The sequence below is a fragment of the Humulus lupulus genome, chromosome 3, assembly GCF_963169125.1.
Source record: "Humulus lupulus chromosome 3, drHumLupu1.1, whole genome shotgun sequence".
Taxonomy (NCBI): Eukaryota; Viridiplantae; Streptophyta; class Magnoliopsida; order Rosales; family Cannabaceae; genus Humulus; species Humulus lupulus.
The window spans coordinates 278,548,465-278,620,553 of record NC_084795.1 but is presented as its reverse complement, the minus strand read 5'-3'; the positions used below and the strand labels follow the sequence as shown (position 1 = coordinate 278,620,553).

General features: G+C 36.1%; 4 protein-coding genes across 4 annotated transcripts in view; 2 read left to right on the top strand and 2 right to left on the bottom strand.

Moving 5' to 3' along the window:
• LOC133824506 (5'-adenylylsulfate reductase-like 5) overlaps window positions 1-6,124 on the bottom strand; it is a 7,812-nt gene extending 1,688 nt beyond the window's left edge. The window contains exons 1-3 of the mRNA XM_062257396.1: window positions 5,743-6,124; window positions 2,659-2,840; window positions 1,604-1,728 (exon numbers count right to left, since the gene is read on the bottom strand). Of these exons, the coding sequence (XP_062113380.1) occupies window positions 1,604-1,728; window positions 2,659-2,840; window positions 5,743-5,904 (469 nt within the window). The 5' untranslated portion in view covers window positions 5,905-6,124. The remainder of the gene's footprint in view (window positions 1-1,603; window positions 1,729-2,658; window positions 2,841-5,742) is intronic.
• Window positions 6,125-37,333: 31,209 nt separating this feature from the next.
• On the top strand, window positions 37,334-38,195 carry LOC133824504 (ethylene-responsive transcription factor ERN1-like). Its single transcript, XM_062257394.1, has one exon. It carries the CDS (start codon window positions 37,354-37,356, stop codon window positions 38,188-38,190), a length of 837 nt encoding a protein of 278 aa, XP_062113378.1. The 5' UTR covers window positions 37,334-37,353; the 3' UTR covers window positions 38,191-38,195.
• Window positions 38,196-43,374: 5,179 nt separating this feature from the next.
• On the top strand, window positions 43,375-49,425 carry LOC133824503 (proteasome subunit alpha type-2-A). Its single transcript, XM_062257393.1, has 11 exons — window positions 43,375-43,575; window positions 43,658-43,734; window positions 44,050-44,114; window positions 45,158-45,204; window positions 46,087-46,162; window positions 46,512-46,579; window positions 47,436-47,505; window positions 47,719-47,804; window positions 48,221-48,283; window positions 48,661-48,726; window positions 49,196-49,425. The coding sequence occupies exons 1-11, from the start codon at window positions 43,535-43,537 to the stop codon at window positions 49,242-49,244; spliced, it is 708 nt and encodes a 235-aa protein (XP_062113377.1). The 5' UTR covers window positions 43,375-43,534; the 3' UTR covers window positions 49,245-49,425.
• A 9,339-nt stretch (window positions 49,426-58,764) lies between these two features.
• LOC133824502 (DUF724 domain-containing protein 7-like) lies at window positions 58,765-61,792 on the bottom strand. Its single transcript, XM_062257392.1, has 6 exons — window positions 61,220-61,792; window positions 60,268-60,675; window positions 59,965-60,163; window positions 59,765-59,880; window positions 59,609-59,684; window positions 58,765-59,533 (listed from the first exon to the last, which is right to left on the bottom strand). Exons 1-6 carry the CDS (start codon window positions 61,685-61,687, stop codon window positions 59,007-59,009), a joined length of 1,794 nt encoding a protein of 597 aa, XP_062113376.1. The 5' UTR covers window positions 61,688-61,792; the 3' UTR covers window positions 58,765-59,006.
• Window positions 61,793-72,089: the final 10,297 nt, after the last annotated feature.

Genomic DNA, 72,089 nt, shown 5'->3' with positions numbered 1-72,089 from the left:
CATTCAATAAAAAGGAAACTTAGTCTACCTTGCTGTGTTGAGATTTTATCTAGTGCTAGCCGTAAGGTCCTATCAAAACCAGCCCTAATATTGGCAAATATAATCAACTCAATCAAAAAGAGAGGGATTATATTGATCCTAACAAAAAGCCACCCCTTTGTTAGCATAAAAGTAAACCACAACCCCATAAACTGAACAAAAAGAAAAAGCACCCTCGTTTGCAACCCAAATGCCTCCTGGGGAATGAGATACACAGCACCTATGATTCTCCCGCCCCTTTCTTCATGCAACTGATATATAAATATATATATCATATAATTAAAGGGGTTATCCTTTTTAGGCCTGGGTAGGGAGTGGAGTAGTTTTTTGGTTGTGTAGTTGGGTTGAGCTGTCTGTTTTATTTTCTTTTTTTATCTGTTGTGCTTGTTTTCGTCTGTCACCACGGTTTTCCTCCGCCAAAAGTGAGGGTTATTTATATATGTGAGAAAATGTCAGTCTAAGACAAGGCCTCTGTCTCTTTTTTAAAAAAAAAAAGGAAATGATTAAATATTATCTAAAACAAAACATAAGACCGTCACATATTACAACCAAAATTGCCAATCACTAATATATTGTTCCACTCAATCCTATTCTAGACATGCCTTGCCTTTACAAGATAATGTATGATTAACAACTATCGACTACCAAAGTTTTACATCATAACAAACCTATATGATAAATGTTGCAATTAATACCTAGTTTTTCAGATTCCCATTATATATTTCAGCTATTAGCATCACTTTAATTGTTTCACAAAAACCATTGGCTACGTGTATATACATATGATAGAAACAAAGAACAAAGAATCTGGTTCGATTTTTCTCCCTTTCGATGAGGAAGATTACTGATAATTATTGTATAATTTGTCTTTTTACGTTATTTAATAATCAAGATATTTCTGACGAGGCAAAAAAAAAAAAAACAACCTACATCAGTGAAAATCAACTTGGGCAACCTCCCATGAACAGTTGGAACAGGAAAAAATAAAAATTAACAGGGATTTACATATAGCTGGCATCAATAATTCGAAGAAAAAACATGTGTCCCTAATTTTTGAATGGTTCTCACAGCAGGACAAACATTTGTAATTTGACACAAGAAGAAGACAACATAAGTCACTGTCTTCCTCTTGATGTGTTGTGTCAAGGCAATTTTTTTTATATAATTTGGCCAGGTAACTTTGAGGCTTCTTTATTTTCACAGCTGGGTTTCATTGAGTACTGCCATGATTGTGTATCAGTGTTGAAAGAAAAGTCATTTGGTGTTGAAAAGAAAGCACAGTTTTGGAAATGTTTGGGGGTAGTTAGAAAGAAATAATAGGAAAGGACAAGATTTTGGACAGACACCCTCTTTAATAAAGGGAGGTGTCTACTTCTAGAGAGGTCAAGATCTTTAATTCGTATGAATTAGGCACAGTGTAGTACAAACTGATTCTTTACAAACAAAATGAAACTAAGATACAGTTGACACCAGAATAATGTACTCATATTAACATAAATCAGAAAGTAATGGAACAAGTGGACACAAGAATTTAAAATATTTGCCATCTTCAGAAGAATCTTACCAGTGGTTTTCTCATAGAATTGGACAAGGGAGGAAAGATCTTTAGGACCATGATACCGCACCCTTGATTTCTGGTTCACCAGTAATATTGAAGGCAGGCTATGAATTCCATATCTTGAAAAGACACTGCAGCAAAGCAAGACAAGGCTAAACATTATAACTTTGTGTTCTTATATTTACTGGTATTTATATATATTTATAGAAAATGATATTTGCACCAAAACATTACACCAACTGATGTGGTACTGTTTTTATGATTGATTAAAAGAAACTACCACGTTAGTCAGTGTAATGTTTATATGTATATGAATTTCAAAATAGATGTATACGTGTATATGTATATATATATATATATCTTTAGAAAAAGATAGAGAGGGAGAAGAGGGTGGCTGGGTGGGTGTATGTGTATGTATATATAAAGTGAGTGAGATACAGAGGTGAACGGGAATACTGTTCTACATAAGGCTTGGATCTAATACCTAACACATCCTCATCCTAGATTTAAACCGTTAAAGGGTCCAATGTGAAATGTAACAAAATAACATTACGTGTGAGAGATGTCCTTTTCTTTTTTATTGGCATTTAACTATGTTTCAAGTACCAAGCACTCGTTTCATTCTTTTTCTCCTTCTACTTTTAAAGACAGCTTAACCTGACCTCTCTGTTTCTTATTCTTTCTTCGTATAATTATGCTTCCTCATATAAAAAATAATAATAAAATTCAAAGATCTATAACAAAAGTTCAGACTGAAATGAAATGAACATAAGTTATATTTAAATATATATACATATAATTTCCCAAAAGTCCTTCACGAGAAACAGATGAAGATCCCATGAGACTAACAACTTTTAACTAAAACATCAGGAAAAATGATTTCTAGTGTTGCGTTTTTCAGGATCAAGTTAAATACATATACAAACAGAAAAATAAATTACCTTTCAAAATCAATGTTCTTTGATTATTTGCACTCAATTATTTAAACAAAAAGCACAGGCAAGTATTTTAATACGAATAAATTATTATCAAATTGCAAGCAGGTCAAGTTAATAACACACCTTGGTGCTGCTGAAGATTGTTCAATTGCCAAATGCTCTATTTCAGGGAACATGGAGCTTAGTGCTTCAAATTTTGGATAAAGACCACGTGAGAAAGGACACCAGGAACCATAAAAGAGGACAGATGTATATCCAATTTTCTGTTTAGATGTGAGGGTTCTGTCAAGGAAGCTTCCAGTCACCTGAAGATAAATAAGAAGTAACTGTTAAAAGAGTATACCTTTATTTCTATGAAAAATATTATCAGACCTCCATGAAGCATAAAGTAATGAGTAACAACAAGAATATGTGATAACTGCAATTCCAAAATTATTCTTATAAATTTTATATTGACGGTAATCACAAAGGGTCATACCTCTACTAATTAAACCTTTAGTAGATTGAAATTTTAAATGTTATCAATTTGACACTACTATATATCAGAACACTTATGTAAAGGATAAATGAAGAATTTAAAGACTGTAGAAATGTTCTATACTATCATACATAGATAAAATAAATAAAACAAATATATTAAAAATCATTTGAAGACAAGTAATAGAGATATATATGATACATTAAAACCTTATCAATATTCAAATTTTTAAGCTTCAACTCCCAAAACTCTCAAACTAAGCAAAGGAAAGACCACCAAGCTAAATTGCGAAAGTGTTATCTAGATTCACATGCAGAAATAATAAGCAGGGAAACTATCTGGTTAGCCAATGACATGAGAATCTCCAAAAAAAAGAAAACTATTAAGTTTTTATAGCAAATCTAGGTGGACAATTATACATTGGGACGATTTCTAGTGAGAACATCCAAAAAATAAGATGTGGCAAAATCAAAGGGCTGCTATCAGACCTGAAGAGAGGAATTGAAAAAGGATAAGCAAAACTTTTTTATTTTTGATTAAATGTCCCAAAACTCATTCGAACTCACTTTGTGAAATTAGATTGCAAAAAATAGGTCTTGTTAAGCACTAGAACTTTTAGGACATATTCAACATTGAAACAGCTTATCTTACCATGACAAACCAGATTAATGTAGATGTTTCAAACAGTAATCTATTTTAAAGGCTTCCATTCAAGTATAAATCCTCACATAAGTGAGATATTAGCATCATGGTGTACTTACATGGTGCAAGACACGAACATAAATAAGGTACAAAAAATTATAAATGTCTCAGCAGAACCCCCTACCCTTTTTCTTCTATATTAAGCAGAAAGATGCTGGCACATATTGGGAATTATGACTTAAAATTACAGTGTGATTGACAGTGAAAATCAGATTTTGGTATGGGTCCAAACCTTGCACTATTTGATTCACAAGCATATTGCCAGATAGGGCCCTGTAGCTAGCTAAACTTTTTCAGGTGACTGTTATGCTAGTTGTACCTCATTTTCGGAAAAGATTTAGCACCCTCAACTAGAACAGCAAAAAGTGGGCCACCCCTTCAGCTGGCAATGGCCCAGCTCAAATGCATCATTAGGTGAAAAGAGAGGCAAGGAAAAAGATCTTTAAAGATGTGGATAGGGATTTAGATTAGATTTGAGAGAGAATTATGTTTTGGGTAGCTATATGGATTTACAATTCTAAAAACTTTAAGATTTGTTTGTTTTCAAACTTAACTAGGAATTGGTGTTCTATTTAGTAATTTCAGAAGATACCTTATCATCTTTTATATGAATAAAAGTAAAAAGAGTTTCTGTTTTTTTATTTAAAGGAAAAGACGCAAGGAAAAGATTGAGATGATCCAAGCAACAAGAGACTAAGACAAAAGCTAGGCAAGCAAGAATGAGAGGCTAAAAACAGCAAGGAGCTCTCTTACCTGTTGCGTAATATTTTCCGTTCTTTCCCTAAGACCCTAAGACACTAATCAAGTAATGAAACCTGCTGAACTTTACTAATTTGTGGAATATTCGAAAAATTTAAGAGAATAAAAAAACAAAAATGCATCCTCATCTGAAAGCGGGATTTCAACATACAAGTCAATGAGTGCAGGAAAACATGAACCATAGGAGTAGTGGAAAAGAAAAGAAAAAGAAAAAAAAGGTAAACAAGCTATAGATTACACCAGAAAAGGAAAAAGATACACATATTGAACTACACCAAATCTTACTCTTAAAAGTTCTAGCTCATACGGAATGATAAAAGAAAGTGTGCAGAAACCCATTAAAACGTATAACCCTAATTTTAATCCAACAAGATAAAAACCTCAACATCAATCTTTTCTAAATCTCCCCTCTCTCAGTATTCATAAAGCCAAATAAGGCAGGACAGGAGTAAAAACATCCACAAACCCCTACCTTCTAATCAGTAAAAACCCTTAAACTTCTTGACAAGGGAAGACATGACTTCAAGAATGCAATAGAAACCAATTCAAAAATAAAATAAAATATGACAGTTAGTATGAAAATTTGTGATGATATTTCATTTGAAAATTTCCTCAGCATTCCAAAATTACATGTCAAAAGATATTGTTTGTTACCTACATATGATTTCTTCTCATGATGATTCTCAGTCGGTCAGATTCAAAACCACAAATTATAGGATCATTATTGACTAACTTACAGGGAATGAGAGAGGAGAAGGAAGAAGAAACATTTAGTAGGGTTTGAACCAAGGTCCTATACAATAAATGTATATGCGCAGGCAAAGATTTTACACTACTTTAGTCTAAGAAAATCCAAAAACAACATCAAACCATATAGAAATCCATAACTGTACAAATAACTCAGCATAAAAGAAACATACCAAAAACAAACAGAAGATACATTTCAATCCCCATTTAGGTCTTGGCACATAAAAAGGTATAAAGTCAATAAATCCCAAGTCTATATCCATGAACATCGTTTTAGTAGATACTAAGTCATATTATTACACAATGAAATTAAGAACCGAATACAAGATTTCAACTATTCTTCTTATGTTAAAAATAGCTAAGTTCAAAAGCTCAAACACAACTATTCAATTTAAATCTCTTCTTGAAATATTCCCCTCTATTTCTATAATCAAATTATACCCACATCCCTAATAAAATCACCGAAATTATAAAACCTGTAAACAAAATAATGATCCAATTTTGATAATAAAACAACGTACCTGAAGAGGTAGATTTGCAGAGATCGAGGGCGGGCATTGAGATTGAGATTGAAGAGCATGGACGAAAGAATTAAATTGTTGTAAATCACATAAAGGCAGAGAAGAAACCAATTGTAACGCGGAAAAGACTGTTACACAGAGGAGTAAAAGGGAGACCGCCATAGTTGAAGAAGAAGAGGGTATTACAGGGAATTTCCAAGGAATCACGAGGGGCAAAATGGGAAGAATAAAATTCCAGAGAAATAGGGAGGATTGAAATGGGTAAGTAATCTTGAATCGGAGATGAAGATGAAGATGAAGAAATGGTTGGTGACTTTGGTGTTGGATTTGATTTGGTTTGGTTTGAGCGCTGCTAAGGTCGTACGACCAATTTTGGTGTTTTTGTTTCTCTTTTATTATTTTTTTTTTCTCCTAAATAAATCCCATAAATCTCCTTCCCCCCAACCTAACCTTTTTTTTTATTATTTTCTTTAATTATTATTTTTGATAAAAAAAAAACTAATTAATTTCTTTAATTATCATATGGTTAGTTAGTATATATTATTATCATCATCACTACACATTTTGTCTTGTTTGTTTGGTAGAAATCTCCTTATCTAATTTTGTACAATTTTATGTATTTGATACACTTTCTAATTTTGATTTAATTAATTATTGAAAATCATATCAATTTAATTAGTAATACATTAAATAGAATAAGTGGTCATAAGAATCTCCCTCCTTTTGAATCAAACGAAATTAATTATCAATAAAATTCAAACCTAATATGTGTATAGGATAAATATAATTTTTTTCACCCTAAATTATGGTCTTGGTGAGTTTTGCCTCTCCACAAATTTTTATTGTCCGGCAAAAATTCTTCTCGAACTATAACAATCATTACAAATGTACTCCTTTTATTGCATTTCGCTCATTTTTTTTAAACAGATTGATGATGTACCACTAATGTAGTGAGATTTGAGAGTCCAAGCAAAAAATACATGTATAATTAGTGGTTTAGGGACAAATTTTGGAAATGTGTATATGCATTCTGAGAACTAATGTTTGTATGTTTAACGTTAATAAATTCAATTTCGGCTAATCTCAATTATTTAAATATGTCATCGTACTGCAACTATGTATGTGGCATGTGGCTACATCAACAAACTACTTTAAAAAAAATTGAACGAAATGTAACATAAGGGGCATGTTTGCAATGGTTACTATAGTTCACGGAGAATTTTTTACGGACAAAAAGATTTGGGGAATGTTTGCCATACAAAAAAAAATATGAGGCAAAACTCTACAAGTGCTATAATTGAATGAAAAAAAAAAATTTATCCTTATGTATATATACAAAATATGTACAAAAATATTATACTTATGTGACAAATTTTATGTTTTGTTTAAAAGAAATCCACTATATACTTTCTATTTAGATATGTGTAATATTTTAATACATAATTTTGTGTGTATATCACTCTATTATGCATGTGACAATAAATTATTATTTTACTAATAATTATACAACAATCATTCTAAAAAACTTTTTGAAAATTATCATTTTGAAGTAATAATATCTAGATATGGCCAAATTGACTTTTATTATGAAATGAAATATATATATTTGTATATATATATATATACTAACAAAAAAAAGTCTCCAACCAACAACAAAATAATAGTGTGATTTATAATTAATTAATAAGTTACCATTTACATATCTAGGTGAAAACCTAATGTGTTATTATTTATTCATTAATTAATAAGGTACGTACAAAGTGGGTCACTACTATGCAATTGAATGAATTATTTAAATTAACTACTATTATAGTTGGTCATTGTTATTTGTTAGAAACCCACCAACTTAATAAATAGTCTCACAAAGAAAAAAATAGTAAGTAGTGACAATGACATTGCCAAGTTTTTTTTTTCGTAAATAGTAACTAGTAAATAGTTTAGATACCAAAAACTAGTGACAATGACATAGCCAAGTTTTTTTTCGCAAGGGACAATTGTTTTTTTTTTTAATTTTAGGAAATAAAAAAAAAGATACTATACTCATATCTTTTAACTTAAATAATAGTCAAACTATTAATAAAATAAAATTTGAGAGGGTTTTTGAGCCGTCAAGACACAATGTGGCTATGTTACTATCAATAATTTAGAGCATTTATAATCGAGTATCAAAAAGTTTGTGCAATGTTATATTTAACATATTTTACAAAAAATATAACTACAATGATATTCCAATGTTAAAAATTGTGCCAAATTTGGCACAAAATATAACATGGATCAAATTTGACACATCAATAAATGCTACTTTGTTATTTACCATATTGCCACTAATTATTATAATTGAGTAATTGAAAATGTATGATAAACCATATATCATTTTTTATTAGGTTTATACATTTTTAGACCCTATGTTTTGATAAATTATTTTTTGGACCTTGTGTTTTGTAAAATGGTTCAAATAGGCCCATAAACCTGATTTTGATAAACAAAAAATTGAATATAACAATACAGTTCAGTTGACCCTGATTTTGGTCAACTGACACAGAGTCAAAATTGCTTGATGTGGACAGAAATGTTGATATGAGAATAATTACAAAAACAATAAAACACACAGGAATTTATAGTGGTTCGGCCCCAAAATCTGGTAACAACCTATGTCCACTTAAGCTGTTATTGATATGAGATTCAAATGAGTGATCAAAGAACTAGGGTTCAATGAGTTTCACAAACCTCTGAAGAACAATACAATATCTCGAATGTGATAGCTCTAATACACTTGTAAAACTCTAATCTCAAATAATTAGAAAGCCGAAAGTCCCTTCCCTTAAGCTATCCTTCTCTATTTATAGGCTCAAGGAAGATTACATTAATTTGTTACAGATATTCTTTCCTAAATAATCGGATACTCAGGAAATCATGGGAGATAATTTCAGATATGATTATAACTGCATAAGATTTTCTCCAAATATAGCGAGTATACGACCAGGCTGGTCGTATATAAAGATTCAGCGTTGCGCCATAGACATCTTTCTGGTCGATGGTCGAACAAGACTTTTGCCAGATGTCAGCCACGTGTACTAAACGTCTGCCATGTCATCCATGCTTGTTTTTTGGATAACATTTGCCCCCCAAGTTTGTTTAATGCGACCAGCAATAAAGAAACTTTAGGGAAACAACCGTTCATATGCCCCACGAAATCTGTTGGAATCCTCGTGCGTTTTTGAAAACCGTGACATAATTATGTCTAATCAAGCCCTTTCGGTTTTCAAGAAATCAATTCGACAGCTTATACACTCCCCCACGTTTCGAAAATGGGAAAGTCATGATTGCCACTTTTTGCCATACTTTAGCCTCTATAAGTAACCTATTTATCTTTCTTATAATTTTTTACTCACTATTCCAATCAAGAACTTCAAGAAGTTTGCTTCAGAGCCCAGAATTTCGAAACCATTCAGACGTCCTGCCGAAGGTCTTTCCGACTCGAAATTTCTATCTTTTCTGAATCTCCACCTTTGCCCAGGTAATCACTTCGTGACAGGAGAGTGTACTTCTGCTTTATATAAGTTAGGAGCTAGTTCGATAGTAAGGATCATAGGTTTAGGGCGTAAGATCGACGTAAAAATTCAATCTTTAAGCTAGTTGAAAAAACTGGGTTTTTTCCCGCCCTTTAGGAGTTAAAAAAGTTCATTTTCATAAAACATTTTATTTCCTTTTTGATCCGTTTTTCAAACTGCCAGCACCAAACTTAGTGTATGGGTAGGATGCTGCTGGTCAATAGACGCGAGCAACGTTATCTCAATCTCCCACGTAACTCCGCAGGCTATGTGTCTTATCTCCTCCTTTGTCTATTTGCAGTTCATATGTAAGACCCTTGGGGAGGAAAAAGACCCATTGAAGACGACCTCCTTGCTCAGCTGCTTGAAGGTGAAGAAAACCCCTCTACTCTGATACCAGATATTCCTTTCTCTCGTCCTAGCCCAAACCATTCTCTAGTTCCAACCCAAAGAATGGCTCGAACAAAAACAAAAGCTCAAAAAAGGAAAATCCCTAACTCTTCAAGCCAGCCTACTACTGATGCCCCCTCGACCAGTGGTCGAGGTGAAAATGCTCCTGATGCCAATGTACAAAGGCATGCCCGTCCTCGACACGCTGCTCAGCCGGATGTCGAGTGGCATGTTGTTCCCCAGAGTAAAGCGACGATGCAGATGATCGCCAACTACTTAAATAAGTATGAACTGACAGGGGTGACCCTGGTCAGAACTTCTATCAACCAGAGGGCCAACCTGTCAGGCGGGGCCTACAGCGCCTGGTCGCGGTTTCACATTGAGACAGGTGCCACTTTGCCTCTTCACCCGTTATTTCAGGGGGTGGCAAATTACTTTGGAGTTGCCCCCTTTCAAATCACCCCAAATGGATATAGAATGCTGGCTGCACTCTATATCCTTTACAAACTCAAAAAATGGCCAGAGCCCACTCCCACGAGGTCAACTTTCTCTTTGACCTTAAGTCCAACCCTAACCAAGAAGGCACGGGGTTCTTCCATTTTTGTCATCAAGAAACTGGGCGCACTTTCTTGTCCAACACTACTCACATCTCCAACGTGGGGAGGTATCATCAGGAATTGTAAAGCCCCAAATTTCCTAATGAGGTTTAGGACTTTGATTAGGAGGCCGAGAGGGCCATAATTGCTTTATTATCGTATTTAATGATTATATGCATGCTTACATGAATTATATTATTATATGATGGTGGATGCATGCATAAGGGAGAATTTATTATTGTGAGGGTACTTTGGTAATTTGGCCTGTTGAGGGCATATTTGTAAATTGGGTGCATACTGTAATTTGTGAATGAGATTTCGTTATTATGGAGATATATTCGAGCTATTCAGCATGAGACGGTCATATATAATGGATTAGCGGTTTCGTCATAACGGGGTCAATTTTGGGGTAATAGAAATGTTTATTTGGTGATAGATTGGGAATATTTGATATCAGGGTGATATCCTGGAAGTTTTGACTATAGTGTCCCTGGGGGTGTTTTCGGGACCCCGAGCACTAGGTTTTATTTGAGGTTACTTAAACTTGAAGTAGCTTGTCAGATAAGAACGTACGTTAGAAAACCTTTCGTTTTCTCTCTGACGGTCCGTTATACCGTTTGAGCATTTTCGAAGATAACTTGAGTTCTAGGACTCGAAATCAAGCAAGGATCGAGGCATAGCAATCCTAAGGAGAATTAGAAGCTTATTAGCCGGAGGATTTAGTTGGAAACAACTCAATCGGAGGTAATTCAAGTTTAATTTTTAAGTTTTTAAAGTTTCTAAGCTTAGAATTGGAACTTTGTTAATTGTTGAGTTTTTGGTCGGTTTGAGCCTTGGGTTTTGAGGGTTTTGGAGTATTGGGAAGCTTGGGAACTTTGATTTGATGGTTTGGGAATGTTTAGACATGTTTTTGGGAGGTTTTAAAAGATTAAAACGAAGGAAAAATGGCTGCCCCGAAGTTGGGTTGCGGCCCTGTTCTTGGGCGCCGCGGCCCTTGTTCGAAGAAGCAGGTGTCAAGAAATTGGCCTTGCTGGGCGCCGCGGCCCTTGCCTCAGAGAACCCTGGGGGCCGCGGCCCAAGGTGCTAGGGCCGCAGCCCTTGCCCTGTTTACACCCCGTTTGCTCGTTTTGACCCCAGGAACTTAGCTATGGGCCTCGGGAGTGTCCCTACTACTTGGATTAGTGTGGATTGGTCTCTTGGAGGCTAGATATTGGTGTGGAAACCTTTGATTATCATGTTGTTGATGGTGTTCCATATTTGGTTATGATTAGGTGACCGCTAAGGGCTTAAAGGTTGATCGTTCTCAAGGGTCGTTCTTATATTGGTTCTAGCTCGAATCTGAGGTAAGAAAACTGCACCCCGTGTGTGACATGCATGGCAATGATTGATGCATGTTGGATGTTTAAATGTAAACATTGATAGCATAATGAATGCTTGGCGATCTTGCCATTTGCATATGATTATTATTGAGGCATGCTGGATGATTAAATGTGATGCATGTGATGCACGAGAAACATGTGGTTAGGGCATGCCATGAATGATGAATGTGAGATTGGTCAGAGCTTGAGTCTCTGGGTTTGTGCATGATCATGATTATGCTAGCAACTGTTTAGTAAGTATGTTGAATGCCCTATTCTTGGATAACTGGCATATGATACATATTGATAGCATTGCTTACTTGTGCATGGTACTGACTAATTAGTCAGATTTGGCAAAGGTGCTAGTATCAGCTGTGAAGCTGTGACTCATTAGTCAGGTTCGGCAGTGGTACTGGGCACTGGTCACGTTGCACTGACTCATCAGTCAGAATTGGCAAAGGTGTTAGTGTCAGCTGTGAAGCTGTGACTTATTAGTCAGGTTCGGCAGTGATACTGGACACTGGTCACATAGCGCTGACTTATTAGTCAAAACGGCCTTAGCGTGGATCACGCAATCCAACAGAGATTAGATCTAATCGACCATCACCATTGAATGACTCAAAGAGCGTTAATGCTAGACCGACCGTGAGGGTCGATGAATGAAATAAGAACTTGGAGGCTAGTGGCTTATCTAGCAGCCACTCTCCCTCTTGAATCATGTGATGTTCACTCATTGGTTTGAAAGCTTTACGCTAAGTGTGATTATAATGATAATCATTTGATAATGTTTATATAAAGTGTTATGTTTTCTTGCTGGGCTTCGGCTCACGGGTGCTATGTGGTGCAGGTAAAGGCAAGAGGAAGATGGACCATCCTTGAGTTAGAGAGCTTAGGTGATGACGTGTACATATGCAGCTGCTCGTCCGCCACGGCCGAGGTTTAAAGTGGAACTAGGGTTGAACCCTGTTTTGCCGCTTAGAACGGCCTGCTGTAAATATTTTTTGTAATAAACTCTGAAATTATATTTTCGGGATCCCAATGTATATACTAAATGTTCTAGTGAAATGTTACACCCTAACCAATATGTTTAATCCCTAAACCGCTAATCATACTTAGTTACACGTTTTTTGGCCAAATGACTCGATTAGCGAGTTTAGCACTGTTTACAAGGCACACCGTAATGGTCCCTGGAGTTGGGGCGTTACAGGAATACTTCCTTACTCCCAACTTAGCCGCAGACACCTGGCCTTCACCCGAGGAGGTAAAAATTCTTACGCCACTAGCTTCTTCGCTTAGTGTTTTTCTGCCACAATGTCTTGACATTCTACTGTGTTCCAGGCCCATGGTTACGTCCAATCCCAACTCCAGGGATGGGGTCAAGGGCGGCACTCTTAGCCAGCATGTCGAATGTTGATAAGAGTGTCAAAACTTTAGTTACTGAGGCTAACCTTAGGCTGGTCGGCCTCTGGAATCCTCAACCAGCGACGAGCGAACCTTCGGCGGAGAACGCCCAAGCCGAAGTGGAACCCGAGCAGCAACCCCAAGCGTCTCCTCTGCTGAGGAGACCAACTGGGGTTACGATCAGGGAACCTGCCGTCCCTCGTCGTGCAGAGAAACCCTTGGCCCCCGAGGGCAAAGGAAAACAAAAGGCTACTGAGCCTACCGATCTTTCTGACGACTCGTCGGATGAAAACGGTATAACAATCTCGCTTTTAAATCATTTGCCAATTCCCTCTCATCTATTTGATGGGGATGGCAACTTTAGGAATGCTCCCTCCTTAAGTTCAGATTTCTTCCAGGAACTAGGTAGTTCAGTAAATAATGTTACGACTAGTAGTTGTAGCGCGGGTACTTTACTTATAATCCTTTTACTTCTATTCTTTTATCCTGCATGACCATTTAGTCATACTGCTTGTGTTGCTTCCTTTGGTGCAGGTATGGACTCCGAGGACGTCTTTGAGCACTATCGGGCTGTCACTGCCTCTTCTGTCCCGAAGAAGAATAGCAAGAGGGCTCGAGGGGAAAGCAGCAAGACCCCCTTGAAGAAGGGTCGAACAGACGAGGCTCCAGGCACCGCCCCCTCCAAGGAGAGCTCACCCCCTCTGCCCACTTCCGAGCAGACGACTCCCACTCCTGTTAACCCACAGCCTTCTTCTAAGGCTGCTGACAAGGAGGCATTGGACAACTAGCCCGAAGGCTCCCTGCCCAGCTTCGTGGTCGGCTCAGCCAAGGAGAGGATATACAAGCTCTCGAAGCACAGACGCAGCCAGGCCGCCATTACTGAAACTGCCTCAATGGAGGCTGATTAAGTCGTCAACAGAGGGTTGAATGAGATAGTTAGCGTAAGTTATCTCCTGCTACTTTATCATTTATGTCTGATTTCCTTTCCTTACTTTATCTCATTCTTTGTCTTCAGGGGCTGCTAACTTTAACTGTTGGCTAGCGCCGTGTTGGGGCGTCGGTTTCTTGGAGAAAGAACTTCGACTCCAGGCTTGCCCAGACTAAGCAAGCATTTGAGGCTGACTACAACAAGCTGCTCAAGGAGAATAAGGAGCTGTCCAGACAGGCCGAACAACTGTGCAAGGACCATGCTACTCTCACCAAGGAGCTTCTGGACGCCCAAGATGCCTTGAAGAAAGCTAACGATTCCCGGGAAAGATTCAGGGAAAGTGTCAAGCTCAACACCCAAGAATGTAAGCAGCTTGAGCTTGATCTAATCGCCAGAAGGCAGGAGACGAGGGAGCTTGAAAAGCGAGTGCAGGAGCTCGAGGAGGACGGGGCCAAGAATTTGAATAAGTACAAGGAGGCCACTCACCTTTGCTTCTATGAATTTTGGAAGCACAACCGGGAGGCCAACTTCAACTACCTGTCCGAGCGATTGAAGAGGACTCTGATGGCGCAGTGCGCCATCTGGCTGGAAGAAGAAGAGAAGGCCAAAGTGTCTGCCGCTGACGCTGAAGCTGGTCCTTCGGCCGACCAAGGCACTCCTCCCAATCCTCAGGACCCTTCAGCTCCTCAATAATTTTTCTGTTTTTTCTTTTTATTTCGTTTTCATGGCCCACGGGTCGTTTTGTAAAGACAATTGGTTTTTATTGCTGCAAGGGCAGCTTTTTACTTTTAATTAAGCAATTACATCCGAGCAGTACTGCTCGCGGTGTAAAAGAATGCCTTATGATATTATAATATTTTTGTCTATTATAACATCTGTTCGCATGACCGAACTTAGCATAATACTTTGGCTTGATTTAACAAAATATAAATTTTGAAAAATACTCTAAGTACCGTAGCATGCTTTCATTCATTTTGTTCATGTGTTTACATACTTATTGGTATGCTTTGCTATCGATGTACCTTATATGCCCCCCAAGTGATCGATGAGCTTTAGGTCCTTGGTCACTTGCCTTGACCACGACCTGTGCGAACATTACTGCTCAATAGGAAACGTAACACTTATAATACAGCAAAACAACACACGTAATGAACAAATACTTGTAAAAATAAATTTACAAAGGTTGGTAAGAATAACTGGCTACGCACAATCCCTTATAATCTCGTATTAAAAATGGACTAAACATGTCTTTACGAGTGATCTTAAAAAGATCTTACACTTATAAGCGATTAGCCATACAACGTGGCTAACCCTTTTTCGAAACTTGTAAAAAGTAAAAATTAATACAAGTCAGTCCTTTAAAAAGGACTGTTTATTGATAATACTTGCGCAGGTGTTCTCCGTTCCAATAGCGTGGAACGAGATCTCCATTTAAGCGTGCAAGCTTGTAGGTGCCTGGATGAAGGACTTCTTCAATCTGGTAAGGTCCTTCCCAGTTTGGTCCGAGCACTCCAGCAGTGGGGTTGCGGGTGTTTAAGAAAATTCGTCAAAGTACTAGATCTCCGACGTTGAACTTTCTTTCTTTCACCTTTGAGTTAAAATACCGGGTGACCTTTTGCTGGTACGCAACTACTCGGAGTTAGGCTTTTTCCTGTTTCTCTTCAAGTGAGTCTAGGGACTCCATCATCAGTTGGCTATTTTGTTCTTGGTCGTATGTTATTCTTCGATGTGAGGGGGGATCTAACTCGACGGGCAACATAGCTTCATACCCGTACGCTAAGGAAAATGGGGTATGACCTGTCGCTGTTCGATGAGAAGTTCTATACGATCAGAGTACTTCAGGCAGCTGTTCTGGCCATGCTCCTTTAGCATCTTCAAGTCTTTTCTTCAGGGTATCTTTAAGTGTTTTGTTCACTGCTTCAACTTGCCCATTTTCTTGTGGATGTGCGATTGAAGAAAAGCTTTTGACGATTCCATGTCTTTCGCAGAAGTCTGTGAATAAGTCGCTGTCAAATTGGGTGTTGTTGTCTGAGACAATTTTTCGAGGCAAACCATATCGACAAACAATGTTCTTGATGATGAAGTCAAGAACTTTCTTGGTCGTTATGGTAGCGAGCGGCTCAGTTTCGGCCCATTTGGTGAAGTAATCGACTGCTACGATTGCATATTTTACTCCACCCTTTCCCGTTGGCAGGGATCCAATCAAGTCTATACCCCATACTGCGAAAGGCCAAGGACTCTGCATCTGCTTTAACTCGTTGGGTGCTGCGCGTGGGATCTTGGAAAATCTCTGACACTTATCGCATCTTCGCACAAATTCCATCGAGTCTTCGTTCATAGTCGGCCAGAAATAGCCCTGCCTTAGAATCTTTTTTGCCAAACTTTGCCCCCCAGCGTGATCCCCGTAGAAGCCTTCATGTACCTCCTTCATCAGCTCTTTAGCCTTTTCCAGTGTAATACATCTGAGCAGTGGCATGGAATATCCTCTTCGGTACAGAACACCATCGACCAGTATGTACCTAGCAGCCTGTCTTTGAAGAGTTCTGGCTTTGTTTCTATCTGTCGGTAATACTCCATTTGCGAGATACTCCAAGTATGGTGCCATCCATGTATCCTCCATCCAGATTTCCATATTAGTTTCATCTGCTCGTATGCTCGGCTCGCACAATCTTTCTACTGGCACAATATTCAAAGTGTCAGCATCTTTTGCGCTTGCGAGTTTGGCTAAGGCGTCTGCGTTCGAATTATGATCCCGAGGTATTTGTTGAAGGGTATACTTCTCGAACTGAGCCAACAGATCTCTAGTTTTATTTAAATAGGCCGCCATTTTGAGGCCTCATGCTTGATATTCCCCTAGGACCTGTTTCACTACCAGCTGTGAATCACTGTAAATATCCAGCACCTTTATACTCATGTCTTTTGCCAATCTTAACCCAGCGAGGAGTGCTTCATATTCGGCTTCATTATTTGACGCAATGAAGTCGAACCTAATAGCGTAGTGAAATCGATGCCCTTCTGGCGTTATCAATACCACTCCCGCTCCTGCGTGAGATTCGTTGGACGATCCATCCGTGAATAACTTCCATGAAGGAGCTCCACCTTGGGGCTCAGGCGCACTAGACTCTTTGCACTGCTCGTTGTCTGGAAGCTCAGTGAACTCGGCGATGAGATCAGCCAAGACTTGTCCTTTTACTGCTGCTCGCGGTGAATATGTAATATCGAACTGTCCGAGTTCAACTGCCCATTTTAATAAACGCCCAGCCGCCTCTGGTTTTCGCAGGACTTGCCGAAGGGGCTGGTCAGTTAAGAAGGCAATGGGATGGGCTTGGAAGTAAGGACGTAGTTTCCTTGAGGCCAAGATTAAACAATAGGCTAACCTCTCGATGGGAGGATACCTAAACTCTGCTCCGATTAGCCTCTTGCTTACATAGTAAACCGCCTTTTGTATGCCTTTTTCTTCTCGTACCAGTACCGCACTAGTAGCAACTTCGATGATCGCCAGGTAGATGAACAAAGTTTCTCCTTCGATAGGCTTTGATAAAATAGGAGGCTGTGCCATGTGGGCCTTTAAGGCTTGGAAAGCCTGCTCGCAGTCTCCTGTCCATTCGAACTTCTTGCTGCCTCTAAGTAGATTGAAGAAAGGGACGCATTTATCCGTCGACTTGGAAATGAATCTACTTAGTGCGACAATTCTTCCAGTTAAACTTTGCACGTCCTTGATCTTTTCTGGCGATTTCATGTCGATCAGGGCTCTTATCTTGTCGGGGTTGGCCTCGATTCCTCTTGAATTGACAATGAACCCCAAGAATTTCCCTGATCCGACTCCGAAGGAACATTTGAGAGGATTTAATTTCATTTGGTACTTGTTCAACACATCGAAACATTCTTGTAAATCCTTCACATGTCCTTCTGCTTTTTTCGACTTTACCAGCATGTCGTCCACATACACCTCCATGTTTACTCCTATCAACTCCTTAAACATGTGGTTAACCAATTTCTGGTAAGTTGCATTGCGTTTTTCAGTCCGAAGGGCATTACTTTATAACAGTACAACCCCGTATCGGTCCGAAAGCTGGTGTGATCCTCGTCAGGGGGATGCATACTAATCTGATTGTATCCTGAGTATGCATCCATGAAGGAGAGGATCTCATGTCCTGCAGTTGCATCGACCAGCTGGTCGATCCTTGGGAGTGGGAAGCAATCCTTTGGGCAGGCTTTATTAAGGTCTGTGAAATCCACACAGGTTCGCCATTTTCCGTTAGGCTTGGGAACCAGTACTGGATTAGAGACCCACGATGGATAAAACGCCACCCTGATGAACCCATTCTCCTTTAATCTTTCAACTTCTTCTTTTAAGGCTTTCGATCTATCCTTATTGAGCAGCCTTCTTTTTTGTTGCATGGGTGGAAAACTCTTGTCTACGTTAAGGATATGGCTGATAACTGCATGATCTATTCCAGCCATGTCTTTGTGTGACCAGGCAAAAACTTCCTGGTTCTTTCGCAAAAATTCCACCAGTGCATGCTTCGTGGTTGCTTCTAAATTTTTCTCGACCTTTACAACTCTGGTCGGGTCTTTTTCGTCAAGTTGGACCTCTTCCAGGTCCTCGATGGGTCCAACATTTTCCTCAAAATCCCCAAAGCGAGGATCTAAATCCCTATCCTCACTTTGGGCAACACCCTATTTGGTGACTCCATCACCGAATTGGGCTTGTGTATTAATAGCCATCTGCAACCTGTCTGTGGGAGTGCTCTTCGCCGTTCCCTTCTTTGCCTTTGTGACTGAGGTGTTGTAGCACTCCCTGGCTTCCCTCTGGTTTCCCAACACGCGTCCTACCCCTGCGTCTGTCGGGAATTTCATGGCCAAGTGCCATACTGAGGTCACGGCCCGAAGATCAACCAGTATGGGCCTTCCAATGACAGCATTGCACGCCGAAGGACAATCGAGTACTATAAAAGTAGCGAGTAATGTCCTGGTAGTGGGCGCTGTACCTGCTGTCACAAGAAGCCCGATTGACCCTGCTGGGGCGAGCCTTTCACCAGAGAAGCCGTAAATTGTTTGGTTGCAGGGCTCCAAGTCCTTAACGAACAACTTCATGCGTTCCAACGAAGATTTGTACAGGATGTTCACTGAACTTCCTATATCAACCAGTACTCTTTTCACCATCATATTGGCGATTTGAACGTCCACGACCAGCGGATCAGAATGTGGGAACCGGACATGCTGGGTGTCGCTATTAGAGAAGGTTATCTCACAATCCTCTGACCGAGCCTTCTTTGATGCCCTGTCCTCCATAGTCATCATCTCGATGTCCTGGTTGTGACGTAGGGTCCGAGCATATCGTTCCCTTGCCTTTCCACTGCTTCCCGTGAGGTGCGGGCCTCCACAGATGGTGAGTAAAGGGCCAGTTACGAGGTCAGGCTGCAAAGGTGGTGAGCGTTGGCGTGTGGGCGCATGCTCGTTGCCACCTGGAGCTTCTCATTGGGAATTTCCCGAGGCCCGCACATATCTTCTCAAGTGTCTTTGTCTAATAAGGAACTAGATTTCATCCTTCAGTTGGTTGCATTCATTTGTATCATGTCCGGAGTCGTTATGGTAACGACAGAACTTGGTAGTGTCTCTTCTCGAAATATCCTTTCGAATGGGGGTAGGTTTCTTATAGGGCACACTGAAACTCGTGGCCTAATACACCTCTCCCCGAGACTCAATAAGGGCAGTGTAGTTAGTGAACCGAGGTTCATAACGATTACCCTTGGCTCGTTTATTGTCAGAGGTGGAAGGCTCATTATGCGGCCGTTTCCCCCCATTCTTGCCATTGCCATGGCCGTTCCCGTTGCCTTTGCAGTTGCCATTGGGTTTGGACCCATTGGCGGCTATGGTGGACTCAGCAGTCCCCTTATCCTTGCCTGGGGTTTTTCCTTCGTTGGTGATGGCATCCTCGAGCTTGATGTATCGATCAGCTCGATCCAAAAATTCTTGGGTAGTCCTAACTCCATGCTTTTCTGAGGCTGTTCCAAAGAGGCATGCGGCGCTTAACCCCTGCAGTTATGCCCATCATCTTGCCTTCATCTCCCACTGTTTTTGCTCCAGCAGTTGCTCGCATAAAACGCTGGACGTAATCTTTCAGTGGTTCTCCATCTTGCTGGCGTATTTCGACCAGCTGATTTGCCTTAGTTGGGTGCACACGACCCGCATAGAACTGACTGTAAAATTCTTTCACGAACATCTCCCAGGAAACTATACTTGCAGGAGGGAATTTGAAAAACCACTCCTGTGCAGCATCAGAAAGTGTTGCAGGGAAAATCCTACACCAAGCATCTTCGGACACTTTCTGAATGTCCATTTGTATCTCAAATTTGTTGACGTGAGATACTGGGTCACCATACCCGTCAAAGTTCGGAAGTGTTGGCATTTTAAACTTGCTAGGAGTTTCTGCCATAGCTATCCTCTGAACAAAAGGAGTGCCCTTTCTCCTATCGTGATCGATATAAGATGTTCTTCCCCCGACCAGCTGTTGCACTGCCTGGTTGAGAGCATCTATCTGGGCCTGCACGGCGCCAGGAATCGCCGGGGCCTCTGGTACTGGGGGAACGTACTCGTCGTGCCGTTCCCGGCGATCGTTGAGTACGTCTCTTAAATCCTCGTCTCTTCTCCGCTACTCGCTAGCTCCGAGCTGGTTAAAGACGTTATTTTGTCTGGGCTGCCCCCCAGCGTCACATCTTTCGGGTTGGTCATCCCTAGGTGGTAGGCTTCTGCCCCCACCTCTTTCTTCATTTCTCCAACCGGCGTTTCCTCTACCTGAGTCGGCCTCATTATAATCATGGCCATCTCTTAATCTTGATTGGCTATGATGGGATCGACTGTTCCCTCGGTTGCCTTCCCGGGCTGGAACCTCCCGAGCATTAGAGGGTGGCCTGCGTTGGTCGGTAGGTCCTTGTGCATTATCATGCCGGGGGGGCCCCAGACCGCAGAGCCTGTCTCTGAGTTCCTTCTGTTGCCAGAAGGACATTGTCCTCTGCTCGGAGGGTTTGGCTCTTCGCCCCTATGGCGTCTAGGACTGCGGGGCGGCTGCCCGGCCCTATTCTACCTTGATTGCTAGGGATTGCCACGACCAGCCTGTGATGGGGGCCGTGCTTCAGGATCCCTTAGAGGGACTTCGTCCTGAGGCATTGGTGGCTGCTCGGGCCTTTGGGGGCTCGAGGGCTGGATAAGCGGGCTAGGATTGGGACCCCTTTGGGGCGGTCCATTTGTAGGTTTATCAGGTTGCGAAGTAGATACAGCCTGATTTCTAGCCAACTGTAAGGCTGCTTCGAGGGTTGCCATGGCCTCCCTCTGGCGATGGTCCATCTCTGCCTGCCTTTCACTCAGTTCCAGGCGCTGTCGCTCGATCTCTTGTTGCTGCCGTGCCATAATCTCGGCAGCAATTTCTTGGCTGGCCCTCAGATTGGCCAGTTCATCCTGCAATACCCCTAGGGTATTCCTCAGCATCTCGGAATCCAACTCTTCCTCATCAAATTCCAGATGTGGCTCATCTTCGGTCACGTTTGGAGGATGAGGAGGCGGCTGAGATGGTGCAGCGCTAGCCGCCTGTCCAGTCTTCTTGGTAGTTTTCGCCATTGATATTTCAACAATATTGTATCAAGCTCTCAATGAAAGCACCAGAATGTTGACCCTGATTTTGGTCAACTGACACGGAGTCAAAATTGCTTGATGTGGACAGAAATGTTGAGATGAGAATAATGACAAAAACAATAAAACACACAGGAATTTATAGTGGTTCGGCCCCAGAATCTGGTAACAACCTACGTCCACTTGAGCTGTTATTGATATATGATTCAAAGGAGTGATCAAAGAACTAGGGTTTAATGAGTTTCACAAACCTCTGAAGAACAATACAATATCTCGAATGTGATAGCTCTAATACACTTGTAAAACTCTAATCTCAAATAATTAGAAAGTCGAAAGTCCCTTCCCTTGAGCTATCCTTCTCTATTTATAGGCTCAAGGAAGATTACATTAATTTGTTACAGATATTCTTTCCTAAATAATCGGATACTCAGGAAATAATGGGAGATAATTTTGGATATGATTATAACTGCATAAGATTTTCTCCAAATATAGCGAGTATACAACCAGGCTGGTCGTATATAAAGATTGAGCGTTGCGCCATAGACATCTTTCTGGTCGATGGTCGAACAAGACTTCTGCCAGATGTCAGCCACGTGTACTAAATGTAATGCCCAAAATTTCCTAATAAGGTTGAGGACCTTGATTAGGAGGCCGGGAGGGTCATAATTGATTTATTATGCTATTTAATGATAATATGCATGTTTATGTGTATTAAATATGCATGTGAACCCATTTTTGATTGATTGGGTGATAATTTTGGATATGATTATAGCTGCATAAGATTTTCTCCAAATATAGCGAGTATACAACCAGGCTGGTCGTATATAAAGATTGAGCGTTGCGCCATAGACATCTTTCTGGTCGATGGTCGAACAAGACTTCTGCCAGATGTCAGCCACGTGTACTAAATGTAATGCCCAAAATTTCCTAATAAGGTTGAGGACCTTGATTAGGAGGCCGGGAGGGTCATAATTGATTTATTATGCTATTTAATGATAATATGCATGTTTATGTGTATTAAATATGCATGTGAACCCATTTTTGATTGATTGGGTGATTTTCATATTTTGGCCATTTCGGACATTTTTGGCATATATGTGAAATGGGCGTGGTGATTTGTTATTATTTGGTTATGCGAGTGTTACCCAGCATAAGACGATCCTAGGAGGTAAGCTAGTGGAAAGTCACAACGGGATTTAAGCTTGACTTGGAGTAAGTCAAGGGGTATTTAGAGCATTACCGGGTTATTGGGTAATGAGAATTAATATTTGGTGATAAATTGAGAGTTAGTAAGATCAGGGGGAAATTCTGGAAGTTTTGACTATAATGTCCCCGGGGGTGTTTTCGGGACCCCGAGCACTAGGTTTTATTGGAAGCTACTTAAGCTTGAAGTAACCTTTTAAGAAAATAAAAAGAACGTTCTGTATGTTCTCTCTCCCTAAAAGTTTCCTTTTCGTCTCCCGATCGCGTTTTCGAAGGTAACTTGAGTTCTAGGACTCGGAATCAAGCAATGATCGCGGCATAGCAATCCTAAGGAAAATTAGAATCTTATTAGCCGGAGGATTTAGTTGGAAACAACTCAATCGGAGGTAATTCAAGTTTAAGTTTTAAGTTTTTAAAAGTTTTTAAGCTTGAATTGGATTTTGTGAATCGTTGAGTTTTTAGTTCGTTTGAGCCTTAGGTTTTGGTGGTTTTGGACCATTGGGGAGTTTGGGAACTTTGATTTGATGATTTGGGAATGTTTAGACATGTTTTTGGGAGGTTTTAAAAGGTTAAAAACGAAGGAAAATGGCTGCCCCGAAGTTGGGCCGCGGCCCTTGCTCGATGAAGCTGGTGCAGGAATTTGTTCCTGCTGGGCGCCGCGGCCCTTGCTTCAGAGTTGGCTGGGGGCCACGGCTCAAGGTTCCAGGGCCGCGGCTCAGGCAGGCTTTTGAGCCCGTTTGGGTGTTTTGACCCCGGGAACATGGTTTTAGGCCTCGGGATCATTCTTACTACTTGGATTAGTGAGGATTGACGTCTTGGAGGCTAACTTTTAGTTCAAGGATTGGTTTTAGAACTTGAACTCATTGGGTCACCATTTGTGGTTGTGAATAGGTTATCACTAGAGGCTTGGAATCAGGATTGTGCTTGTGGCTCATTTGTTGGTAACCTGTGCTTGGACCCAAGGTAAGAAAACTGCACCCCATGTGTGACATGCATGGTTATGTTTGATGCATGTTGGATGTTTAAATGTAAACATTGATAGCATAATGAATGCTTGGCGATTTTGCTCATTTGCATATGATTATTATCGAGGCATGCTGGATTGATTAGGTGTGATGCACGAGAAACATGTGATTAGGGCATGGCATGAATGATGAATATGAGATTGGTCAGAGCTTGAGTCTCTGTGTTTGTGTATGATCATTATTATGCTAGCAATTGTTAAGTAAGCACGCTGAATGCCCCATCTTTGGATGTTTGACATACGATATGTTTGGTAGCAATGCTTACTTGTGCATGGTACTGACTCATTAGTCAGAATTGGCAAAGGTGTTAGTATCAACTGTGAAGCTGTGACTCATTAGTCAGGTTCGGCAGTGGTACTGGGCACTGGTCACATAGTGCTGACTCATTAGTCAGGACAGCCTTAGCGTGTTCCACGCAAGCCAACAAAGATTAGATCTAATCGACTTTCTGCATTGGATGACTCAAAGAGCATTAATGCCGGACCGACCTCAAGTTCGATGAATATTAAAAAGCGCTTGTCTAGCCAAGGGCTAGCCATTTAGAGCCAGGGCCAGCGAGCCCTATGACTGTTATGTCACATGGCTATGGGCACCGGCCCCACAGTGACGTGCTTGTCAGTCACTCATCTGATAATAGCCATTGCAGGAAAGCCCAGGTAATGGTGTCGTTATACGGCTATGGGCACTGAGGCCCTAGTAACTTATTTGTCAGTCACTCAGTATGGTTTACCAGAACCTCAAGTGATATTCACTCATCTGATTAGAGCTATGAGCTCTGTATGATCATTTTGATCATCATATGCATGGCTTTGGGTGCTGAGCCCCGTAGTGACTTACTTGTTGGTCACTCAACATGGTTTACCAGAACCTCAAGTGTCAAGACACTCATCTGATTAGGATTGACTTGATAGTCCTCCAATCAGAAGGGCAAGATTTCTTATCCTGGATACCCCAACATTATTTGAACTCATTTGCATGCTGATTAGAGCTATGTTTGCTAGGCATGCCATATATGATTTGATATCATGATATGACTGTTTATGAGCATATGAGTTTTCTTGCTGGGCTTCGGCTCACGGGTGCTTTGTGGTGCAGGGAAAGGCAAAAGGAAGCTAGACCATCCTTGAGTTGGAGAGCTTAGGTGATGACGTGTACATATGCAGCTGCTCGACCAATACTTGGGCGAGGTTTGAAAGAAGAGCTAGGGTTAAACCCTGTTTTGCCGCTTAGAACGGCCTATCGTAAATATTTTCTTATAATAGACTTTGAAATTATATTTTTGGGATCCCAATGTATACAGTAAACGTTCTAGTGAAACGTTATATCTTAACAAAAAAATTTATCCCTAAACCGCTAATCATACTTAGTTACACGTTTATGGCCAAACGACTCGATTAGCGAGTTTAGCACCGTTTGCAATGTGCACTGTAGCGATCCCTGGAGTTTGGGTGTTACACTAAATGTCTGCCATGTTATCCATGCCTGTTTTTTGGATAACAAGTTCTTAGACATAATGACTGTATTTTTGTTATGAGTTGTTAGTTTGATGATTATTTGTTATTTTAGTTAAAAAAATTTGATCAAAATCGGGTTTAAATGTCTATTTGAACTATTTTATAAAATACAGGGTCAAAAAAGTAATTTATCAAAACACATGGTCCAACACAGGTAATGAGCCAAAATACGGGGTCTAAAAAAGCATAAACTATTTTTTATTTATTCTTTTTAATGGCAAATTTCTTGGAATACATAATTTGGATAATAAAAAAAAATTATGTATGTTCTCAATAAATATCAAATGAATTATTGAATTTTTTGTGTTTATTTGCATCTTGTGCATTGGAGCATAATTGTAAATATTGGGTCAAATATAACATTAACTTATTTTTTGTGCTAAATTTGACACAAAATTTATATCTTGCATCGAAGATGGTCTTAAATAATTAGTCAATTAGGAACTTAGTATCTGTTTATAAACTGTGGCCTTAGATTTATAAGAAATATAATAAACAAAAAATAATAATTGGCCTCACAATTAAAAGCTTACCAACTATTTTCGGAACTAGAAACTTTAATTAACAAGAAACATGGTATGTTGTGAATCTAGTTTATAAAAGATAAAAATAACTAAAACATAAAAACATTTTATAGCATTTCCAATGAAGTATTATAAAAGTGCTGTATGGTTATATTTGAGGGAATTATACTATGGGATATTTAAAAAAAAAATGAAAAATATGACAGTTTTTTTTTAATATTCTTATGACATTTTTTTATTTACATTTTCTGTGGGAGTTTTTTTCACATATATTTGTAATATTTTATTTTTCATATCTTATTTAATAAAATTGTAGTAATTGGGTGTGATATTTTTGGGAAGGTATATTCGTTATTTTTGATATACTTATTTTTAAAAAATTATATAGATATTATAAAACATATTTAAAAAAAAAAACACAATCGATATTGTCATGCAAGGTTACTCAAGTACCTTGTTGTAGTGTATATTCATCTACTTTCCTTCTTCATTATATTTTTAATTCCATTCCTCTTTAGCTTCTTCTTCTTATTCTTCCTTCATTTGTATGAGTATCTCGTTTGATTTAATCGTGGTTTGGTGTATATGGTTACCATTGTGAATATATATATATATATCTTTTATGATATGATAGTTTCCATTTACTATTTTTTTAGCAATGCAGTGGTAACCGAATTTTTATGTTTTTAGTAATGTATTGGTAACTTGTTACTATTATCAAATAGTTTTTATTTTTTTAGTGACATGGGGGTAACTAGTTACCACTATCAAAATAACAAATTAAATAAAATGTTATTTGCGGCATAAATACTTAATGTTTTAGGTTTTATACACTTATATACCTAATCTTTTTTTTCGACAGCAAAAATATCGAACGTTATGTTTTTCCTACTTCCGTAACTATCAGCTCCGCTAAATACACATGGAACTGATTGCTTGGCATTGGCATCCATGGGGTCGACGTCCATGGTAGGCTGAGAGAGAGAGTGGGTGAGAGTGGAAGAGAGGAAGGAGAGATAGAGAAATATCGAGGAGAGAGAGATTGAGAGTGGAAGACGATTTAAAAATTAGTTTTTTATTATTTGAAAATCAATTAATAATATTTTTTAATAAAATATGACCTGAACCAATAGTATGATGACACGTGGCATTCGAATTATCCCAATCAACATTTAACGGACCTAGTAGTGACGGAAGTGTGTAAAATGTAACATTCGGTATTTTTGCCGTTGAAAAAAATATTGGGTATATAAGTGTATAAAACCGAAAATATTAGATATTGATGTTGCAAATGCCACTTAAATAAATAAATAGAAACATGTTATAACCTAAACTAATCGTGTTGGTAACTAGTTACTTAACCAAATCTAATGGGGAAAATGATGTTAACTGGTTACTCAGAGAGATTTGAAGAAAAAAAAGTGTGATGGTAACTGGTTACTTAGTTAGATTTGGAAAAAAAAATTTATATCTGCAAAACAAATTAGATAGATTTGAAACAACCAAGAAGATGATGAACCAGAGATGGCGTTGGTGGTGACCGAAGGTATAACATCCATTTTGGTTGCAAGCGTGAGAGGTTGCAATTGCTGTGAAAGAAAATGGAGAGAGGGTTTGGCTGCCATTGTTATGAAAGGAAATTGTTGGGGAATTCGCGAGGAAGAAAGGAAAATAAGAGTGAGAGAGATGTATTTTATTTATGGCAATCAATTTTTTATAATTAATTTGTTACTATATTTTGTGGCATAAGTTTTATGACCATAAATATAGAAATGAGCTTGTTTTTTCCCATATTTTTGTAAAAAGCTCACTATATTTTACCACATCTTAAAAAAAATGTTACTCCAATAGTTGTAAATGTTGTGTCAAATTCGGCCCAGCCCAAATTTGGCCGTGAAGCAGCCAGCAGACAAAGTGCTGCCATCAGCCACCTCTTGAGCCCTTCAATTTGCATATTGTCCTCTTGTCTAAAATGCCAACTTTTTACCCATTTTTCACCATAACATTATCATTACACCCTATAATTTACCTCTACATACCATATTTATTTTATTTAATTAATCTTTAATAACGTCACTTTGGCTATAAATATGGAGTTTCAAGACCATTTTAGGGGCTTAATTTTTTGTTACCATATTCTTTTCTCCCATTTTCTCTCTACCATTCTCTCTTCCATTTAGGGTTTTTCAAGAGCATTTTGCAAGTATGTATGTCATTTATTTTGTAATTTCTACTATAGTTATGTGCTTCTAATATTTTTCATAAGATTATTAAGATCATGATGAAGCAACTTATAACTAGGTAATATTTATGTTGTATGTTGATTTCCCTTGTAATGCAACAAGTTTATGGATTTTTCTTCTTCATATATGTCTTTCATCTTTAATATCTCATATTTTGGATTGTTAGATAATATGCACTTTGTTCTTCATTTTGCAAAAATATAATATTCTTTGTGTAAGATGTGTCATTAAATTATACGCATTCATGCTTAGAACAAAAATATTATGTTTTGCCTTATAAATAATGTTCATTGATTTATTTGTTATTTCATTGGATTGATTTACACTAAATGCTTTGAAATTATAATTTTGAAAAGTGAAGAAAAATCTTATATTTTTAGAAGTAATTTGTGCTTAAAATTATAAATCTATTTTGAAAATGATAGTTTAATTTATTTTAACTATCACTAAAACTTGGGAATCAACATACTAATAAATATTATTAAACTTACATTTTGTGGATTCTAGTATCTTAATAATCTTTTCTTTTAACACTTATTTTCAAATCATTATTGGTTTATTTTCATTCTCTTACATAGCTTTATTTTTCAATATTTTATTTTATGTTCCTAATATTAAAACTCATCAATCCTTTGAGCTAGGTTAAAATTTACTACTTTTGATTTAAAATAGTTTTCTTTTTTATTTTAGACAACTCCTTTGGGTTCGATCTCGTGCTTACACGAACACTATATTCCATATACGATTCGTGCGCTTGCGAGTATAAATTTTTAAAACATACATGTTTTGGGTCCATCAATTTATCCTAGGTGGCTAACAGATTGATGATGTGATATTTTGTTTGTTGATGTGACACTTCCATGTGTAGAATAATTAACAATTTTACCCCATCAACTTTGACCGCTACCATATAATACCCCTTTTATTAAAAAAATATAATTTTTTTTTCTAAAAATAATAATTAAATCCTTGAAAAATTAAAAATGTAATTAATAACAAATAACTCTTTTTAACTTTTACTTTTTCTTTTCTTTTACAATATAAAATAAATATGTTTTTAGATGAAAATTTAAAAAAAATACTAAAACAAAGAAAAACTATTTCATTAAAGAGGATGACGAAGGACGAAGGGCTTATGTAATGTCCTAAATTACCTAATAAGGCTTAGGGCCTTGATTAGAGGGCCACGATGACAAATTATGAAATATATGTGATTTAAGTATGAAATATATGTTTATGTGATATCTATGTGTATTATTATATAATTTTGTGAGTTATATTATAATATGACTTGATATACATGTTTATGTGTATTAAATATACATGTGGGGTTGCTTCTTATTAGAAGGGCAATTTGCGTAATTTGGCCCGTTATGAGTATATTTGGAATAAATGTGTGAGACCACATTATTATGTTAATATATTTGAATTACTCGGCACGAGGCGATCTTAGGGAGCAAGTTAGCGGGAAAGTCACAACGAGACCAAATACCCGACTCAGGATGAGTCAATGGGTATTTTGGGTATTTAGTACATTACCGGGGTATAGGGTAATAGGAATAAATATTTGAGGATATATTCGGTGTTAGTGAGATTAGGGGAGAATTTCATGAATTTTTATAATTTTACCCTCGTGGACGTTTTTGGTACCCCGAGCTTCGGGATTTACTTAGAGTTACTTGAACTCTAAGTAAGCTTCACAAAAACAGAAAAATACAATACGTAACTCTCTCAGCATCTCTCCCATCTCTCTCATTCGGTCTCTCTCTCTCTCATATTTTTTAGTGATTTTTTAGGAAACTAAGAGAAATTAAAGGCTAAAAACTTGGGAAATTGAAGGCTTGAGTTAGGGTTGGACTTGCTGCAGCTAGAAGGATAGAAATCACAGTTGAGGTAAGCTGCAAATCCCTGTCTTAATTGAATTTTGTTTTGGTTTTTTCTAGTGTTCTTGAACTTGTAGCTCAAGGTTGTGAATTAGAGATTTGTGGGTGCTTTCTTGAACTTAAGGTTGTGTTTTGTTGCTGGTATTATGTTGGTGTTGTTCTGGGATTAGATTGTGGTTATGGGGATTGTTTGGGATGATTTTGGGGTAAGAATTGGCTTGAGGAAAAGCTGGAATTCTAGGTTTGAAGGGTTGCGCCGCGACCCGCGTGAACCCAGTGCCTTAGGGTGTTCTGTTTTGCGTAGGCGCGCTGCGACCCTTCAGGGTCGAGTCGTGGCGCGTGTCCCAGGAAATGCAGGGGTTGGGAACCTCTGACTTGAGGTACGTCGCAACCCATTAGGGGGCGCAGCGACGCGCATAGGCAGAAATGTCCAGGAAGGGTTTTGAGTGACGAAAACTTAAACCTAAGGGCTCGAGATCGACTTTACTACCCGACTTAGTAGAATTTGATGTCCCGAAGGCTAGGACTTATTCCAGAGGCCTTTATTCGCTAGTTATTGACAATATTTTCTATTATGGTTGTGACTAGGTTACCGATAGGGGTTCGGAACTGGGATCGTGCTCAAGGGTCGTTCTTATTTCACTTTGCACTCAGACTTGAGGTAAGAAAACTACACCCGATCTACGTTTATAGCTTGACCCGGTTATAATACAGTATTAATATTATGTTGAGGATGTTTTATTAAATATATTAAATGCGATGTGTTTACCTATGTTATGTAATAACTGTTTGATTGTATATATGATTGGGAAGCTCAACTTATAAGGTGAAGATTTATCTATGTTATCTGATGAAGAGCTTGGCTTAATATTCAAGGGTATAGTCGGTTCTAAAGGACTTGACTTATCAATCGAAGGTTGAAAGACTCAACTTATCAGTCGAAGGTTAAATAATTAACTTATTAGTTGAAGGTTAATGACTCGACTTATCAGTTGAAGGTTATAAGACTCGACTTATTAGTTGAAGGTTAAGGGACTCGGCTTATGAGTCGAGAGTTTAAAGGTTTGTCTTTGGAGTCGAGGGCGGCAACAACGTGCTGAATGCTGGCCGATAGGGTTAAGCCAACCTGGAAGCGAGATATGCGCTTGAACGCCCCTAAGGTCGTCAAACCTGCTTGGCCAACTCTAAGGCTGGTTATATGAGAGATTAGGCAATAGGCCCTGGTGTGACTCTATAGTCACTTATCTGTATTGATTGCATGCATGAGTAGGGTTATTACTACTAGGCATGCTAATTATGAATCTGTGATATGATAATGTACTGCTTATAAGCATGATTATGTTTTCTTGTTGAGTCTTTGCTCACGGGTGCTAAATAATGCAGGTAAAGGAAAGGAAAAGTTGGACCAGCCATGAGTTGGAGAGCATCAAGGGCGGAGTGTACATATGCGGCCTGCTCGTTCACCACAACCAAGGTTATTAGTTGGAACTAGGGTTGGACCCTGATTTTGCCACCTAGGTTGGCTTTTGTATACATTTTTTGGTTGTAACGGTTTTAAACTATGTTGGAATCCCATGTATGAAAGTCAAACTCTTTTAATGAAATGATTGACTTTTGACCGAAATTTTCAGTACCTAAGCATGTGGTTAGTTTTAATTACATGATTTAAGCCCAAATGACTCATTTAGCGAGCTAAGCACTATTTAAATTTCCCAGTGTAACGGTCCTAGATTAGGAGGATGACAACTTAAATAAAAAAAAAGTTTTTAATTTAAGAGGAGGAGGACAAAGGGGAACAAACTTTGTTTTAGGATTTAATTTTAATTTTAATTTTAAGATATATTTATTTTATATTGTAAAAGAAAAGAAAAAGTTAAAAAAATATATTTGTTAGTAATTATGTTGTACTCTAATTTTAGCCCGAGTTCATTCACTCAGTTGGGGTACAGCTGGCAAATAAATATGCGGAGAAATAACCAAGGGAATGATATTTGCTTATTATCCACGTAGACAACTCCAGTTTCTTGTGGACACGTTTGGTATTAGGCGTCCTGGGTTTAACCCGAGCTACTGACACGAAGGTTGTGAAGCGCGAGCTCATAATATTCAAACGACAGTCGAAGTATGAGTTTGAAGGAGATATTCAGCTCGTGGTAATCCTAATATATTGCACACCCGCGGATCCCCAGAGACTCGGGTCCTTTTATATGTTTATTTATGACCAGACTATCATATTTAATGTCCCAGATATTAGGAGAATATTTACTTTATGATCAAATCATATCCCATTATAAATGGGAAATATATATATATATATTACATGTAATAAATACGTATACGCGTGATTGACTCACGCGGTTACCCAAACCTGTTTATGGAATTCCCTTATAAATACTAGGAATGTAAGACATGAAAATTGACAATTATTATGTTATATTGAAACTCTACCGAAATAGAGAGAGAAACAACAATAATATAGACTCGTGGACTAGGTGGATTTATTTTTTTTATATATGTATTATATCTGTTTTTTAAAAATAAATATATTTATATCCTATATATAATATAAACATATAAGTATTATTTTGGTCTATATTTTATGTTGAGTTTTTTAAATTATAAATATATATGTAATTTAATTTTCTTAATAAAATTTTAAATATTTCATAATTAATTTTTATATAATTTATTTTAATTTGTGTATGAAAATTCTTATTCTACACTATAAGAAAATAAAATTAACATTGAAATTGATTAAAGATACAAAAGATAATTAAAATATTGCAAACTTACATTCTAATATTAAAATCAAACACACCAAACATAAAATGGAAAACAACAATATATATATATATAAATAGAACACAAGACATGCTTACATTGTACTTCGAAATGCATTAATTGAACACTTGTGAGACGAATATTGTATCAGAAAATTAGTTTAATTTAATTAATATTTCAAGGGTGTGTTATGTTTTAGAGTTAATTGAATGTATTTTATTTTAGTAGTGTAATATTTAAATAGGAAAATATAATGTGTTATTATAATTTTCAAGTTTTAATATTTGTGAAATAAGTTTCATGTAATTAATAATAATATTTTTACTTAATTGATTAATTAAATAAATAAATGATAAAATAATATAATAATAAAAAGAATATTCTATTTTATTAAAAAATATATAATAATAAATAATATATTTTTTGGTGTAATTTTTGGTGTTGTGGTTGGAATGGAAAAAAAAATATGGTGCTAAGATTCCTTAGTTTTGGTGTTGGTGCAACACCATATCTAGGTAATGGGTTGGAGATGCCCTAATTGAAAGTGGGAGAAATGACTTTAATTTATGATGCAATATGGGACACGTGGCACGCTTTCCTAGCAAGGATGAATATATAGCCAAAATTGTTCTAACTTCATCTGTCAAAAAACTTTGAGGGGTCGTTTGGTATGCAGAAATCTGGACACGGGAATGAGAATATGAACACTTTCCTATGTTTACTGAGTTTGAGTTTTTCTAACCTGGGAATCTGTACTCTAGAGGTTTTAACTTTTCCTGATTCTAGGTTCAAGTGAAACCCATCTGACAAGTGGTTTTCAGATACCCAGGAATGTGAAACACTTCAAAATTATTATTATTTTAAAAAAAAAAAAAAAATCTTAAACCAATAATTTTTTAGTTAATAACTTATTTTATTTTTGAAGCTTATAATATAAAAATAAATATACATATATCTAGGGCTAGCAATTTTTGATACGACACGATGACACGACTCGAAAACGACACGAAATAAATGGGTTTGGGTGACACATTTAATTTTCGTGTCATAATCGTGTCGACACGTTTATTAAACGTGTCATTTTCGGGTCAACACGCTTAACCCGAAAATGACACGCTTAAGACATGTTTAAGATGATATAAATATTTTAATTTATTTATATTATATTAATTGTGTCATTAAACGTTTAATTGTGTATTAATCGTGTCAGTTTTAGATTTGTGTCAAATGACAAATTTATTAAACGTGTTATCGTGACATGTCGTGTGACCTGCTAAGATAATCGTGTCGTGTACAGGTTTGGATTTCTGACACGAATAATAATCGTGTCGTGTACGTGTTTACTCTAATTGTGTCGTGTCATAATCGTGTCGACACGATTATGACACGATAACACGAATTGCCAGGCCTACATATATCAAACTATAAAATGATAAATAATATTTGTTTATTTAAAGAAATTGATTTGTAAAACCTTTATATCATTACTTTAGTTTAAAATAACAAATGAAATATTATTAAAAATAAAATAATGGTATTTTTGTAATTTTAAAAATTATACTTGATTCTAGTATTCAGTAGATGTATTTTTTTAATTTTGTTAAAAAATATTTTATGAGTAAAATTGTTTATAAATTATTTTGATGAAATATATTATTATATTAATTTTATGAAAATATGAAAACTTAACAGATTTCTATGCATAACCAAAACACAGAAAGTGATATTTCCATGAATCATAGATAAGATTACAGTGCACAACCAAACACAATGATGTAAGTTTCCAGACTATCGGATTACCCTCTTCAACTTTCCCAGTAATATGAAAACTATAAACTCCTCATACCAAACGACCCCTGAGGAATTAAGTAGGTATTCCACCCACCACGCTTTGATTCAATCAATCAACTACCTTAGCTTCTCGGCCATTGAGATCTTTTAAGGATAAGTCTCTTCCCCATAAAATACTTCTCTACACACACACACACACATATATATATATATATAAATATAAAACAATGATTTTATAGGGGCTTCACTTTAAGCCCTATTGGTAGAGTTCTCAGTGTTTCTCGATCCGTAAATAATTTTTGCTGCGATTGTTTTGTATGACCGTGTATATTATAGCTATTTAGAGCATCCTGCAAATTTTCAGAAAATTTCGAATAGTTTACAGTACCGAAAACTAAGTTCAAACATGTTTTCCATGCGCATAAAAAAAATTAGTCACGTGTGCAACAACATGTTTAAACTTAGTTTTCAGTACTGTAAACTATTCGGAATTTTCTGAAAATTTGCAGGATGCTCTAAATAGCTACAATATACACGGTCATACAAAAAAATCGCACCAAAAATTATTCACGGATCGAGAAACACTGAGAGCTCTACCGATAGGACTTAAAGTAAAGCCCCCATAAAATCATTGTTATATATATATGTGTGGAGAAGTATTGGTATCTAATTTGGATACAATAACTTTATGATTTTAGATTTTTAAAATTTGTGGGACCCGTCAAAATACATAATTGGTAGACTGTATTTGAAAATTAAATTAAAATTAGAATTCAGATTTTATGAAGGAAAGTAAAAAACAATAAAACCATGTTTTTTCCATTTTCACAAGTTCAATTTTTTAAAACTCAGAACATTTTATAGACATTGAACTAATCAGATTTTCAAAAATATATTTTTAGTCACTAAATTCATATTTTCATTTTAGAATCTCATTTTTCAAAAAAACATTTTTCCATTCGAATTTTTTCCAAACTTTGTCTTGAATGGAGTGGAATGAACTCTTTTTTATATCGACATGAGAGCAAAGAAGTCCCAAGTATTTTTCATAGCAAAACACAACTGAGACTCCTAGAAGACCAACCAACATTGTTTTTAGATTATTCGAAACAAGTTGGTTCGCACTATCAATTTAAGGAAATCGATACTTTTCTCCGAGGCCTCCTCATACCAAAACTACACTTCTTTGAACCATAATCAAGCACCATTTGGTGACATCAAGAAAAATTAGATTGTCATTTGCAAAAAGATGAGAAATATCAACAGAATGATTTTGTCACAAGAAATGCTTTTGAGAGGCTGTGCCTCTTGTTTGAGCAAAAGTATATTCGCATCTTTATATTTTATTTTTTATGGATGATTTTTGTATTCTTGTTGGATTTTTTTAGTTATATATTAAGTGAAGGAGTTTTCCCTATTACTCTTATTTCTTTAAAATAATTAAGATGCATCAAATAGTATAATAAAAATAGAAAATAAATTAATAAATGAGGTTGAAACATCAAAACAACAAAAGATCTATATACATAAAAATAAATTTAAAATAAAAGTAAATTTGATCATTTATTATAAATTGTCTTTTTTTTTTCTTTTTTAAAGACAACTTGGTTGGTTATGTGAATAAACAAAAAAAATCCTTATTGACTCCCAAATTAAAATTTGGAAAGCACATCACCTTTGTTGCTAGGGCTAAAACTTAAAAAAATAATTAAGATCACCATCTTTCCAATTCTTCAATCACTCCCATCACTCTACTTCTCACCACAAAATATCACAATCATGGAAAATGAACGGCCTTGATTTGTTCTATGTTATATATTCTCTCTTAACAATAAGATAATTTTGCTAGTCTTTTATTATTGGACTACTAGCTATATATACATACTTTCATAGATGTAAGACAAATTATATACCATTTTCTTAATGTAGTTTGTATATATGCAATGGCATTTTTGTAATAGTAAGACATGAAAAAGAGATAATGCTTTTGAAATCTCTATCCCTATATAATAGAGATAAAATACAGAATCTTAACAAAAACAATTGTGATAATGGTTTTAGAATTAGGTGAGAAGAACAATAACCTAGAGTTTACAATTAGAAAGTGACTTAATTAGTATTTGTCCCAAGTACATGCATATATGTGACTAAGTCTTATTCAAGAGCCAATTTTATTTATATTATGTATGGTGTTTTGGACTTTTTTCATTTGGCTCATCTACAAACTCTACAAGTTCATTTGGGTGCCTCCAAGTGGCAGCCATTTAGGGCCTTGTAAATGACTCTCTTTGCCTTAGATGATACACCAAGTTTGCTATTAATTAAATTGATTTAATTTTAATTAATTTGTTTGTTTTATTTGTTGTTGTCTCTCCTAGAGCGACCTAATGTCTTTTGAGCAAAGTCTTTATTGTCCCTTAGGGGTATTCGTTTGAATAAACAAGAATACAAATTGCTTATTCAAAACCACAAAGTTTTCATCGTATATTAAAAAATATTATATTCCATTTCTGTCCAAACTGGAGGGCTAAACGGTCTTTTTGAAAAAGTCAAAAGGGTGCATTTGAGAGAGAAAAAAAACAAGTCCCAATTAGCATATATTTGTTTAAGTTATAAAGGAATCATAGTAATATCTTAATCCCACTTGCATTTAGAACTCAAAAGACCATTCAAGCATATATATAATAAATCATCACCCATCTCATCATCACTATCAACAACAACCAACAAGGGAATTCCCTCTTTTCCTCCTAATTTTCTCAGTCACATTTACACTTTCCTGGAAAATACACAAATGGAGATCCAATTTCAAAATAGCATGATCACAAAGAAAAAGGGAAGAAACAAGAGAAATAACAAAAGTAGTAATAAGAACAAGTTTGTTGGGGTAAGACAAAGGCCTTCTGGGAGATGGGTAGCAGAGATCAAAGACACAACACAGAAAATCAGGATGTGGCTTGGCACCTTCGAGACCGCGGAAGAGGCTGCTAGGGCTTACGACGAAGCAGCTTGTCTTCTTCGCGGCTCCAACACTCGCACCAACTTCATCACTCACGTCTCCATGGATTCCCCTCTCGCTTCTCGAATCAAGAATCTCCTCAACAACAACAACAAGAAGAAAAATACTAATCATGATCACAATGATCGACCAAAACAACAAAACTCTAGCACTAGCACTAGTAATAATCCTAGTGCTAGTACTAGCTCCACAACAACTACTACCAGTAGTACTTGTTGTGATTCTTCTAGTGGGATTGTTCAAGAGCAAGATCTGGATCATCAACATCATCATTTGTTTGAGGATGCATACAAACCGGACTTGAGTAGCTTTGGTTTCTCTCAGCCTAGTAATAATAATAATAATCTGACGAGTACGTGGGGTGGGGGGTTTGATCGATTTTCATTTGGCATAACAGGTGATGGACAGTTGGATTTGTGTAAGAACAGTATTGAGAATAATGTGGATGATGATGGGTCGGAGTTTTTGGAGTTTGAAAGGATGAAAGTGGAGAGGCAGATATCGGCGTCGCTGTACGCAATGAATGGAGTTCAAGAGTACATGGAAGCTCTTCATCATGATCCTGTTGACGCTCTGTGGGATCTTCCTCCTTTGTGCTCACTCCTTTGCTAGAGTATTATCATTATCATTATTATTGTTTTATTGTTATCTATATATATAAATATATATATATATATATATAGTTTTGCTTTGAATTATTAGTCCTTCACCTACTTTAGTTTCTTCCTTTTCTTGTTTTCGTTTAATGCAATATCTATAGCTAGATGTTTAAGTGTAGTGTGTAGAGCCTTAAAAGATGTATAATGCAGGAAGTTAGACTTTTAATTTTCTATCAAGAAAATGTTTGTTAAGATGTCGAACATATATGATAAATTCAAATATTTATGTATATAAAATATAAATATATATACAAGTGTTTAGTTTTATTTATATAATTTATTAATTGTTTTTATTAAATTTGTATAATTGTCGTATTAATTTGTTAAATAAATAATATTATATATAAAAAAATGATATAAACTTACATTATGATTTAAAAAATATATATATATAATATAATAGACTTTTTAAATATAAATGATAATTTTTTTTAATAAAAATTAAGATTATGTATTATATATATTTGATAACTCTACAAAATAGAGTTATTTTACCACTTTTTATGTGCTAATTATTGCTTAATTCTTGAATTTTTAATTGATTTATTAAGTTTTTAAGTAATTTTAAATTTATTAGTCTTCTTTTGATTTTATATATTTTTGTGTGTTTTTATAGTTATTTTGTTGTAATATATTGTAGTTTAATTATTTGAATTATTGTAGTTTAATTTGTGGTAAAAAAATGTTATATTATTGAGCTTAAGTGTTAAATATAAATTAAGTTATAATTAATATTTTCAAAGAATTAGATTGATTTATTTTATAATTGAAAATATTAGAATTTGATTTAATTTATGTTTATTTTGTAGGGAGTAAGTTGTATTTTTTTGACTTTGAAAAGTAAAGAAAAGAAAGGAAAATAAGTGGCAAATTGGAAAGAAAATAGCATGAGATGTGACATTTTTCCTCTTGCCACCCTCAGTCCACCGAAGCCCAATGCCAAGCTCGGCCCACGCAGCAAGCCCACTGCTGCCTCTTTCCCCAGCTGCCCCAAGATGTCCCCAGCCTTCAGCAGCTCCCCACGCCAGCCTCCAAAGATCTCCTTCCTAGGCCCACACCACAGCCAAAGCTTGGCCCAATCCTCCCAGCTAGCTCCACCATTCGGCCCAAAAGGACCCCAGCAAGGCCCAACCAGCCCACGCTAGTGCACACAACGAGCATGCCCAGGCCTACGCCTGCCTTCAGCCTCCCACACAAGACCCAATAGCCACAAAGCAACTTTTCTTTAGCCTACAAAAGCACAATTTGTCCTCTTGTCCAAAAATACTACATTTTTACCCCAAAACATCATTATTACACCTTATAATTTACCCATATTTGCTATATTATAATTAATTAAATAAGTGAATTAGTGGTCATATTTAGGGAGGTTACTATACCAAAAATTCTACACATTTCAAAACCTCTCTATTATCTTCATCTTCTTCTTCTTTTTGGTTATTTTCTATGTATTTTTAGAGGAAAAGTTTGGGGGTTCATCCTCCAAATTTTCCTATTTATGTTTGTATTTGCTATTCTAGTTATAAGTTTCTAATCTTTTTAAGATTATTAAGGTGATGATGAAACAATTTGTAACTAGATAGTATTTATTTTGTATGTTGATTTCCTATTTTGTGCAACAAAGTTTATAGAATTTTCTTCTTCAAATATCTTCTTTCATCTTAAATATCGTGTATTTTGGATTGTTAGCACATATTTACACTTTGTTCTTCATTAGTGCAAAAACATAATATTCTTTGTGTAAGATGTGTCATTAAATTGTACACATCCATACTTAAAAAAAATATATTATGTTTTGCCTTATAAATAATATTCATTGATTTATTTGTTATTTCATTAGATTGATTTACACTAAATGCTTTGACATTATAATTTTGAAAAGTGAAGAAAAATCCTATATTTTTAGAAGTAATTTGTACTTAAAATTATAAATCTATTTGGAAAATGATAGTTTGAATTATTTTAACTATCACTAAAACTTGAGAATCAATATACTAATAAATATTATTAAACTTACATTTTGTGGATTCTAGTATCTTAATAATCTTTTCTTTTAACACTTATTTTCAACTCATTATTGCTTTATTTTTATTCTCTTAAATAACTTTATTTTTCAATCTTTTATTTTATGTTCATAATATTAAAACTCATCAATCTTTGGAGCTAGGTTAGAATTTATTACTTTTGATTTAAAATATAGTTTTCTCTTTTCGATTTTAGACAACTCCTTTGGGTTCGACATCCTTGCTTACACGATCACTATTCTATATGAACGATTCGTGCGCTTGCGATTTATAAATATTTAAAATATACCCGTTTTGGGTCCATCAATATTATTATTGCAATAATATTTTATAATATTTAAATTTATATTAATATTAGTATTAGTATTAAATATATAATATTAGGATTATATATTATCATCATAATAATATTTTATAACATTTAAATTTATATTAATATAATTACTAAATATCTAATTTTTGTATTATATTATTATAATAATGATATTTTATAATATTTGAATTTAAATTTTATTAATATAATTATTATATACGTGGTTTTATATTAAATAGTATTATAATAATAATTTATAATATTTAAATTTATATTAATATAAATAAATATATATTTTTAATTAATTTTAAAAATATATTCAGTTAAATATTTAAAATATTCCGCTAAAATTAATAATAAAAACTGGTAAAAGCAAAAAAAAAAAAATTCGTATTAGAGAAGATATCACATTCTTATAATGATTATATATTATATAACAAACTCAAATCCAATTTGTTTTGTACCCGACAAAAAAAAAAAAAAAAAAACCAATTTGTTTTTTTGCTTAGGTGTATACATCTGGTTTCTAATCTTTTATTTGCAACGAAGTTCTCTAGAGAAATTAGATTGTTTTCTGCAAAATTAATTTTTTATTAATATAATATATAACAAACTCATATCCAAATTATTTTGTGCATAGAAATAATGTTTCTTATCCTCTTTATCTTTTATGTGCAGCCAAATTCTACTCACCAAGGCATATTGATTACAAGCAGAAATGTTCCAGTAGAGAATACTCAAATTTAATATTAATTAATCAAAATTAGCTACTAAATACATTTAGTTTAATATTATCTATTTTTATAATCACATTTCTCATAGTACTACTTAAAAAATATAGTTCGCTTGTGTGTTTAAGGAGAAAAAATGATATAATATAAATAGTAACTAAAAGAATAAATATCATTTTTGTCTTCTGAATTTTTGACACTACTAGATTATGTCCCCTAAAATATACGGTCACTTAAAATTTCTTCATGAATTATTGATATTATCAGATCGTGCCTACTATTACGATTTGCATAAAATAATTATCATTTTTGCCCCCAATCTTTGACAACTACTAAATGCATAAATACACATTTGAGAAGTTTAAAGTTTGATAACACCCCAAGTTTTAAAAAATACCCTATTATATTCGAAATTGGGCATGTTTTTAACTTTTAAACTTCCCAAGTGTGTATGTACATATCTCAAACGTGTAGATCTAAAAAAATACTCAAATTAAAAAAAATCACCTAAAAAAGGACACCAAAGTGAAAAGTTATGCATTTTCAATGAATGACATCGAATTTTATTAAGGTGCATCGAAGTGAATCGAATTTTTCATCAAAATCATGATTTTTAAGGATCCATCGAGTTGGGAATCGAGGTAAATCGAGGTGCATTGAGGTACATCGAATTTTCTCATGAAAATCATGATTTTAAGGCGCCTCAACACACCTCGATGCATTATGATGAAAATTGATGTAATTCATTGAAGGTTCATAATTTTTTACTCAAATATCTATTTGAGGTGATATTTTTTAGAATTTGAATATTTTTTGAAGATCTATATTAGAGATGTGTACATACACAGTAATGGTGCAATATGTAAGCTATAATGGACATTATTAGTTAGTTTTGAGGGTCAAACCACTGTAAATTAAGCATTGTTTTCCTTTTCTCAATCTAAACTTTTTTCCATTATAATAATCATTATGAGTCAATAATTAAAAATACATAATAGTACTATATATTGTCATATTGGAATCATAAAGCAATTAACATATAATTAATTAGTAATTGGTATTTGTAATAAGATTTATATTTTTTTTCACCTTGTGTTTTAAACCAACTACTTTTTGAATCTTGTATTTTGTAAGATAGTTCAACTAGATATCTAAATCCAATTTTGATGAAGAAAAAATTGAATATAACAACACAGTTGTTATGGTAGAATGATTCTACTACTTTATTCTCAATTGTTAGTTTTGTGAATTATTTGTGATTGTAGTTAAAAAAACTTTGACCAAATTCGGATTAAGTAGTTTATTTGAACTATTTTATAAAATTTAGGGTCTAAAATATAATTTATCAAAATACATAGTTCAAATAAGTAATGAAACCAAACATAAGATCTAAAAAAAAATATTAACCCTATGTAATAATATATTAAAATTTATAAAACATTATAAATACTAAGAGTAATGATATGTGCACTAAAACATTACAATAATTGACGTAATAATTTTATTTAACCAATTAAATTTATTTTAAGTGGGACAACTTTTTTAAAAAATAGCACTACATCAACTAGTATAATATTTTAGTACTGATACATATATCATTATTCAAATACAAAATATATGTAGGGAACAAGAGTAAAGCACTTTGAAAAATATCTTAAATCACAAATCACAACTTGAATTGGATGATTTGAGTAATTAAGCATGAATTTTGCTCACCAAGAATACCACAAGAAAATAATGTTTGATGAAACATTTCTTGAATTGTAAATTTTAGTTTTTAGTTTATGAAACAACAAATTGCAACTAAAGGAGCCATTTATCTTTTTTATTAAATAAAGATAAATTGGTAAAAATTATTTTTTTTCAGTTATTTTGTATTTTTTCTTAATTTTGATAATTTTTTTTTAAAATGATCTATTTAAAAATTAATATTGTTTGAATTTTTTTTACCACCAATCTAAATTATTTAAATGATTATGTGAGGGACCAAATATTAAAACTAGGGCTATAATACAAAATCACTTATTTTTAAAAAAAAAAAAAAAAAAAACTATTCTTCTTGAACAAGAAAACTGATCTGAGTGAGGCCCGTTCCGCTTTTCCCTTTCGCTTTTCTCATTTTTCTTTTCCATCACTCTTCACTCTTCTTTCGAGTTTCGCCCAAACCCCAAACTTCAAACCTCTCTCTCTCTCCGATCTTCCCAAACAGAGCTTCTCTCTCAAGTCGCCATGGGAGACAGCCAGTACTCATTTTCTCTCACTACGTTTAGGTATGTATATCTCTCTCACTCTTTGCTTTTCATTTTCATGGTCGCATTTCATTCTCTGATGTTTTATTTTTGTATTGAACAGCCCTTCAGGAAAGCTAGTACAGATCGAGCACGCCTTGACAGCGGTTGGCTCTGGCCAAACCTCCCTCGGAATCAAAGGTATTGCTTGCATTCGTTGTCTCATCGTCGTTAATTGCTTAGTTCAATCCATACATAAATTGGAAACCTAATCTCAAATCGTAATATATGATATTGTACTCGACCCATCAATTATTTTTGGGGATTTTTTTCATTAATGATTGATTTGGTGTGGGTTTAGCCATCGATAACGTAGAAGTTGCAAAATTTTGGATTTCGTATGAAATGGTGTTCTGTCCAAGTTGGAGGGTTTTCTTTCTTTTTCTTTTTTCTATGTGATTACAGAACTTGTATATATGTATATATACAGTACTGATATTTAGCTGGTTAATGCAGCTGCTAATGGGGTTGTGATCGCAACTGAGAAGAAGCTACCTTCAATATTGGTTGATGAGACTTCTGTAAGTTCCTCTTAGCTATGAGATTGACCTAATTAGAGATAGTTGATCTACATGTAATTTAGTTTTGGGATGGTAATGCCCCCTTAGGCTAGCACAAATGATTGGTTGGGTGTGTGCTCGTACATATAGTCTGTTTCTAGTCCACATAAATGTGTCTTTTATATATGTTAGCATGCATACATTAACAATCTATGCTAGTACTTTTATTAAGCTCGTAGATACTTAAGTAGATGAGCTTAGTAATGATTGAGAAGAATAACCTTTTGAGTAAACTCTCTTTCCTCCATGTGCATTTGCCTGTTCTCATTATTACTTATATTGATATTGCTGCTACTGCATATTGTTTAGAAACCTGTTTTCTTGAGGAATGGTTTTGATCCAGTCTTACGTTTGGTTTTAATTTTGCTAGTTTTGCTTTTTTCAAATCTTTTTATTAATCTTTCGGTGTCTACCTTCTCTTTGATTTTGTGCTTTTGAACTTCTCTTTTGTAAGACTTCTTGTTTTGTAGTTTTGATGTTCTTCGTTTAAGCACAACATTTTCTTAATTAGTTGTTGTTGATTCATGTCAAAGTTGCTGTAATTTTTACACTTTTTTTTGTGGTGCATTCAGAGGAACCTAATTAATTATCAATTATCCACATACTCTATAATACTGTTCTATGTGGAACAAGAGCTGATTGAGTGTGCATGTAGTCAGTGGGATAAATACAACTATAGTGACAGATCTAAGTTTCTAACTCATCTCATATATAAGAGGCAAGCAATGTGGTTATTTTTGAACTAATATTCTTACTCTCTAAATTGGTTTAAGTTGCAGTGGTGTTGTTAGGAGGGTCTTTTTGTTTTTATGATAATTCATGGTTTTCTTTTTATATTAAATATTATTTTGCTTCCTCTTGTGTCTAAAGACATGAAAATTCAAAAAAAAAAAAAAAAAAAGGAAAGAAAAAAAGATGCAATTGTCTGCAATATGCATTCATATACTAATAGTCTAATATCTGTGTTCTATCATTTATTCTTTCTTTGTTGCATTTTTTTTCAGGTCCAGAAAATACAGTCCCTTACACCAAATATTGGAGTCGTATACAGGTTTGTTTTTGTATTTTCTGGTACTTTTGATAAATATTTATTTTTCAAAATTTGCATTACAGAGGTAAATTTTATATAATATTTACTGCTATAGTGAATACCATAACAATTATGTACCTATTGTGTGCTTTCATTTTGCTGTCGTTACCATTTCTTTTGTAGTGAGAAAAAGTTTTGGCCTCTCAAATGGTTTCCTACCTCAATTACATTTCTTGATCTCTGTAGCAATTTAAGTATTTGATTAGAAGCTTTTACTTATTGGCTTAGAGCTGATGACTGTTGGTTTCACAAAGTTAGTTTAATGCAAGTGAGAAATAACCAAAGATAAACTTTTGATAGAAGAACAAATGTTAGTTAATTTGTACAAAAATTATTGTGTTTGATAAATTTTCGCTCTAGCATACTGCTGAATCATTGGCAGACTGTCGCTAGATGATTTGTGAAATTAATACTATCACTGTATTCTTGGTATCAGGGAATTTTATGACTGTTAATTTCATACTAAGTGGGGACATCCTTTATATTTTGCAAATGATTAGTTTCATTTGAAAATCTTGAAGTGCATGTGTTCCAATCAAAGAAATTTGTTTTATCATTTAAAAAAATTAAACACTAGAATCTACTTCCATTTGAAACTGCTGGATGTGCAGACTGACAGTTAGATATGCGGTTTATGCTCCCTATTAGGAAGACCACAAGGCATTATTTTTTTATGAATTTAAATTTAGAGATTATATGAAACTTACTTGGGCCAATCTGTTGTATTAACATGTTTACTAGATTCCATTTGATAGTAGTTTGTGGCTATACAAATTTAGTATTTTAATAATGCCTTTGATGCTTTCCAATTTCCAACCACTGTTTTATTTTTCACTACTGCAGTGGTATGGGTCCTGATTTTCGAGTCTTGGTTCGGAAAAGCAGGAAGCAGGCTGAACAATATCATGGATTATACAAGGTATGATATTGCTCTCTCTACGCATGTGTTTTAATTTATTTTTGTTCAGCGCTGGATGTGTTGATCATTTTCTTTGCAACTTAGTACTAAAAGACTTTTTTATTTTTCTTTTAATGTTGTCATCCTTCTAAAAACTTTCTGTACTGTTTTAAATTCTGGATTATATTCTGTCTTCTTAGAAGTTGAGGTTGGATTGCTTTGTATTAGTTGGAAAGGGATTTTGAATTTTTTTTTTTCCTTTTCCCTTATCCCTATTACAATAAATTTTTATGTATGCATAGTAGAATTAATAGGAAAATACATTTTATACTTTAGTGTTTCTAATTTACATTTAATATATTGTTTGTAGGAACCTATACCTGTTACTCAACTTGTTAGGGAAACTGCAGCTGTGATGCAAGAGTTCACTCAATCTGGGTAATGAGATTACTTCTAATAAATTTTAAAACATTTATATATATATATATATTTATATAATATTTTAGATTTATACTAACAGGAAGAGATAAGTTAATTAAATGTAACCTGACCTGAATATGTTGTGTAATATAAGTAGTTATAATCATAATATTACATTAACTATTTCTTTATGTGCTTGTGAATCTTGCTTCTAATTTTCATTCTTAACAACTCTTACAAAAATAATGGTGTGCTGGCCAATGCAAAGAGGGTTTTTTTTTTAAGATTAGAACATTGCATCTATTTTGTCCCCCCTTCTTTGGAAAGGGACCTGTAAAGGGGGTGTGGTGTAAAGATGGGCGGGAATTTTAGTAAGTGGATCATATAGTCTGGTACTTAAGTCTAGCTCAAGTGGTTAGGTGTCTGTAAGTTTAAGATGTCTGGAGTTCGAATCTGAAATCCCAGCTGGGCTAATTTAACAAATTGATAATTTAACTGTTATATAAAAAAAATGTAATCTTTGACCCTTTGCAATGTAAATTCAAAAGTGTGGTGTTTGATATATCTAACGGTGCAGTATAACAGGGGTAAACAAGCACAGTTATTGTTTTGAGTTTGATAAAATGGGAGTGTGGGGGCTCTTCTATTTTCGAGTCATTCTAGAATCATATAGTCACGAAACTTCTTAGTAAAAGAGCAAGTTTGGCAAATAAAAACTGTTAAAGAGTCCTGGTATAAGAAGCAAGGATTGAGAACTTGAACATTTTCAACCGCTTTCACTAGGCAACTTAATCTAATTTAGGAGAAATGGAATATAAAAAAGTTGCGGCATCCTTGATGAATCTAAATCTTCTATTGTTCTCTCCCTTGGCAGTGGTGTTAGGCCGTTTGGAGTATCTTTGCTTGTTGCTGGCTTTGATGACAATGGTCCTCAACTATACCAGGTAATGTTCATTTCTCATCCTTTTCTGCTTGATATTTTCCCATCTAAAGGTCTTTTCTCTCTCTCTCTCTCTCTCTCTCTTTTCTGATATCAACTTTATTCGGTTCTGATTTTGAAGAGATATTTTCCCCGTTTTCTTACTAGTGTATTTATATATCTTTGGCATTGATATTTTCTGACAATAAGTATTGCCGTGGCTTTTTATTTTCTATAGGTGGATCCTTCAGGTTCATATTTCTCATGGAAGGCCTCTGCAATGGGAAAGAATGTTTCAAATGCAAAAACATTTCTTGAGAAGAGGTACTTGAGTTAGATTCTGTATGCATCCTATTTTATCAGTGCCCAAAGTGCAGAAACATGTAGACAAATCCAATGTTTGTGCTGAGTAAATTGTGAAGAAAAATGTTTTTTGATCAAGTAAATAGTCAATAAAATTTTATTTTTTATGTCTTGGCACAAATAAGTTAACCTTTCATAGTCCAATTACAGTACTTTAGTTTTGAGTTTCATAAATTAGTTATTTCCATCTATATTATAAATAACATTCTTATTTAGATGGCTAATCAATTCTAAGAGTCTGATATTGAAAGAAACTTGTAATTTATGTTTTAACATCTGTTGAAAATTCTCTTTTGATAGTGTTATTGATTGCCACAACCACTTGCTCCTTTTGCCTCTCCGTTTTAGTCAAAGTTCTTTTGTTTCTTTTCTCTTAGGTATACTGATGACATGGAGCTTGATGATGCTGTGCACACTGCTATTTTGACTTTGAAGGAAGGGTACGTAACTGTTAAAAAATTAAGCAACTCCTAGACAATTGTCTTTCTTGGTTCTAATGTCAGTTTGGTTCATTCAGGGTGTGGTTAACTTTATTAAATTATGTACACTATCTTAGCCATCGATAAGTGCTCTTATCAAGTTGTGTGATTAACTTAATTATGATCAATGGATAATTATAGTTTGTGCGTGAAATTTTGAGCTCTTGTTTATCACACCATGCCTATAGTTATTGAAATTAAGTAATAGAAAGGAAAGATGTACTCAAAATATTGTGCAGCCTATACGTGTACTTGGAATTGCTATAAAATCAGACCTAATAAAATTGCAGCAATATATTTGCCTTCATTGTTATTTTATTTATTTTTTTCTTTTGCAGATTTGAAGGACAAATCTCAGGCAAAAACATTGAGATTGGGATTATTGGAACTGACAAGAAATTCAGGCAAGTTTGACTTTAATAGCTTACACTCTAATTGCCAAACTTAAATGTGTTAAATGAACTAGTGTTCAGTAATATCTAGTTTGTGTGTTGCATTGCTCACTTTACTACTATGTGTTCTGTTCTGGTTTCTAGTTGTTCTACTTAAGGTTCTAATACATGTTTGAAGACAATCCTTGGCCATAGTTTTTTTTTGTGATTAGAGAATGTCATAAATATGGACGAATAATCTGAGCAAAAGGCCTAGAATATTTTCATTTTTGTTACAAAGGGGTTGTTTAATATCATTTTCCCATTTAAACGTAAATTGAGATTCTCTTCTCAATGTTGAGAAAGTCTTTTCTTTCATGTTAATAATAGACCAAAAGAAATGCTTAACTTGACATCCAGACACCATTATTTTTCTTTCTAATTTATGGAACGTGCTAGCTTGTGATTTCGGTATTCATCGGTTGAGTTGTTGTGCTTGCAGAGTGCTTACGCCAGCTGAAATCGACGATTATTTAGCTGAAGTGGAATGAGCGTGAGGGAGTGAGTGGTTTTACTTTTGTGCTCCTTTTGCTTCAAATGTACTTGTTGAAATTCTGCCATCTTCTTTTGCCTCAAATTAACTATTTATTTTAAAGCAAAGATCAATTTATGTTTACCACAAATTTGTGAAATTAAGAAAATTCTCAGATAGGTGAAAGACATCTTAGAGTACTTCCTTATTGTTAGATTTTTTTTCTTTCTAACCAGGTGTTATAGTATTTGAAACGATGGTTGACATGATTTTCGAAAAAAAGGAACACTTTAACACTGGTAACAAGACTTTTATCTCTTAGATTTATCTTCGTACAGTAATAAGTAATTTTCTCAGCTTCATCATTATGAAAGACTTGGTTTGAATGTTGAGTGTTGTATATGCGGCAAGTAATTTTTATTTATTTATTTTTTTTTAAATTACAAAATGATATTTACCTAAACGCCTTGAACAAGTTGAAACAAATACAGATTGAACCTTTATATTAATAGTAATAATAAAAAAAAGTCACACACACAAAGCTAGCTTGATTTTTTTTTTTTTGTTTTTGATCGAAACGTTGATTCATACATTGCAAGATTGTGTGCACAAAAATTAAAATTTCTAGAAATGAGAGAAAAATTACAACCACAAGGTTTCGAAAGTAGATCAGAAACTTGCTGAACTATATCATTAATTTCCCACAAGTGAGTGTAGAGCCTCAACCTCAATGATTATATGTATGGTCACACCGCACAGGCTTCTCCAACCACAGGCGAGGTAACTTCAGTAATGGCCCAGAGAATACCATCTTTAAAACTACATATAAAGATAGATGTTTATATATATATATATAAAGTCACATAATAATGCTAGGATCTTTAGACTACAATTAATATGCATGTTTAAGTAACAGTGATCCATCAAGAAATAAGACAAAGAAAAACCTTAGGGTTCAAACCAAAGAAAAAAATAAATTTGTGTATTATTGAGTACCTGCTTTTGGGACAGAATCCGGCGGCCATTTGTGTCCCAGTGAAGTAGTTTCAAAAGAGTGAAGAGTTTCCTTATGAAAACAGTGCAGTTGTCTTTGTATGGGAAGGAGGACACAATGGCAACTGCATTGTTTTCTTGAAGGACACTCCTATTCTCTTTTTTTTAATACAAATGGGTCTCAATTTAAATAAATATAATTGGTTGTTATATTTGGGTGCACATATCATTATGGTCTTCTTGGGACCATTTTACCCTTATCAATATTTATGAGCATCGACAACCATTTGACCTATTTTTGTACACTGAGATGGCAGCAAGGAGAGAACACAGAACTTAAAACACAAATGATGTGGAGATGAAATATAAAGGGCTTAATGCCCAACCCATCCCCTGGCCGGCTGGCCCTCAAAACAGTGTTGGGCCCAAGCCCATTTATGTTTACCACAAATTTATGACATTTTCGAAAATTCTCTTCAACCACTCCAATGAATGATGTACTTTATCTATTAAAATACCTTATCAAAACTCCATTTTTTCTCTTTCATCTCACAATTTTATACTACATCAACTTCTTTATATATATTTTTACATTATTTTAATATTATATTCATAATTATTATTTAATAGTTAAAGTTAAAGAATAAAATTAAAAAAAGAAAAAAAAAATACAAAATTAGCTAATGGGAGAGAGAAAGTAATAAAAGATAAAAAAAAATTATTAAAAAATGTTTACATATTGATTGAAGCTTAGTTATATTTAGTGTAAAAATTATTGGTTCTAGTGCAAATGTATTATACATAAACATATAAAAGGACCGACGGAGGGTATATTAAGCCTTTTAACAATTTTTTTTTTACATTTAGATTATATTTCAGCATTTATTGGGAGTGCTCTTGTAAGTTGAAGATATATTTTTTAATCATATGTTGTAGTCTGGATTCTAGATAATTGTCAATAATTTTTGATAGTGTATGAAAATGTCAGTGTCTAGAATTTTTTTATTTTTTTTGCAAAAAAATTATTAAAACAAAACTATTATATATGAAAAGAAGACTATTTTTCTAAACACCCTTATATATTTTGAATGTAGTATTTGTCCTTGTAAATTTATTTGTATACTAGATATTATGTTCTTAAAAATGCTATTTTTAATCTCCAACTTTGTTATTCCGTTCTATCATGTACCTTATCTCCGTTTTTTTAAGTCAAACATTAGAATTTTATAATCATGTTCTTGGATTGTATTTACTAAAATTAAATTTGTATAAATAGAATTCAAAGATTTAAAATGGTATATTTTATTGATTTTAATTAAAGATAATTAGGTAATAATTTTTTTTGAGAAAACAAATTTTCCTTATATTAACTTGTAGTGTACATATAATTATTTTTAACGAATCCAATTATAATTATAAATAATAATAATAAAAAAGGAAATCATCCCCTGCAATTTCTCATTTGATTTTTGGTGTTTGAGTCATGACAGGTAAATCAAGTTCCACTATCTCTTATAATAATTGCTTCAATTATTAGCACAATTCTAATATAATGATATTCTTATTCTGATTTTGTTTAAATGTTATTTTTAGTCGCTTTATCAAGATCATATATTTTTACAGCCAAAATTCCCTATATATATGTGTGTATATACAGCTATCATATATCATTTAAATGAATGAGTAGTGGATTTAATTCACTGACAAAATATTAAAAACCTAAATAACGTATGCAAAGGTGAGAACAAGATTTCGCCAAAGTTTTTTTGTTCAACTTTTAATGACATGTTAATGTAAGAACAATATGATATGCCTTTTGGTCAATCTCACCTAATTATATATTAATATGGAACGAGGAAATTACACTAAATATGATATTTTTTTATAAATTTTAAAAAATATAGTAGTTTTTTTTAAAGTTTTTTATGACATTTTTTTGTTTACATTTTTATGGGAGTTTTTTTCTCATATATTTGTAAAACTTTATTTGTATACTATATATACAACAAAAGTAAAGAAATTACCGTAATAAGACCAATAAAACTAATTACAAAAATATATACAATCTATACCATTTTAATGTAAATAATTATGAAAATGCAATCTCTAAAATTCAGACACTTTCCTTATATGTATTAGTTTCAAAATTTGTATCTTCCCATAAATAAAATAAAAACAATAAAACCGTAATATTAAATATAAATGATATGATATAAATAAATATACACAAATAATATCATACAATTAATAACTGATTTACACAAACAAAAAAGGAAATATGTAATCACTATTATCACGTCTCATTTTCAAAGAATAAGGATATATATCTTCAAAGTAATCTCTTTATTATATAAGGAAACAAAATAAATGCACCTGGACATAAAAATACACAAAACAAATCTGTAAAATCAGATATAAATGAAGATATTTATTAATTAATATTTGATATGAATAAATATACAAATTTAATATCATATAACTAATGACAGATTTATACAACAAAAAATTGGAAAATCAGTATTATCAGGCGCCATTTTCAAAAATTTTAGACATATATATTCACAAATCTGCATTTGTTCACAATTTCAAGAGAAAACAAAAGAAAAATTTTTGGTTGAAAGAAAAATAAATATGTTTATAATTTCATATAGGAATTAGGGGTATTGATCTAGAGCACACTTCTTATACAAAAGATGCAATATCTACTTTTGAAGCTGCTATTTTGATACACCATTTTATCCGGTAAGGTAAGCTTTTGGAATGATTTATATGTCAATATTGTTTTAAAGTATATATATATATATATAGAATATATATATATATATGTTTGACTTGACATTGTGATTTGCATAACATATGTTTAAGTAATTTTATATTATAATCAAATAAGGTTAAGAATGAAAAGTTTCAGTAATAATAGGAACATTCCGCATATAGATATAATTATCAATTTCACTAGTTCAAAAATAAAATATAATCGGTTTATTTTGTAAGGAGTGGACATGAACAAATAATTATGTTATGATCCATTGTTAGGAATAATACGAATAACTTAAAAAATGATATAAACAAAACACAAAAATAAATAAACTATGATGAGGAAGGAAAAAAACAATGATATTGTAAATCTAAACATAAAAATTTGACACTAAAAAGGACTATATGAATAAATAATTATCACTCACATTTACTTTTATAAAACTATAACCTAATAGTGTTATGTTTTTTTTTTAATTATTATTTTAGATATGTTTTTTTTTTTAAATATTGAATGAAATTAAAACACATCTGTGTAACTCAGAACCTTTTGTTTATTTTCTATGACATGGTGAAAAAAAATGATAACAGTAAGAAATTCAAAGGTTATTATCTAGCATATATGTTACTGTTTATTTTTTAAAAACATTATATATAATTATGAGAACGGAATATAAAAGTCATAAAAAGAAAAAAAAAACAATGTCATTGTAAATGTTAAAAAAAAATTATTTTATATGAAGGGAAAGTTAGAAATTTTTTTTATAAACATTTATAAAATTTATTTTGTATGTTACTATAAACATTTATAAACTGCTATTGTTATGTATTCCAATTTATCTATTTATTACGTAAAATTAGTATAAAAATGAATATGTAAGATTATAACACATATTTGAACGTTAAATAGATTTGTTCATTTTTTTTAAATCGTGTGAAAAAAAAATGTTTATTATCTAAAATTTGACTTACTGTTTAATTTATGAAAACAGGTCACACCAATATGACAACTGTGTACATTTACTACAATGGTATTTGGGAAAATCGGTGTACTTATAAAGATTTTGAGGTAACTGGGATCTTACTTCCTAGTGACTGTACTTTTCTTCAATTGAGTACAATGATCACTAAAAAAATGAAGGTACAAAGTAAAAACATAGCTGTAGAAATTAAGTTCCAACCAAATCCATCATTACCACCGATGGTAATAGATGATGACGACACGGTAAAGTTTTTCATGGAACTACATAAGAAACATTCTGATGAAACAGTATACCCTTTGCTGGTAATTTTTGACAATACCCAAGTACAAAACACACAAAGCGTGGGGGAATATTCAAGACAAAACAATCAGGTAAAATCTTTTTTTACCCAAAAGAAATCCAAAAAATAAACATTACAACACTTTCCAATATAAATTGAGAATGTTATCAAATATTTAACAAAAATGTTTTTATTTTGATAAATCAGGATAGCATGGGGGGATATCTTATACAGGAACCACACTGGAATGGGGTAGCACATGATCTAGCCATATCAATAATAAACAATGAAGAACAAATAGTGGCTGCAGATGATAATGATGATGATCCATTCTTGTATGGGGATCGGGAGATTAAGAACATAAAAAATGGGCATGTCTTCCAAGACAAACAAAGTATGATATCAGCAATGAGTTTGTGGTCCATACGATCAAATTACCAACACAGAGTTAAAAGGGCATCAAATAGAGATTATGTGCTCGTGTGTTTGGATGATCTTTATTACATCATAATGAGATGTGTAGACTAACCTCCCACCTGGTCTATTCTCGGGTCTGAAAAAAAATTCCCAATCCTGTAAAAAATTATACAAATTAACATAAAGGAAAAAACAACATTTCAGCAACCAAGGGATAGTAAAAATAAATATTTTATGATGTAAAACAGGTTGATATGAACAAAAATATAACACACCAAAAATAAAACTAAATAAAAAACCTAATATAAAAAAATAAACAAAATTTTTATAATATGAAAAAATAAACAAGTGCAAACAAATGAGAAAAATAAACAAGTGTAAACGAATAAAAAGATAAACAAAAATATAAAAATTCCGAAAACAAATGAAACAACAAAAAATTGCAAAAAACTAATAAATAAAAACTATCTGTTAGAAATACACCAAAATAATGCCTACATTAAAACACTCTAACTTTCTATTATGATAAAAATCTTAACTAAAAGAAAACAAATATTTAGTTGTTCAAGGACCCAAAAAAATATACAGAAAAAAAATCTACCAAAGAAAAAACAAACCTTTATCAATGGGGATTCGGGGATTGAGTCGGAGTCAGAAACAGAGTCTTGAACAAGCAAAGCTTCATCAACAATTTTCAACTTCTTGTTAGTTCTCGGTTTAACAGAGGGGGGTGATCTAGTTTTCATCTTCTTCAAAGTTGCATGCATCTTCACACTCGGTGGGGAATCTCTGTCATCATCGGACTCGTCGGTTTCAAAGTCATCATCGATCGGACCATCATTCTCCGGCGACTCAGTGGATAGATTGTCTCCGGCACTCCGAGTTGAGACCATGGCAATGGATGATGAAAAATCAAAAATGGGTTTGGGAGTAAGGGTTCACGATAAGGAAAGGAAATAGAATGAAATATGGGGATTTATTATTGAAATGGGAAAAAAAGTGATTTCTGGGTATAGGAAGTGGCAGAAGGAGAAAACTGGGTTTGGGGCTAAAATATCACGGTAAGGAAGATAAAGATAATGAATTTTGGGGTTTTTTATTTTGAAATGGGAAAAGTGTTTTATTGGGTAAACAAAATGGCAGATATTTTTTAAAAGTTGTTCAGAATTTTTAATGAATAAAAACAAAAAGAGAATCAAGTTTTAAAAGGAAAATAATAAATATATTAACATATATCACGGAAAGTAATAACTAATACAAAATCATTAAAAGAAAAAAAATATATACAATCATGGTAATTAAAAACAAAAATCGGTTAGGATTTGTATATAAATATGAAAATATGTTGGATGGTATTAATATAGTAAATAAAAAAGATATTGTAATGAATTGTGTAAATATCCCTTTATTTTTTATACTTTTTTAGTACCTATTTTTTATTATTTTGAGATTATTTTTATAATTTTAATCTATTTGTGTTAATTTTTATCATTTATATTTAATAAAATATTTTTTTACATTATTCTTTGAAAGAAAAAACTGAAACATTTATTACCATACTTTTTATTCTCATTTCTTATTCTTTTCTTTCATTTTTTATCTTCTTTAATCAACATTTTATCCACAGTAACTGGTTACCACTATCAAAACAATTTTGATTTTTTGTGTGATAATAATCGTATGCCACTGTCCATTTTTTTTTAATGATGTATGGTAACTGGTTACAACTATAAAAATCAATTTTAATAATTAAGAGGTGTTGTAGTAACTGATTACAACTATAAAAATAATTTTTATTTTTTTAAGTAATGTACCATTATCAAAATATCAACTGAATTGTAATTGGTTACTTAGTGAGATTTGGAAGAAAAAAAATTTGATATGAAAAAAATAAACTAAATTGATCTTGAAGGTAACTGGTTATAACTAGGTATGAAAAAAATGAAAAAAAAATACAGAGACAGTTGCAATGGTAAACGATTACTTAGCCAGACTTGGAAAAAAATAAGATTCAAACAAAAAATTTAAACTAATCATAATCGTAACTGGTTACAGTGAGGTTTGAAAAAAAAATCAAATCTAAAAAAAAGAACCAATTGCTATGGTACCTGGTTACTTAGTGAGGTGTGAAAACAAAATAAAATCTAAACAAAAGAATCTAAATTAATCGTTATTGTAACTGGTTAAACCTAGGTCTAAAAAAAAATCAGATATGAATAAAATGAATCAGGCGTCATGGTACTTAGTTACTTAAACAGATTTGGAAAAAAAAATCAAGAAAAATCAAATATGAAGTTCAAAATAAGATGTAAAAAAGAAGAAGAAGAATAAAACTAGATTTGAAGAAGAAAAAGAAGAAAAAACAGAGCTAATCTCCAATGGGTTTCTATTCAAATAGAGGTAAATTCCAAATAAAGCATTCCACCAGTAGAGAAATAATGTATTAATATTCTTCTTGGAGACTAGCAATAAGTATCCCGTTAGTGTCACTTAGTACCACCACAATTTCCAGCCATTACAATCATAACCATTGGTGCAGCTTGTCAGCACCATACATTCACCGACGTTAAACTACAGAACCACTACCACAGGCATAAACCTTACAATATTGTAATACCACAGTTACGTACTTACACCTGTTATTCATTGATTTTTTTCCTCTCCTGCATTGCAACAGTGTCAGAATTACCACATCCACAATGATGTTGCATGTCTGTGGCACTTGCCAACGTTTGGCTACTAAACCTATATCTAATTGACCTAAACATCATAGAGAAAAACCTTTTGACAACTTTTGTCATTTTCCAACCAAAAAAACTAATCAGCTAACCTAAGCTTTCATATGTTAAAAGTACCGTAAAATTTCAACTACCTAGCTTCTTATATTACCCTAGTCTAAACCAAAGAATAGCAGTCAACTTTCCTTGAGTATATTTCTTAAATCAAATCAAATATAAAGTCAACTGTCATGGTACCTGGTTACTTAAACAGATTTGGAAAAAAAAACTTAGAAAAATCAAATATGAAGTTCAAAATCAAATGTGAAAAAGAAGAAGAATAAAACTAGATTGGAAGAAGAAGAAGAAGAAGAAGAAGAACCAGGTCGTCATCGTCGTCGTCGTTGGAGGCAGCGACGGAGGTGGTATCGCCGGAAGATATCTGAGATGGATAGTGAATGGGAGAGGAGAAAGAAAGAAATGAGAAGAGAGATAGAGAGATCGTGAGGGAGAGAAAAGAAAATAAGAGAGAGTTGTCTAATTAAGTTTATGGTAATTTATTTTTTATATTTTATGAAATTACCATATTATTAACTTTTTTTTTCCAAAACTTACCATATTTTGTATAACTATTTTTTTTCCATAAATTTAGAAACTATATATATTTTTCCTATATGTAAACTACCCATATGGAATTAACCCTACTTAGAGTAAATTTTAATGAGACTCAACTATGGCATTCATTGGATAGTTAAGTGTTTTGATTTGGCAGAAATGTACCCAAATAGTTAATAATATTTTCTACTATTTTTAAGTTCGTGTTTTAAATTATGGTAAATACTATTTTAGACTCTGTATTTTGCAAAAATTATCGATCAGATTTTTTGATTTGTTAAATAACAAATCATACCATGTATTTTACAAAATGTAACAAAATAGTACTTTATTCGCAATTTTGGTCAAAAAAATTTCAAATATATCATTTCATTCTCAGCTCATCGAGTACTTGATTCTGTGAACCCATCACATCACTAACGGTCTAATAATTAATCTTATAATTGAATTTTTTTTTACCAAAATTAAGTATAAAGTACTATTTTATTCAATTTTACAAAACACAAAATCCAAATTAACATTTAACAAAACACAATAGCTGATTGATAACTTTTGCAAAAGTCCAAAATGTTATTTACCCTATAAATTATGCTATATTTTGATACTTTCTATTAAGTTTGTTTCCCATACCACTCTTAAGATTTTCTTACATGATGCAGCATGCTTATATATACAGCTTAATTTGTTACATTTAAAATAAATAAAATCTTTTCAATTACCAAATAAGTAAATTCCATCAAACTCATCTAATGCCATTCATTAAATAAGAAAACAAACTTGAAAAGAAAGAAGCATAATCTAAAACTTGTTCATGAAAATACTTGGAGCCAGCCTTAACTAATTAGTACACCAAGACAGAACACCAAAAGATTCGCATAAACACAATCTAACCAGCTTTCAACAGTTGAAACAAAATATAGACGATTTTTACCAGTCTCCAAGATTAACTAAAAGGAATGGACAGGACTTTTAAACTCTGCATTATATAAAAAATAGCTTCATTGATCATGGTGGTATTTTTAAGAGCTCTCCATTATAGCATTAATAGCTTCATTGATCATGTCGGCTTCTCCAATCCACTTGCTCACTTGGGAAGCTTCATGAGCACTTGCAGACATAAGCGATGATCGTTTCTCTTCAATTATCTTCAGCTCCTCATCAATTTTAGCCTTTTTATCAGTATGCAAAGCTATTTGAGCTTTCACTTCTTCCAACTCAACTTTCTTCCTTCTCCACTCATTCAGATTATTCTTTACTATCTTCACATCAAATCCCATCTTCTCCATTTCAGTCAATTGTGTGAGTACGAAATCAACATCAGCCATACTACCATCTTCTCCTAAATTGAAGATCTTCTCAATCAAAAAGGCAAACTTAACCATATAACTCAAAGCTAATGCTTCACGTTCAATTTCATCGCCTTCCTCTTTCAACAAAGGATGAAAATGAGGCTTCTGTGGCAGTTTTTGGAAGACTTCCAATGATTCCACTAATTTCCAAACTTTTGATCTTTTCACAAAAGGAGTGTTTCTTTCCTCATTGTTATCTGTGACCAAACCAATTTCATGTCACATAAAGTTCTAGCAAACTGATAATTCCAGTATAAAGACCATGATTGTACCTTGAGAGTTTGCAGCTTGTAATTCAGAGTGTTCTCCCCTCTTCTCTATTATACCGTTTGGATTTTGATCACCCTCCTAAATTAGCAGAAAAGATGTTATTAATCAGTCCCAAGTAGAGGCCAGTCTCTGCTATTGTGAAACAGATTAAGATTTACCTCAAAAGATAGCAGAACAGAAATGTCATACTCATCACCATGAGGCTCCACGAACACGTTTGAATTTTCAGCTTCTTGTACATTGCCATTTACTTTCGGCGAATTGGCCCCATCAACTGCAAAACCATAGGGAAACAACTTCATTATTTTTATATATAATACAATGTATTGAAATAACATGAACAAGACAAGTTAGAGACCATTCGTAGCAGTAGCTGAGGGTTGTTGCAGCTCTTTCATTTGAGCATCATCCTTGTTGGTTGAACAAGGTGTTTGTTTTTCAGTCACATTGAGTTCAGAACCAGAGCTTTCATCTAAGGTAGGTGGTGAATCAATGTTTGTGGCTGTATCACATACTTGGTGAGTTTGAAGTTGTTGAGTGGGTGGGGTTACAACCTCCTAAAAAGAAAGAAGAACACCATTAAATTTAATAAACTTGAATTGGTACATATATACAAGCCTTGAAAAAAACCAGAGAACAACAACATAAGCTAAAGACATACCCCTGAATTGGTAATCCATTGTCCATCAACCCATTCCAAGTGTAACCGCAGTTTAGAGTGATTGAATACCACCTCATTCCTCTCCCTCATAGTACCAAAATTAACAGCGTACCTTCTTTGTATAAGAACTTTAGTGATTGATCCAACTGACCAACCCAAATCACAGAAAGCATCAACCCTATCCATCAACTGAAAATCTTTGTCACTACTCAATTGAGGAGGCTCAGGTCTAAACATCTCTAGTTGTACAGTAATTTTCTCAGCTTTATCCTTCTTACACCTCACTACAACAGAATCTGTACCCTTTTCCCCAATCACAGTAGCTGGGATCCATGTAACCCCCGTATTATTGGTCTTATGATGCACTTCTACTGGTGTTCCTGGTTTGAATTTTGAGTATTGTATTTCCTGCAAGCACTCATTTTTTTCAAAGAAAAAAAAAACATAATTATCACAATGATACTTACCTTAAACCCTTGAGCAACTAGAAACAAATATGATAGCACATAAAGCTAGCATTTTTTTACTATAGTATGCATGTTTTACTATAAACTCATCATACTAAGTAGTAGTATCTATAAAAAATACAACTAAGAGAAAAGGGAAAAAATGATACTATAAACGCTTTCATATTCAGATGAATAATAATAATAATAATTCAAAAAAGTCCCATAAAGCTAGCTTCTTTAAAACAGGTCAAGAAGAAACAAAATGATAATTACTTAAACGTCTTGAACAAGTTGAAACAAATAAAAATAGTACCTTTATATACAAATAAAAAAATCACATAAAGCTAGGATCTTTACACTAAAATATGCATGTTTTTCTATAAACTCATCATAGCAATAAAAAAAATACAAAACCCATGTCTAAATAGCAGTGATCGATCAAGAAACAAAGAAAAAGAAAACCCTAGAATCCAAGCCAGAGAGAAGAAATTAGTGTTCAGTACCTGCTTTTGTGACGGACTCCATTTTTCTTCCACCCAATCCCAGTGAGGTCGGAGCTGTGAGAGGTGGAAGTCCTTCAGATCAGGAGAGTCCTTGAAGAAAACAGTGCAGTTGTCGTCATCGACGCGGAGGAGGACACCAGTCCACCAGACGCCGTCGTTTAAGGCATCAACGACGTCGTTTGGCTCAAATGGCTTATCAAGTTCCGGCTCTGTGTGGGAAGGTGGCGCCGGCCTGATAAAAGCACGGTCGAGCTTTTCAACGAGGCGTCTCTTTTTGGCGGCGTCGGTAAAGATGCTTTGATATTTTACGACGACGATGGAGCCTTGTTCGTCGTTTTTGTTACGCTTCCTCTTCTTTGGTGAGTGAGAACGAGGAGTAACAATGGTGGCCGGATACCAGGCGTTCTTGAAGCCTTGGCCAGTTCTCCGAACCTCAACCCTAGTATCTTTTCTTGAAGAATCAACCATTTTCTTACTGTGTTTTTGAACTTCAAGCCTGAAATACTTTAACTTGTGGAAGAAGAAGAAGAGTTTTGACGAATGAAGAGACTGAACTGAACAGTCAGTCAGTCTCAGTCGGAGTATTATTATTAATAGTTTTCTTTTTCAAGAAAATATTACATTAATAAATAGTATTATATATAAGAGTAAAGTAATAATATGTTTGCTATTATTATATTAAGCGTAAAATATACACAAAAATATTATAGAATGTAAATGTATCACTATTTTTTTAAATAGTAGATTTTAATTTTAATAAATAAGATTAATTAAGCTAAATTGATACATTATACACAAATATATACTCAAATATTATACACAATAATATAGTAATTTAGCATACTCAATTACATTTATACCCAAATATTATATACAGTGATGTGACAATTTAGTCTAATCAAATACATTTATTAAAATTGAGATTCCCTATTTTAAAAAACAGTGTCACATCACTATGTATAATATTTAAGTGCACATATCATTACTCTATACATAAACCCATTTTTAAAATCCCTAAATTTTATTTTGTATCATTTTGATTACAAAATTTGTTAAATATGTATTATATATCATTTTAGTTAGAAAATTATTTAAAAAATTATTAGTAGAAAATGATTTATGGCAAGCAAAAAATAATTTATAATTCAGTTAATTTTTTTTAATTAATTTGATCATAAATGTATTTTGTAAATTATTTTATAACTGAAAGGAGTTATGTGGTGCACATTTAGTTTCTATATATATCAGCCACGTGGATACCACATGACCAGAGCTACTGTCGTCAGGTCCTACCTCTTTAGCTCGAGGTAACCAAATGTTCACCAAGAGTTTAAGAGTCGAGTCAGGAAAATAAAGACCGCAGGTCAAGAAGACATCCAGCTCGAAGACACGAGCTGGAGTTGGAAGCCGTGACTCTTTATAAAGTCAACCACGCAATGTAAACGTGCACATATCAGACATCACGTGTCTGATATATCCCTGAATTCTCAGACACGCAGCATGAACGTGCGTATTCAGGCACCCACGACTAGGTTGGGCCGTGCGGCCCATTATCCCCCTTACCTGTTGACTAGACCACACTTCATTTGTCAGGTTTTAGGAATTAATCATGAATGTCACAGAAGTGACATGATGGGTAAGAAGGTCACGGGATGACCCCCCTTGCCAACTCCCAGGTGCCCTCTCCTGTAAATATGGAGACCTTGGGAGTTGCAAAGGGTTGGATTCTTTTATGTAACAAAATACTCTGTAAAAAATACCAGAAATATAGCAATAATATTGGCTGGTGGAGTAGAAGGATTTTAACCTTTGAACCACCTAAAAACGTAGTTATGTCATCAATCCATTTTAAGATCATTCATCTGTTTTGGTTCATTATTAAGCACTAATCTCTTTCTCTTATTTTCTTAATTACCTGTTGGCGAAGAACCGCGTCAACAGTTTGGTGCTTTCATTGAGAGCTAGTTAGATTGGTGCTATCGCAAACATCCAACTATGGTGACCACTCGATCAAGACACGGTAACGAGGCGGAACAACATGATGGGCAGGAGGCTCGTCATGCCGCCATCTCTGGTGAGCAAAACCTTGAAGTTCAGCAGCGGCCGGGCAAGCAGCCAATAGGCCAGGATGACACTGGAAGTTCGGTGTCACGGGCCGGCTATTTGGGGATTCCAACTAGACGGAACGTGCGGCACTTGCAGACTCTTCAAGCTAGCAAGTCAGCCTACAACACACACCTACAGGCAAACAAACTCAGCGGTTAGCCACATACACATCTCGGACATGCAACGGGCAATAACGAAGTATGAGCAAGCACAAAGCAAGTCATTCCTAGGAACGTCCACACAACACAAAGCACACAACAAGGCAAGTGGCACACAAAGGCCCAACGAAGGTAACAAACAAGTAACACATAAGCAACAAGGAAGTACACAGGGGCAAGTATGGATAAATGTTATTTCATTAGTATATAGCCTTGATAGGGCAAGGGAGTACACAGCTTTGGCCCCTATCTGCTGATGGCCATGGTGCTTCCCTAAGTCACCAGGTCACCTCCCCCTAAGGAGCCTTCTAGGGAAATAAAGTCTTCCCAGGAACATATATGATTTTTGTCTGGGAGACATATGCAATATTACAAAACTGCCACTACCCTATCCCATGAGGTTGCTTGGTGCAAGACTTGACTAATGATCAAGCACCAAGGCATGCTCATTACAAAATGGCCCCATGTGGGTGTGCCAAAGGGGCAGCACGCCATACTCTCCCCCACTTAATCTTTCGGCGCCCTCGACGAAGTAGCTTGTAGATCTTCAATCTTCTGCGTGAGCTTCTTCAAGTCTTCCGCCCTTTCCCAGCTGATTTCGTCATCAGCGAGCCCCTTCCATTTTACCAGATATTCCTTATGCTTTTTACGGTCAGTGGTGACCGTTCTTTCCGCCAGGATTTCTTCAGGTTGACGCTTGCTCCTTGGCTGAACACTGACTCCTCCTCTGGTTGACTGGTTGCGCTCTGGATTGGCTGGGTCTTCATGATACGGCTTCAAGTTGCTGACGTGAAGGACCGGGTGTATCTTCATCCAAGCGGGTAGGTCGACTTTGTATGAAGTTAGGCCAACTTTTGAGATGACTGAGACTGGACCCTCGTACTTGCGGACGAGTCTGATGTCTTTGTCCCCTCGGAATCTCAACTGTTCGGGCCGCAGCTTGATTAACACTAAGTCACCTGCTTTGAACTCCAGTGGTCTGCGCTTCTGATCTGCCCACTTCTTCATTCTTCTTGAGGCTTTCTCTAGATAAGCTCGGGCAATCTCTGTTGTCTTCTTCCAGTCTTTGGTGAAGTGAAAGGCTCGCGGGTTCCGACCGCGATATTTGTCCACTGTGTGGGGTAACAGTGGTTGCTGTCCATTAACAACTTCAAAAGGGTTCTTATTCGACGAAGAACTCTTTTGAGAGTTGAAACAAAATTGAGCTACATCGAGTAGTTGCGGCCAATTCTTCTGATTGGCATTGACAAAGTGGCGCAAGTACTCTTCCAACATCCCGTTGAATCTTTCTGTCTGCCCATCTGTCTGCGGATGGTAGCTCGAGGAAATATTCAGTTGTGACCCCAAGAGATTGAATAATTCGGACCAAAACGTCCCCGTGAATCTTCCATCTCGGTCACTGACTATGTTCTGGGGCACTCCCCAATATTTGACAATATGTTTGAAAAATTGTCTGGCTGTCTCTTCTGCCGAACAGTACTTCGACACTGGGATGAATGTTGCATACTTCGAGAATCTATCCACGACCACCAAGATCGCACTTAAATCTCCTGTCTTCGGAAGACTGGTGATAAAGTCAAGCGACACGCTCTCCCACGGTCGGCTTGGGACTCGCAAGGGCTCCAACAACCCAGGTGTCTTGTTCCTATCGACCTTGTCTTGCTGGCAGACCAGACATGTCTTGGTGTACTCCACTACATCGTCCCGCATTTGTGGCCAGTAGTAGCCCTGCTTCAAGAGGGCATGGGTTCTCTGCCACCCTGGATGACCTGCCCACAGAGTGTCATGACACTCGCTTAGTAATGTCCTTCGCAAATCTCCAGCTTTTGGAACATACAAGCGTCCCCCTTTAGCCCACAGAAGGTCATCCTCCACCCAGAACTGGCGAGTCTTGCCTTCTTTTACGAGCTTCAGGATGGTCCTGACAACTGGGTCTTTTTCTAGGTTTTCTTTAATGCGTTCCTTGAGTGGAGTGTTCACCACGCTAGCCGATAAACTAGCCATGATCTTTAGAGTCGCCAACTCCGCTTTACGACTCAAGGCGTCAGCTGCCTGGTTCAAGCGTCCTGCCCTGTGCTCAAAACGGAAGTCGAATTCCGCCACAAACTCCTGCCATCGAGCCTGCTTAGGGGTCAGCTTCGGCTGAGTAAGGAAATGACTCACAGCTGCATTATCCGTCTTCACCACGAACTTTGACCCCAGCAAGTAATGCCTCCACACTCGCAAGCAATGTATAACTGCGAGGAGCTCCTTCTCCTGGGCAGTATACCTCCTCTCAGCTTCAGACAGCTTGCGACTTTCGTATGCGACTGGGTGGTCCTCTTGTACTAGTACCCCTCCCAGAGCATAATCCGATGCATCTGTCTGTACTTCGAAGGGCTTGCTAATAGTTGGCAAGGCAAGAACAGGATCCTTCATCATGGCTTCTTTCAAACTTCTGAACGCTTCAGCACACTTGTCAGTCCACGCCCAAATCACACCCTTTTTCAGAAGCTCGGTCAAAGGTGTCGCCCTTCTTGAGTAGCCGTCCACAAATCTTCTATAGTAGTTAGCTAGGCCCAAGAAGGAGCGGAGTTCTTTCACGTTTGTGGGGGCTTTCCATTCCTGGATTGCCCTCACTTTCTCCAGATCCATACGAATACGGCCACGTTCCACCACGTGGCCTAAGAACTTGATGCTCTCCTGTGCAAACGAGCATTTCTCTCGCTTCACATATAGCTGGTTCTCTCTCAACTTCTGAAACACTTGAGCCAAGTGTTCTTGATGCTCTTCTATCGTGGCACTATAAACCACGATGTCATCCAAGTACACCACCACGAACTTATCTAGATACTCGTGGAATACTTGGTTCATTAGTGTACAGAAGGTAGCAGGTGCATTTGTCAACCCAAACGGCATTACTCGAAACTCAAATGCTCCGTATCGAGTAACACACGTAGTCTTTGGTTCATCCCCATCTGCAATCCTCACCTGATAATAGCCCGATCTCAAGTCCAACTTTGTGAAGTATTTAGCTCCACTTAGCTGGTCGAACAAATCAGCGATTAGAGGAATGGGGTATGTGTTGCGAACTGTCACCTTATTGAGAGCCCTATAGTCGATGCACAGTCTCAAGCTCCCATCGTGCTTCTTCTGGAATAGCACCGGTGCGCCATATGGCGCCTTCGACGGTCTGATGAAGCCTGCCTCCAATAGCTCTTTTAATTGCTTCCTCAATTCTTCTAGCTCAGGGGGTGCCATTCTGTATGGCGCTTTTGTTGGAGGTTTCGCTCCAGGCACCAGTTCTATCTGGTGATCAATCCCCCTCTTTGGTGGCAAGGCTTTGGGGAGTTTATCTGGCATCACATCCCCATACACCTTCAAGACCCTCGTAATTTCTAGTGGAACAATTTCTTCCACTACTTCTTCGAACACGGTGGGCACAGCTACATAAGTCGGCTCCTGCTTCCTCACACCCTTCTTGAACTGTAAAGCTGATAGAAGCTTCACAGCAGGGGGTGGCTTCACCTTTGCAGGTACCATTGAAGGAGTCTCTCCCATTATGAGTAAGCTTCCAGTGGCAGGAATTGGAATGGCACCTTTCTCGGTTAGAAAGTCCATTCCCAAAACTACATCGAAGTCGTCCATATGGACGACCACCAAATCAGTCTGCCCTTCCCACGTGTCGATCTTCACGTTTACCCCTTTAGCCACGCCAGATGTGGCCAAGGCTTTGGAGTTGACCGCCTTCATGCGGCCTGCATCTTTCTCCAGCTTTAGTCCCAGTCGCTTGGCTTCGAGTTCAGAGATGAAGTTGTGGGTGGCGCCAGTATCAATCATCACGCTTTTGGCAGGCTTGCCATTGATAGCGGCATCCACGAACATTAGCCCTTTCCCCAGGGTCTTCTTCCCTTTCTCGCCATGCTTCTTGAGAGCGTTCAACAGGCGGACAGCGCCCATGTGCGCGTACTCTTCTTCTTCTTCCTCTTCTCCTTCACCTTGTTGTTCTTGGCCAATGAGGGCATTTATCTGGCCCCGGAATTTGCATACTGCCGACTTGTGTGAGCCTTTGCAAATCCAACAAGCTAGCGGCTTCTTCCCTACAGCAGCATCTGTCCCACTGGAAGAATTGGACTCAGCTGTCCTCTTCTCTCCCCCACTCTTGCCCTGCCAGGACTTCCCAAACTTCTTACTCCCGACGCTACTTGAGCTGGCTGGAGGGGTAGCCTTTTTCGGCAGGCTACTCTCCGGAGTGTAGTCTGTTAAGCGTTCGGCAGCAGCTTGAGCGGTGGCTAGATCAGTCACCCGCTGTCTTTGAAGTTCTTGCTTGGCCCACGGTTTCAGTCCCTCGAGGAAGCAGAAGAGCCTGTCCACTTCGGACATGTCTTTAATATCGAGCATCAGTCCTGAAAATCTCTTTACATACTCTCGGACTGTCCCGACTTGTTTAAGCTCTCGTAACTGGCGACGAGCTATGTAAGCTACATTTTCTGGCAGAAACTGCGTCTTTAATTCCCTCTTCAGGTCCGCCCAAGATGTGATGGTACACCTGCCATTCTCTATATCATCATATTTGGTCCTCCACCACACTTTGGCATCCCCCGACAAATACATGGTAGCCATGGCGACCTTTCCATCTTCCGAATCGGCCCGCACAACTCTAAAGTAATGTTCCATGTCAAAGAGGAAATTCTCCAAATCCTTTGCATCTCTGGCCCCATTATAGGGCCTCGGCTCGGGTACTTTGGCTCGGCCATATTCCATACCCATCGGCCCTGTTGCAGGGGCATTCCCAACCGCTCGCATGGTCAGGTTTACCTTGGCAGTAAGCTCAGCCATTTCTTCTCTGAGCACACCGACTGCCTCCCTGCAATCTTCCGTTGTGTCATTTATTGAAACTTCTTGTTCCTTTAGCATGCGCTCCACTGCCGCGATGCGCTCTTCCCACCTCGGGGAAACAGAAGTACTTGTTGGAGTGTTTCTTTTCTCCAACGCGATAATTCTGGATAGAAGAACATCATTCTCCTTCTCCAACGCAGCTATGCGATTGTATGCATCAGACGAACCCGAGTCCTGACTTGCAAAGGAAAGATCCCTGACCCTCTCGTCCAGGCCATCCAGTTCCCCAACTCGCTTCTCAAGAGCTTCGATCCTCTGAGTGTGGTTCACCATAGTGTGTTTTTGCCAAGCGCTTTCTAACTTGGCTCTGATACCAACTGTCACGGGCCGGCTATTTGGGGATTCCAACTAGACGGAACGTGCGGCACTTGCAGACTCTTCAAGCTAGCAAGTCAGCCTACAACACACACCTACAGGCAAACAAACTCAGCGGTTAGCCACATACACATCTCGGACATGCAACGGGCAATAACGAAGTATGAGCAAGCACAAAGCAAGTCATTCCTAGGAACGTCCACACAACACAAAGCACACAACAAGGCAAGTGGCACACAAAGGCCCAACGAAGGTAACAAACAAGTAACACATAAGCAACAAGGAAGTACACAGGGGCAAGTATGGATAAATGTTATTTCATTAGTATATAGCCTTGATAGGGCAAGGGAGTACACAGCTTTGGCCCCTATCTGCTGATGGCCATGGTGCTTCCCTAAGTCACCAGGTCACCTCCCCCTAAGGAGCCTTCTAGGGAAATAAAGTCTTCCCAGGAACATATATGATTTTTGTCTGGGAGACATATGCAATATTACAAAACTGCCACTACCCTATCCCATGAGGTTGCTTGGTGCAAGACTTGACTAATGATCAAGCACCAAGGCATGCTCATTACAAAATGGCCCCATGTGGGTGTGCCAAAGGGGCAGCACGCCACATTCGGCACCCCGACCACCTAATCCGAACCCGGATTTCTACACATCGGTAGAAATGGAGAATGATTAACGTCGGAAAGAGGCAAGGTGAGACTCGTAAGTCCCGCTGGGGTAATCGGTCCAGGCCTAGCCGCTCGGTTAGACCTCCGACGTCCAACTCTACTCCCTCATCGCACCGCCGAGAGGCAAACTTCGAAGAAATACCCAGAGCCGAACAACAGTATAGCCGCTCGGTCCGAACTTCAACTCCCAGCTCACTGCCAGCCTCGAGCACGCCAAGGAGGGCTCGAGGGAATTCTAGAAGGAGATCCAGGGAGGGCTCACAGCACCAGCCCGTCCCGGTCAGCTGTCCTGCGCCTCGTCCAGATCGCCAGGTGCAAGGCCCGCAAGTTGGCAGGGCTGAAAGGCCCCCACCTAACCTGATCCACCCTGACGGAACCAAGATTGCATCCCCGAACAAGCATCCTCCCTCACCGATAAGATACCCATCTCCTCCTCGGTCTATCCGAGATATTCCAGCTTATGGAAGTAGCAGGAGAAACCCGCCATCCGCAGGACCTTCCCATCGTAGCAGGGCGCCCAGAGGAAGCCCGGATCCTCACCCCCAGAGGTGGGCTCCGAGCTTCTCTAACGGGAGCTACTGGACCGGAAGTCGCTGAAGTGACCTTTCTGGCGGAGACCTGCGTCAACGCCTAAGCTCGACACAAAGTCCTCAAGCCACCCCGAGGGGCGACCTACGGGATCGCCTTAACTCTCATAGGGGAGACCCAGTAGGAGGTGGCAGCCGTGCTCGCTCAGGGGGAGACCTGTCCGAGGTACGTAACAGCGAGAATGTCCCAAATAACCCATCTCAAGATAGGAGGGGCAATAACCCACCAAACGTATACAATGGATTCAGAGTTGTTGAACAGCCCCGGAATAACTAAGGAAATCAGGACAAAACCCTTGAACGCCTGGCTCAGATGGAGGAGCTAATGAGGAAGTTCCTGTCGGAGAAAGAAAAAGACGAATATGATTCGGGGGACGAGCTTGAGCTCTTCGCCCCCAACATAGCAGCAACGACATACCCGCCCGGTTTCCGTATGCCGCACCTGTCCAAGTTCAACGGGGACGGAGATCCGTCAGATTATCTGGGTATGTTCAATACACTGATGATGACCCACAACACTGGCCCCGAGCTGAGGTGTCTGATATTTCCCTCCACACTGACTAGGCTGGCCAGACAGTGGTTCAAACAGAACAAGAAGCAGTCAATCAGCTCCTGGAAAACTTTCTCTGCTGACTTCAAAAGAGCATTCCGAGCCTCCTAGGCTGCTCGTGTCAAGGCCGACTCCCTGGCTAACGTGAGGCAACAACCCGACGAGCCTTTGAAGGCTTACCTGAGCAGGTTCGCGAACGTCACTGCTCGGGCCAGAGATGCAGATGACAGCTCCAAGCTCATGGCTTTGAGGACTGGAATCCTCGTCGGAGGGGGACTCTGGAACGAAATACAAAGAAAGGGAGTTAGCTCAGTAAATGAATTCCTAAATAGGGCCCAAGGTTGGATCAACTTGGAGGAGGCCCAAGCCTCAGCTCCAGGAACCAGCCAGGTCCCTGAGCAGCCCATTGGAGTGGGAACGGAGGTCATGATAGCGACCCAGAACGTTACACAGAATAACCAGTTCGGTGGAGGCAAGAGAAAGGGGAACGACGAGGGCAACCAGCACGGCCCAAAGAAGAATAAGTCTGTAGAAAAATTTAAGCTGGTCTACGCGACTTATACATAGCTCACCCACTCTAGGGAGAACATCTTCCTAGAAAACTCTGCTCGCCTCCCCTGGAAGAATTCGGAGCCGTTAAAGCACCAGAAGGGGAAGAGAGACACCTCCAAGTTTTGCCGTTTCCACAACGACGTTGGCCACAATACCGATGATTGTAGACACTTGAAAGATGAGATCGAGACTCTCATCAGAGCCGGCCCCTTGGCTCAGTATGCGTGGAACAGGGTTCCAACAAGCAGACCTGCTCCGGAAGTCCCGGTCAGTCAGCCCAGGTCTCGGGTAGATCAAGACGTCCCTCCTCCAGTGATAGGAGGAGAGATATCCACAATCTCGGGAGGTCCGCATTTGGCTGGCACGAGCAGGGGTGCCCAAAAGAGGTACTTCAACGAACTCAAGGCTCATAATGGAGTAGAGTTCGTCCCCGAGCAGCATCTGCCAAAGCAGCAGCGATTGGAAAGGCAACCAATCATTTTTACTGAAGAAGACGCTAGCCACGTTCAGTTCCTTCATAATGACCCTCTGGTCGTAGCGGTGCAGCTCGCTAATCGGAGGGTTAGGAGAGTGCTGATCGACAATGGGAGCTTGGTAAACCTTCTATTCCAGTCCACGTTGGAGAAGATGGGTTTGACTGTCGCCGAGCTGAAGGCGACCTCCATGATGCTGTATGGTTTTTCGGGAGAAGGATCAGCGGCTATAGGGACGATCGAGTTGGTGATCACCTTAGGAGAGGGACCTTGGTCAGTCTCAAAACTCCTCGAGTTCGTGGTCATCGACTGCCCCGCTGCATACAATGCCATTTTGGGCCGACCTACACTTATAGCTTTTGAAGCCATCACCTCCGTTGGCTACCTCGCGCTGAAATTCCCTTCTTCCATGGGGATATGCACGGTCCATGGCGATCAGCTTGCTGCGAGGGAATGCTACAGCATTTCCATGAAGGGAAAATCGAAACCCGGGCAGCTAACGATGGCCATCCAAGGTGGAGAAGAGGAATCTCAGGAACCTTTGCCTAACCCTGAGATTGAAAAACCTCAGAGCA

Coding starts and splice junctions, on each gene's coding strand:
- LOC133824503 (XM_062257393.1), top strand. CDS start 43,535: ATGGGAGACAGCCAGTACTCATTTTCTCTCACTACGTTTAG. Junction 47,506..47,718: donor ATGGTCCTCAACTATACCAG/GTAATGTTCATT, acceptor TATTTTCTATAG/GTGGATCCTTCAGGTTCATA. Junction 48,727..49,195: donor GGAACTGACAAGAAATTCAG/GCAAGTTTGACT, acceptor TTGTGCTTGCAG/AGTGCTTACGCCAGCTGAAA.
- LOC133824504 (XM_062257394.1), top strand. CDS start 37,354: ATGGAGATCCAATTTCAAAATAGCATGATCACAAAGAAAAAGGGAAGA.
- LOC133824502 (XM_062257392.1), bottom strand. CDS start 61,687: ATGGTTGATTCTTCAAGAAAAGATACTAGGGTTGAGGTTCGGAGAACT. Junction 60,676..61,219: donor GGAGTCCGTCACAAAAGCAG/GTACTGAACACT, acceptor GAGTGCTTGCAG/GAAATACAATACTCAAAATT. Junction 60,164..60,267: donor AATGGATTACCAATTCAGGG/GTATGTCTTTAG, acceptor CTTTCTTTTTAG/GAGGTTGTAACCCCACCCAC.